The sequence below is a fragment of the Xenia sp. Carnegie-2017 genome, unplaced genomic scaffold, assembly GCF_021976095.1.
Source record: "Xenia sp. Carnegie-2017 unplaced genomic scaffold, XeniaSp_v1 HiC_scaffold_4, whole genome shotgun sequence".
Classification (NCBI taxonomy): Eukaryota; Metazoa; Cnidaria; class Anthozoa; order Malacalcyonacea; family Xeniidae; genus Xenia; species Xenia sp. Carnegie-2017.
The window spans coordinates 4603778-4675866 of record NW_025813504.1 but is presented as its reverse complement, the minus strand read 5'-3'; the positions used below and the strand labels follow the sequence as shown (position 1 = coordinate 4675866).

At 34.6% G+C, this 72089-nt stretch overlaps 4 protein-coding genes and 3 long non-coding RNA genes across 7 annotated transcripts in view; 2 read left to right on the top strand and 5 right to left on the bottom strand.

Annotated features, from left to right (window-relative positions):
- Nucleotides 1-7579, bottom strand: part of LOC124455419 (ryncolin-1-like) — a 10636-nt gene extending 3057 nt beyond the window's left edge. The window contains exons 1-3 of the mRNA XM_047006065.1: nt 7377-7579; nt 3529-3695; nt 1-255 (exon numbers count right to left, since the gene is read on the bottom strand). The exon at nt 1-255 is cut by the window's left edge and continues 123 nt beyond it. Coding sequence (XP_046862021.1) covers nt 1-255; nt 3529-3695; nt 7377-7438 — 484 coding nt within the window. The 5' untranslated portion in view covers nt 7439-7579. The remainder of the gene's footprint in view (nt 256-3528; nt 3696-7376) is intronic.
- Nucleotides 7580-17238: 9659 nt separating this feature from the next.
- Nucleotides 17239-24850, bottom strand: LOC124455750 (sialate O-acetylesterase-like). The gene is given in 8 exon segments (XM_047006377.1): nt 17239-17606; nt 17811-18166; nt 18250-18284; nt 18287-18495; nt 20078-20276; nt 20958-21096; nt 21673-21854; nt 24578-24850. Coding segments are annotated over 8 exon segments (1479 nt in total). The 5' UTR covers nt 24807-24850; the 3' UTR covers nt 17239-17476.
- A 6296-nt stretch (nt 24851-31146) lies between these two features.
- Nucleotides 31147-31761, top strand: LOC124455891 (peptide deformylase, mitochondrial-like). The gene is given in 2 exon segments (XM_047006502.1): nt 31147-31577; nt 31580-31761. Coding segments are annotated over 2 exon segments (603 nt in total). The 5' UTR covers nt 31147-31156.
- A 3491-nt stretch (nt 31762-35252) lies between these two features.
- Nucleotides 35253-37814, bottom strand: LOC124455760. The gene is made up of 4 exons (XM_047006390.1): nt 37595-37814; nt 37026-37528; nt 36112-36864; nt 35253-36006 (listed from the first exon to the last, which is right to left on the bottom strand). The coding sequence occupies exons 1-4, from the start codon at nt 37753-37755 to the stop codon at nt 35393-35395; spliced, it is 2031 nt and encodes a 676-aa protein (XP_046862346.1). The 5' UTR covers nt 37756-37814; the 3' UTR covers nt 35253-35392.
- Nucleotides 37815-42546: 4732 nt separating this feature from the next.
- LOC124455781 lies at nt 42547-44106 on the top strand. Its single transcript, XR_006952021.1, has 2 exons — nt 42547-43375; nt 43498-44106. It is a non-coding gene; the product is annotated as an uncharacterized LOC124455781 (long non-coding RNA).
- A 2403-nt stretch (nt 44107-46509) lies between these two features.
- Nucleotides 46510-47267, bottom strand: LOC124455933. The gene is made up of 3 exons (XR_006952056.1): nt 47192-47267; nt 46753-46788; nt 46510-46677 (listed from the first exon to the last, which is right to left on the bottom strand). It is a non-coding gene; the product is annotated as an uncharacterized LOC124455933 (long non-coding RNA).
- A 1521-nt stretch (nt 47268-48788) lies between these two features.
- Nucleotides 48789-50659, bottom strand: LOC124455900. The gene is made up of 4 exons (XR_006952037.1): nt 50491-50659; nt 49982-50058; nt 49666-49740; nt 48789-48947 (listed from the first exon to the last, which is right to left on the bottom strand). It is a non-coding gene; the product is annotated as an uncharacterized LOC124455900 (long non-coding RNA).
- Nucleotides 50660-72089: the final 21430 nt, after the last annotated feature.

Here is a 72089-nt window from a genome sequence, read left to right as displayed (position 1 = left end):
TTAGAGAAGTTAATCTGTTTATTTTATCTAATCCCAGCCAGAATTCTGTTTTCAAGTTCCCAAAGCCATATTTGTAATCCTGCCATCCTCTATAAAAATCAACGCTACCATCAACACGACGTTGAAAAACAGTCCAACCACCACCAGATGTCTTCATGTCACAATATACATTGAAACTCCCTTGATCATCCGGATCAATCTGATACACACCACTTTTCCTTTCTCCTTTCTTGTAAAGTTCTGCACAGTCTTTCGCTGATTGAAAAAAAATAGTAAACAATTTCAACAAATTTTCTATCTTTGTGCGTTTAAAATTTTACCAAGTTATTAGCTATCTTTGTGCGTTTTAAACACGGAAAATTTTAGGACGTTATTAGCAATTCTCATTTTTATAGTTTGTTTAATATCTTCAAGTAGTTTATTTCTAAAATCGAAGCTACCGGTCTAGCTGTACTACAACTTCGGGGTTTTTGGTGGAAAACGAGTGGATCAATCTACTCTGCGCGTTCATCGGGCTTTTTATACAAGTTGTGTTTCTTCATCTCACATTGCACATTTCTTTTTTAACAACATAAGAAACTGGATGTTTTTAATAAGGAATTCTGTTTTGATAAATCTGCTTTGGTGTTTGTCATTGTCTATAGACCCTAAGAAAAAGAAACAAATTATACTTGTGCTATTATTTCAAAAGAAAATTGATTAAAGTTTATTTGACAAGAGTATAGTTATACAATTGACGTTGCATTTGATATTAACAAAAACGAATATTATCTATAACGAATGCTGAGTGTATTATAGTAACTGGTTTTCGTCACAGGCCTAATATCACGGGTCTTAATCACTTGTCTTATATCTCATCCAAAAGTAAAATTATTTGATAAAATTAGGTGACTTAAGATGGGCAAAAGCAAACGGCATGTATGATTGAAATTTTAGGCCAAATTCTTGAATGTTTGCAAGTAAATTTTAACGCTTTAAGGTACATGAAATGGGAAGTTGAAAGTTAATTCACTATTCGCGAGAAACCGATAATCAAATGCTGGCGGATGCGAAAAATGCAGCAGACAAGTCAAATTACATTATTATTGTTTCTGAAGACACAAGGTCTTTATTTTTAAATGTTATTTTTAAGTTCAGTGGAAATAAAATACTGTTATGCATTATTTTGAGAAGAAAGCATGCATAATGAACTGAAATTCATAAAAATAACGTATCAAGTAGCCTTTACCAGGTATTCTTAAAGTGATTCAACAATTTATAATTTAAGCTTATAAATATCAATATATCAAAATAAATAAGTGGTGATGATTTTCAACTGTCCATTCTTATGATGCTCATAGTCTTTGCCAGCTGATTTATTTGAAAATTGAAATGGAGATCATTAGCGTATTGGGTTTGACAAATCCGAATGTTGTCAGGAATATCAGTAATGTTTGAAAATAGACAATTTACAATTTGTTGGTTGATAATCATTATACGTATGTCATTTCAAAATTCTTTTGCCTCACTAATAGGTTGATCAAATGGAACAGTCACCTGTGAGCTACAAAACTGTAACAATTAGCAGGAAAATATTAGACCATGCAGTGGCGTGGTGGCAGGGGGGCCAGGGTGGTCGAGCCCCCCCCCCAGCTGTTGATTTCTGGAGGGGCGCAGAAATGAATATGAGACACGAAGTTTTAAATTTGGTCTAGAAAAATGAATTAAAGCAAAACAGCTATTTCCGCAGTTATAAAATACAGTTAATGAAGTTAACTTTGGGGAAAAAGGAAGACTGATCAAAATGCAACCTTGTAAGGGGGGGTCGTTTTACAGTCTATTAAGGAATAAAGTAATCGAGGAGCATTCTTGATGTTTCTTATGTGGCCACAACAATTGAATTGTCAATTGTCACAATGACTGCAGACAACATACAGGGCCAAATTTAAGGTATTCTTTGAGGGCGCAACAAGGCCAAAAAAAATGTATAGTTTTTTGCCTATTTCAATCAATTTTTTGGCTTTCTCCCACAGACAAGAATCGTTACTGGCATTGCATCTTTTTATTAATCGAAGCTTAGTAATATTTTTTGTGGGTAGCCTGCTCACAGGCTAACCACAATGTTATACTAAAGATTGTCCTGATATCCAGGTGATAGGACGGCAATTCACGAATTGACACGACTACATGACGATGATGCTTTACGGAAAATATTCGAAAGTATAAAATTAAGGAAATTCGTAAAATTTTACTGGCTATAATTGAAATAAACATCTCAAAATATCAAACAAGTATACTAAAGGTTGGTATTAATATTTAACATCAATCATCTACAATTCATGACCTCCTGTAACATTAAAAATAGAAATCCAATTGTATAAAATTCTGTTGTGAAGATTCTCTATTGAAGCGGAAAAAAATTAATTTTTTGTTAAAATTTTTGAATTTTCTCGAGGACGTCGCTACTCTTGTTATAGTGGCTGGCCTACTTAGCAGGTCTATTGAGTCATTGACTGAAGCCTGTCTCTCAAACAGACGTCCGACTTGTTTCAGTCGTTTAAGTCAGTCGTCCATAGAGCGCGAGTTAATAAACTAATAAGACGGACTTTTAGTTGGTGGTAATTGGAGACAAAATCATCATTTTGTTGATAAATGATCTATAATATTTTGGTTATCATTACAAAAAAATGACTTTCGGACTTCTCTAGCGATTTTTCATGTAGTTAATTAAATATTAGGCATTTACGCTATCCGCGTACCTATTTTTAATTTTCTAGTGGTAGCGCAGTCATCGGTAGAGTGTAATCAAAATGAAAAGGCTTACATAAAGTATCGAGACTCAATAATTCTGCGACATGTACTGCCAATTTCATTAGTTCAAAGACGAAGGGGGTGCAAAATTTGTTTTGGCCCCCGCAGTCAAAATTGCACCACCACGCTACTGAGACCATGCACAGTCTTATCCTGACCCAGAGTTTTGCTTGAGGCATAAATGAATAACTTATACGGAATTTGATTAATGCTGTGGAATAAAAAGTAATGCCTTGAAATAGTTTGCCGATAAACCAAAATTTTACTCTCAAAACCTTCTCACACGATGCTGTTTCAAAACTCTACCGTTATAGAGTTTCATACCGTTTTAAACTGTTTACTAATCCCATTGAAAATTTCTGCATTGTAGACATATATCTTTAGATGCTAGTATTTAAACTTGAAAAAGATAAGAAAGATTTTCATTTCCTCAAAATTGTTCTAAACAGTGGCGGATCTAGAGTAAGTCAAAATAAATAACTGTAGCACTTTAGCATATATTTACATTTCAATGCTCCAATTGGTGAAATTATAATCTTTAGAAATTCAAAACCAATAGTGTTTTTCAGAAAGTACTCTGAATTTAAAATTAAGAGCCATATTTAGTTTTAACAACGCTGGATACGCTTCTGGTTCTAATGTCTATGTACTTGGTTTTCGTTTTACTGACTATTTATCTATTTAAGTCGCAATGATAAAAAGTAAACAAAAGGTAATTTCATGTTGTCTTTCCCTCACCTTTTGTATTCTTAATACAAATCTTGGCTTTTTCTAGAATGTTCAAAATTTTTTTTTGAAGCAGAATGACTGATTTCAAATCACTATTGGTCCTTCTACTTTTTAAAGCTCGTTTAACGACGTCCAATGATCCTGTGTTTGTACGACGAACATCATTACATGCTACCCTATAACAAGATGTAAAAGTACCAAAAAATGAAGACAAGAGCAGCGTAGCAAACTCATAATATTTTGAATGGGGGGTGACTATATTCTAATATATATGTTGCACGCAGTGACTTAGAACCCAATCTACTAGATTTCAGACTCCGCCAGTCTTCTGTAGTTACAAGTGATGCAAGCTGCCACCTTGAAAGGTGACAAATCTGACGACATAAACGATTAATATCTTATATACATTTGGAAAATTCATATTCTTAGTTTGATTTTTAAAATGCTTTATAGGATTGGGTTTTTCAATCTCCCTTAAGCTTACTTTTTTTTAAGTTTTGTTCTTTTTCACCTTTCAGGAGTGCGTCCGTGCCTCACCTCGACACGGTCATTAGATATCTAGAGGAATGGGTTCTAAATCGGTGGTTGTACGATATCAGTTTCTTTAAAATGCCATCTTCCTCAAAAAAGTTGTTTTTATAGCTACAACATTGAAGTCAAAAATGCTCTATGAAAATATATAGTAGCAAATACAGTTCTCTTTTAGAGGGGAAATAATAGTTGCAATCAATAATCAAATACGCTCCTTATTAAATACTTCTCTGAGTTGTCATGATTTTAGCAGAAACAGATCTGAATTGTTCACATAACATTTAAACAATCTTGTCAACATTTTCTTTATTTTTTTTAAAAAATTTATCACTAATCACGTTCAGTGTATGACGGTTATGCAACAACGATGTTCACGCCAGGGGGCAAGTGTGTTAACATGTATGTTGCTGCCTGGACTGCGATTCTTTCAAGAGGGTGAAAAATCTATGAATAAATTGTGAATGCCTGGGCAAAGATGATCTAGCGAGAGATATTTCAGTCATTAATGTTGAAAGCACGCCATCGTTGTTAAGAGATTTCTCAACATAAATTTATGTCCTAAAATGTAAGTAAAGGACTGAAATGTATGCACGATTGAAAGACATCAAAGTCAATATTTATGGGAGTATTATCCGATTTATGTTAATTTGGCGTATGGTAAGCACAGATTGATGTTTCTAAAATTGTTCTTGCTGGAGGACTTTTAGCTTAGTTTCCATTGGTTATTGGCAAATCTTGGCTGCAATATGCCGCAAAATCATGCATTTCTTCTAATGTAGTTCAAGTGACGAATAAATCTGTTCCATAAGGTGCCATGCTATTATTTACCTCATATATAATTATAAACAAATGTTTGGTGCTTTTTGGTTTACGATCATTGATCACTCAATCATTGCACAATTAATAACTGTTCATTATACTATACATTGTTTTAGTTCTGAGAAAAGTAATATTAATTACATGAGAAGTTGTTTATTAAAACAAGTGGGGTTCACCCTCGTAGTCTTTGCTAAAGCCCCCTAAAGCGGGTGTGAGGACACTGTGCACACTTAAGTGACCCTTCTCCATAATTATTATTCTGTAGTATTAAACACGAACTATTTTACATCCGTGAAAAGTCCAATGTAAAGTCCACTCCACTTTTCTAGCTGACATCTCATGTAGAGATGTGAACTGTGAAGGTGCCTTGATTGTTTGCCAGAAATTACTAAGGGCTGCCCATTTAAGAAGAGAAATTTCTATAAAGTATGATCACTAGTAAATTTTTTCTCAAAAGGTTACTTTTTTCACAGGGTATGTGGAGATTAGCAAAGGGTTGTAATCAACTTGCATTGTTTGAAATCTGAGCTTTTGTATATCTATGAACTGTCCCTTGTATTACCTCATTTCCAACTTAACTCTTTACATAGAGGTGTCAATAAGAGTCTTTAGGAAGGTCTATGCCTGGCAACTTGGTAGAAATTTTTAAAGACCATATTTATTTTAGAATAGCTTTGTCGTAAAGTTCATTTAAGTTTCTAGTTATTCTAATGAGTCTTAACATTTACAAAACATTCATGCATTTTTCACCTCACAGTTTTTCTGAAAAAAGTTTGCAAAATGTGTTGTTTTAACGCAAAAGCGATGCCCACAAAAAAACATATTGCATGTCTCTAAAACGTTGAAATTTGCCTTTCCGAGACCTCAAAATTTCCCTAATGTTCCATTACCGATTTTTAAGAAATCCTAGATCTGCACCTGTGTGTAAACTTAACTTGTCAGTTTCAGTCAGATTTCCGTTTTACGTTGATAAAAAAACTTTTGGATTAAATAAGGGACTTATTTTGATAATATTATATATAGTAACAGAAAATGGAGGACACATATTAAGATGCGTTGAAAAATGGATATAACAAATGGCAAAAAGCTTGTTAAGTCTATGTTGATTCTCTGCAAAATCAGCATGTTTAATATTTTCGTTTTTTGTATTTTTTTAAGAAAAAAAAAAACGAAACAGTAACGACAACATTAAAAAATTATCTGCGCGCAAGATTGGCGAATATTTTGTTAAAAATACGTAGTTGGACTTCTACTCAAACAATAACATTTTTTGAATGAGATGCAACCGCGAAGCACATTTGAATTAGCTTGCGTAGGAAAATGACACAGTAAAAAACCATTGGAACAAATAGGTTAATATATACCACATGTTATTAAATCTAGTGAAGTTTTAGGAAATTTGCCGGGTGGGTTTGCGAATGGCTTTCAAACTTCGGGTTTTTCCCATTTTTCTATTTAGCGTATTTTGTTACAATTCTCATTAATTATGGATAAGTGAGAGCTTTAGTTAGTGCAACATGAATAATTGATTTAATTTTTTAAGAATTCTTTTAAATAAGAAATAAACAAAATAATCTGCACTTTGGAAGCACAGCGTTCGTGCACGTATTCAGCAAATTTCCTGATATCTTTTCACCGAAACAGCATGCTCCATATTTTAACCGTATGTGTTGCAATTGATTATTAGGTAGGTCAATTTTTGTAAGCAAATTATTTCAAAACGGATTCTCACAACTGAAATTATCATCTCAAAAATTGTTAGCCATTATTTGTACCATTTTTACGGTCTTAGAAACCGTTGGAAATCCAATTACCTATTTCAACCAAACGCTTTTGCAAATCTCGTGCGCTGATGAGTAACGTTACAGTTCCCTAACTGCCCTTGTTTTTGTACACCATGTCTTTATGTATACTGTAACAATTTAATAGTATGCAAAACAATATTTTTATGTCTGTTTTGGTGATTGATTTTGAGCTTAAGTGGTAAAATATCACATCTATTGCTTACTAAACAAGCCTAAGTAATTTTTATATGTTACAATATAAGGTTTCTATAATTTAAAAGCATTGTTTCACAACGAAAACACAGCGATTTTTTCTAAAATGTGTCGATGGTATAATTTTAATATAAAGAAGACCATTTTATTGTTTGCACTCATACCAATGATTGAAATTTGATATTGTTAATGTGGCAAATAAAAGCAACAATAATTTATGTACATGTGTAAACAGGCCCGCTGCGTATCTTTTCTTTTAAACATTGAACATGCGTTTTTGTAAATAACGTTTGAAGTCACGAGTATATTGCTCATGTTAGTTGAAGCCAATTGAGTCCCGACCACAGATATAAAACAAAATATGAAACTTTAATTCATCAAAAAAATTATGTATGCTTTTCCAGGATTATTTTAGCCGAAAAAATCTTATGTTTCTCACAAGTATAATGAAATCATCTTTATGATCAATGAAACTTTATAGCAATATTTCGTAAAATATTTAACATTTACCTGCACACATTATGGAATACAATCACAGCGACCAGAGTTGAAAAGAAAATAGAGTGAGCCATCCAGAAAATAAAGCGAGCAAAGAGAAATTGTTGTAAAACACTAATGTCAACCTCAGTACAAATAATTTAGCACGTTTACTGATTCGCACTATTCGCTAATATGACACTTTCGAAATGCAATGTTTCTAATCAAGCAACTCTATTGATTGTCATGATTTTTGCTGAAACGGATGTTGACATAACATTCAAACAGCTCGGTAGGAACTTTTGGCAAAAAAGATGACAATAAGTTCTTTATCGTATTTGAGCAAAATTTCACGCTCGATTATTCACAAAATAATGATTCAAGACCTTCCTGAGTCGTGTGCTATGATAGCAGCAAACAAAACAATTATATCAAAAGTTGCATGAAGTTTTACCTAAATATCTTTGCGAGGATACTAATTGAAAATTATTTACACTTAAGCTTATACATGATATTCTTTATTTCAAGCACCTCTTTTTGCTTCCTTAAATGAAAATCGCATTTTATATGTTTGCTTTAACTTGCAGACTACAATGCCTAATTAATGTAAATATGTGAATAACTATATCATGTATTTTATCCACAGCAAATATATAAGCTTTATTCACAACTTAAGAGGAAGGTTAAGTTTAAACTAGGTTAAATCTGGGTTTTAGTGTTATAAAATCAACCTGGGTTGAGCCATGGTTAGTTCATGTCGTGTGAATAAGGCTGTTGAAATAATCAATGTTCTATTAATAGGCAAAATTTGCTACTGAACGCTACCTGTTTCATTGATCTGAATTAAATTTTACTCGTCTGAATTAATTTTTACATTAAATGTAGACATGGTAATTTTATAAAAAGTTTGTTTTTATACTTTTTTGGCGATTTTGTCGCGACGATGATTTATGCACAAATGTCAGCAGCCACGTTGCTCTCCAGCCTGGCAATGAACTTGGGAACTACTTATCAAAATAGCTTACAAAACGGAGATTTTTGTAAGAACTATGAAAATTACAAACTACAAGAAAACAGCCTGTGTCTGCCGAACCTGAAAACATAATAGATGCGTTATGTTGAGTTATGAAGAAAATTTAATTTTGCCGTTATTTATTAAAGAATAAAGGATGGACCTCTAATTATATCCCTTGAAATCCTGACAAGAGTTTAAATAAAACATCAAGTGGCACAGCCGCAAATAGCAGAAAATAGTTGGTCCTGCTTTGTGAAACCGAAAAGTATGGGTTTCTATTCATTGGGCTCTCTTTGTTGCAAACATCACAGATTTATCACATACCATCTGAATATATTATATGCATCTAAACAAAGGCTCGATACAGCAACAGATATCCATGACATTGCTGTAAATTAGATTTGATACCTGAAATTGCTTGTGAAACAATGTTACATCTATCATATTTTATGAAGTTAGATTTACACCATGATTGCTTTATAAGTATATAATATTACGCACGTCTGTCGCTTGCCGCTCTATAAGAAAACGACAATAACAAACCCTCTCTTCGTATCTGTAAGCCTTTCGCTATCGCTAGTCTACTTAATACCTGAAACCATTGTAAGTTTGTGTCATGACAGCATTAATTTATTAACACACAACAGAAGAACGACGACAGTAAATAGAAATATATTGTTTCATACGCTTGGTTCTAATTTTTATGCAGCTACTTGAATAAAGCTTATTAAAATGCAAGTAACAAACTCGTACGTATTAGCATAGTATCAAATAGAATGCAGTAATTTTAATTAACTTTTCGGTCCAAAATACCACAGTTTGGAAACCATAAATCAATAGACAACAGGTAGTGAGACAAATATTCCAGTGTTAAACTAACGTCTGTGTAAAGAGGAATTGAATGTGCTATGTATTTCATGCCATGATGATTAATTGTCTTTATTTCTTCATACTTATGCTAAATGTAAATCTGCATGTAGCCTGCAAAGATTTTAGCGAATAAACTATCCAGTCTATTCTCTTCTAGTCAATATGCATTTTCCTGAGAACAGTCAATTTTAAATAACCGTAGTACTGATATATATATATATACATGTAACGAAATTTAAAACACGACACTAACACTCATAAAAGTACCTTAACACAGTCAAATAGATAATTTGAATTACTCAACAATGATGAATGTCCTTCATCTCAAAATTAAGGGTAAGCAGAACCAAGGACAAATATATCACAGCATACTGTTGTTTTTTGAACAATGGTCTTGATTTATGCTGACTGTCGGTTTGATAACAAATGTTTATTTGTTTCTACGAAAACAAAACTGCAGCAAAGAGAATCTAACAAAGAGAGATCTCATGTCAGAGTACATGTTAAGAGATGATAGCTGGGAAGACGTACCAAATTTGAATGAATGTATGAAAGTCTGAATAGTACAAACAGGCTTGCGTTTTACTATCCGGTATCGCAAGTAATCGGGTACAAAAGAGCAATGCAGTGAATTGTAATCCCGGTCTTATAGTTTCACTGTCTCGGGCTACCAAATTCGTTCGGTCAAGAAACCCAATTTTAAAACAACATATTATAAAATTATCTGGAGTCTCTATGGCTGAGAGCAACGTGCTTTTTTACTGATTTATGTTTTGTGTAATGATTTTGTGATGTCTTATTAAATACAATCTCACCTTGACTAAGTGGTTATCTAAGGGTTCTGGTCGTTATTGCAAATATAATCATCATAACATGTTATTTCGAAGCAATAACATTATTACAGTCGCATAGACAGTGTGTGATACAACAATTTTGCATTACTTTTTTAGTAATTCGTGGTTTATAATAGTAATAGAAAACAAATGCCCATTCACCCGAAATTTTCGCCTTGTAAAATATCGCTTTGCGAGAAAAAATTCGATAGTGGAAATCCGGCTAGTCAAGAATTTTTGTTTGTTTTTGTGAATTGGTCAAACATAAAGACTTTTACAAACTCCAATGCATTAAATATTGGATTACACTTTGTTGTATAATGCTTCACAGCAGTTTCAAGGCAACGAAAAATTAAGTTTGGGACATTGAAAAAGGCGATCGCGTCCTCTTAATGGAGGTGACCGTTAAACAGAGGTCACTTTTCACACAATTTTCGAGACAGGGTGACTGCTTAATACGGTACCTCATAATACCAGTTTGACTGCTATCCTAAGTTATCCGAGTTGTACAACAAAACAAGGCAATAATTCGAGTTTCTTACACTACAAAGAGGTCGACGAAGCTGTGCCGAGACGAAAGCATCCTTCTACTGAAACTACATTTACAAAACCCGGACATATATACGAAAGCAATTCTGGGCGATCGGTGGATTTCGAAAGGCCTGTAAAGTCCGACGTAAAGTTATCAGCCGCCACGTGATCAAGAAACACAAACATTGTACGATACCGCTTCTGCGTTCACGAACACCACTGAATCACAGTCCAACTCCAGCAGTGAACTTTCAACCTGCTAAATCGTTTCAGTTGTTGCCTACTTTTATTCCATTGCGGTCAGACTCTAGTGGATTGAACTTCGTTTCACCGACGTTAGGCTACCCAATAAAAGCAGCCGGACACCAGCATTTTCCTCAAATGCCATCTACTGCGCATGTCTTTCAACCAAGCGCTGGTACAGACCATTTTTTCTATCTACCCTCACAAGTGTACTCCCATATGCCCCAAGCAGTGTCGACAGTCTATAACACCCATATCCCATCCAACATCAGTGCAGGAGGTTCTCCTACAGGAGTACCCGTCATTTTTGCCCCTGGTCGGCTGGCGTATAAAGAACCTCCCGGTGCAATACCTAATTATGGGTTGAGTACTCCTGCTTTTGTTCCAACGTCTTCTTCAGCAGACTCAGCGGGGCGTACAATCGCGGGTAGCAATATCAAATCATATCGGCAATATATCATGAGATCTGAGAACTATGGCCTGCCTTCAATGTATCAATATAAACAACCATAGATTTTATTTAGAGCCAAGAAGCTAGGTATGTATATATGCCGAGGTTGAGGGAGTAGAAAAACCACGAAAACACAATAATCATATGTACGTTTTACCAGATGTGCCAGTGCTTTGAAGTGTTGCTAAATATATAGAGCAGCGAAAAGTGTATATCAATTCAGGCATTGTTAAGACATCATGTTTCCTGGTTCACAATCAGTAATTACAATTGATTTTAACTAGATTTTCACAATGTTAACTAAGTGGAGAATAGATGATTTGTATTCATCCAATTAAAGGTTGATTTCTTGTACCGGCAGTCCCAAGAATGTGGCTTTTGCAAAACTTTTTGTAGAAAGTATGTATGAGTCGCGCTTTCATTGGAATAGTTGTATCTGCATAATACATTATATAACTAAAACTGTCTCGGGTAGAGTGGTCTTTTTTAAACTATAACCTGAAATTTTACCTCATTAGGCACATATTAAACCATTGAAAATCACTTGTTACCGTGAGTATACGTAGCTTGACTGAGTATTGCTGAATACAAAGAGTATCTCATTTAGATCATTATTCCACTACTCGCATGTACAATTGTGTATAATACGCATCTTCATTTTTTTTGTCTCATCGTTTCTATTTTTTGAGCGATACGTTCTTGTCTTTGTCCTTGTTGCGGAATACTCTGGAAAATTCATTTCATACGTCTAGGGATTTAGAAAACTAAGGAAACTCCAGGCAATCTATCAACTTCTTATTTATTCATGAAAATATTTATTGTAAGATTTGTTTTGAATGAGATTCAAATTTGAAGACAATCTAAATGTTTTAAATTAACTCCGGGCATTTAAGAAAGTTTTGAGTTTCAATACCGCATCAAATATGCAGCGTTTTATGTCTTAGTTTCAGATTTCTTAACTGTGTTGGAGTGAAAGGCCGTAGATTACTAATATTTTCGGAAATTCTTTGAAAGAAAGAGTGTATTCGTCGGGGACATTTTATTGGCCTGCTTATAAGAGTTGAGTTACTCTTGTTTTATAAAAATTGTTGTTTTTATATTTGTAATTTTTAGTGTAAACCCTTCTCTAGCTTTTAAAGTGCTAGAATATTTTAAAAAACATCAAACTTATGCGATGCGAAAAGAAAATTGGATAGTTTAATGTATACTCACTTAGAATTAATTGTTTAGTTGTTCGTTGTCTGTAATTTGTCGACGAATCATCCACGATTCTTGTCGGTCTTGTTTTTCCTCAAAAATATCGTGCTGTGTAATAGCTAAGTACTGTGATATTTAAAAACATGGCTAAAATTTGTGATGAAAAAACGACTGATTTAAACGACAACTTTTTTCATGATGACGCGAATGCCGGCAAGCCATTATTTCACCTGGCAGTTGACTAATTTAAGTAGCATGTTTGGCTTCTAAGACTCATTGGCCAAAACTAAAAGGAAGTATGGTTCCACATTTATTTCAGTTCGACATTTTCGGTCTGCACAAGCTGTATAAAAAAATGCACATCTTTGAAATCCACCGACGTTTAGATTTTGCATGATACAGCGATTGTTCTCCAAAGACATGTAAATGTAGTTGAAAGCAATTCATGAGAATTGTGGCCATTTTACATTGCAAATACCAAGCATTAAATTCCTTCTAATCAGAGCCCAGTATATATAAGAGCTAGGATACGTATTGTTCTTTGCATTTCGCATTATGATCATGGATTGGGTAAATGTGATCACGTGAGTATCTAGCCGTCATTTTTGTCCCAAAAGTGCAAACTATAACTATTTTTTACATAAGAGATAATTTACATTAAAAATGTTTACAATGATTTTATGTTGCGTTTTAATATTGCAAATCAAAGTGATGATGAATAGAAATGTACGCGCTCCCTAATAAAAGCAGTATTAAAATTGTTTAAATTTTATCCATTGCATTAAACAAATGCTTTTCTATTATTTCATAATAAATAAAGTTATTTATAAAGAATTGAATTCCACAGATTGCGATCGCTGCCTATTCATGAAATAAGAAAACACAATAGAAAATTTGTCTTTCCCCCTTTAAAGTTCTTTATATTTGCTGGCTTTTGGAACAAAAATTGTGGACGTTGGGCAATTTTGCTTCCGGTGTCCCAACTCTTTCGCATGTAGGGCTCTGCTTCCATTTATGACAACTCACCTAGTTGTAGGTCTTTACGGTTGAATTATGTAAATTCTGAACGATGGCAAAGTTCAAAGATGTGTAGTTTTTTATTTTCCCTTGTATAGCCCTCCTACCTTTTTTTTCCGAATTTAATTTCGCCCGAAGTTGAACGTAGTCATGACTTACAAACATGCTCACGACTTACAAACATGCACTACCTTTTTTGTTCCGCTACGTAGATGACACAATCACAGCACTACATGCAGACGAGATTGATGACTTTCATACTCACATCAACAAACAGAACAGCCACATACAATTTACCAAAGATGTCGAAGAAAACGGAAGTCTTCCTTTTCTCGACTGTTTGGTAAAACATGACAATCAAAAACTACGAAAATAGGTTTATCGCAAGCCAACACATACTGACTGACTACTAGACCAATCATCTTACAACCCTACATCACACAAAGTCACCACAATCAGAACATTAACAAGACATGCACAAATCATATGTGATTCACCGGACACTCTACATAACGAAAATAACTATCTCAAACTTGTTTTTGACAAAAACAACTATAACTATGACTTCATCAAACGCGACATTTACAAACCCAACGAATCAACGAAAGGAACAGCTCAGTGACAACAGCAACGATACCTTATATCAAAGGTACGTCTGAGACTATCTCGTGTATCTTACGAGCATACAACATACGTGTCGCACATAAACCAATCACTACGTTAAGACAACTACTAACAAACATAAAGGACAAAGAACAACCCAACGAGTGACAAGTTGCAGTTTACAAAATAAACTGCTCCGACTGCCACGCCTCCTATATCGGGGAAAATGGAAGGAACTTAAACATAAGACTTACTGAACGCAAACGAGCTACTATGAAACAAGACAAAACTAATCACATTGCAGAACATCACCGAATCACAAAGCACAACATTGACTGGGACTCGGCAAAATACATTACTTACAGTACTGACTATAGACAACGGCTTACATTAGAAAGTTGGTACACCAACTTGGAACAAACCCCACTGAACAGATCACAGCAATTACCGGCACTTACAAACGACTTATTCACAGTACAAACAAACGATCAACTAAAAACATTACACTTCAAACTAAATCACAATTGACACCCACACATTTCCTGTAGACACAACACAATGACGTAAGAACCACATAACAAATACGGCTAACCTGACGTTTACTCCTCATTTGACTCTGAAGATGACTACCGCTAAAACCGGCCGCACACTGGTGAACTTGCAGCGCATACTTGTTATTCGTGATATTTAAACGCGTTTGATATTTGACTCATCTGTCACGAATGACAAATGTTGTTCAAAACTATCGTGCACACTAAGAAATTTTGTCGATCACACTTGTCACGAAAAACAAGTACGCGCGACAAGTTTATCAGTGTGCGGCAGGCTTAAGCTGGTCGAAACGTCAATCAAGAACAACAAAAACAGTCTATCTCAGGACTATACCAACCTGGACGATCTACATTAACAAACATGTAGTCATGACTGCTGACTTTCAGTGTTCTGTGGTTTCTATGCTCTGCGAAACATTGGCGTACATGAGATATTTTAATTTGGGAAGGGATGGGAGTGGCTGGTAATTTTTAGTTTTAGATTTTTTGGCAGCATTGTAATGAGAGCGAAAAATCAAATCAGTTAGTCACAATGTAGACTTTCCGTGATGCGTCGTTTTTCCTTGACCATAAAAGCATCTATTGGAATCACTGCCAGTCAGCACGTGGAATTGTTTTGTTCTATTTAATTTTATAATGTGAACTTTTAAAATATAAGGTCTTTTTAAATCTTGAAAGATACAGGTTATCTTATTATTTATTGGCTTAATTATATGAATTTGAGAGTTTCCAGAGAAATAAATTTTGTAAACAAGCGCCGGCATTTCAGATTTATGATTATTTCATTTGCTATCCTGTGTACAGTCAAAAAACTAAAGTTTTTTTAAATTGACTTAAATGAGACTTTTATATTGTTTATTTGTACATTAAACTTGTACATTAAACTCTATGAAGTACTTATGTCTTAGGGCCTGAATACATGGAGACGAGCTGGCCCGGATAGCGAGCTAACCCGATGATTTCAAAGGATTGAAAAGAGCCAAAAGTTCAAGATTAAAAATTACAACCGTTTGCAAAGCACTGCACGTCACTCCGGTTGTAATTTTCAAATTATTGAAAATTGGTTGTTTCAATTTTAAAAGTTTTAAGAAGTTAATAAATCAGAATATTGTGAAATCGCTTGAGAAGATTTATCTGATGATAAGTACTGAATCGTTTCCATTTGCCAAAGTCATTTAACGCTTGGCTGAATCCCGGCTTTCAGGCTCATGTATTCAGCCCCTTCTTTCGCATAAGTCTCTCATATTAAAAATCATAACGTCATAGAGCGTGGCCTTGTAGTTATACAATAGCGTGATCAAAAATTTATTGCTAAATAGGCCACTGATCTTTACTATTTCATTTTTTGTTTTTACAATGAGTGAACAAAGAAATATTTCGATAAAATGACCAGTTTCGACGTCTAACAGCGCCACATGCTATTTTTCCACCAAAACATCACATCTATTTTCCATGCACTTTCATTGAACAACAAACTCAAAAAAATACTTGTAAAAGCATTCATTAAATTTAAAAAGGCATTGATTACAACTCAAAAGCAAGTTGCCTCCCAATTTTCTTTACAAACTACTCAAATAACTCTATTTAAAAACAATCTCTTGATTTTGCATCTTAAATATACTCATAGCTGCTTATATCATTATCGGTGGCACCTTACTCTCTAGTCGTCTACTTCTGAAAACACCTTCTTCGGTTATCAAAGACACAAGTACAACCTTTCCTTCTTCTCTGAATATTTTTTAAGTTTATTGTATAGTGACCAGTTATTTGACACATTTCTTCCTTCTCTACATTGAAATAAACAGACATTAAAAATAAACCCAATCTCCCTTGTAGCCAGGGCGAAACTAGAACGCAAATTAGAGGGAGGGGGTAAATATTCATATATATAGCTCCACCCTGCTGATTTCTTTTGCAAATATGCAACCGTCTTACTTTTTTATTTGTTTATGGCCTTCGCGTTTCTTCACCAGTAACTTTTTATCTTTTGAATCTAAATTCAGCTTAAAATGCTCAATACTCTCAACTTCAGTTTTCTCCCTGTGACCATTTTCTCTGCAATATTCTATATGTCCTACGAGTCTGATGGAATTATTCTTGTTTACATAGAAATAAAAAACTTTGCATGTACTCGAAAAGAAACATAGTTTTCAAATTACTTAACTCTCGCCTCTTACATTAAGCCACTCTTTACATAAGTCGTACACTATTGAATGGTATACAACAACGGAAGATGCCGTCTGTATTGTAAATATATAAAAAATTTGTTCTAGATCTTGCTTAAAAGAAAAATCTTGCATGTAAAATTTTTCATGGAAAGACGACAAGGAGGGAATTTAACTTTGGTCTGTTGCCAGGTAAATGACCGTGCAAGCGCACTTTATTAAAAGAAAATAATTCAGTGATTTATTTAAACGTCTTCTTAAAGTGAAATTGAATTTTGTATCAACAAAATAATGCTGGCAATGAAGCTTTTGGAACATTGAGAGAATGATGATCAGTCATATCATAGTTTACATAGTTTAGACTAATTTTTTATTGTATGTCATTCTCAAATCGTAGTTTCAAAAGAGTTAAAAAAGAATGAATTTTGAAGTTTATATTTTCACTAAACAGTAATACAGTTGAATGCGACATAAAGAATACACATGAATGCTACATAAAGAATACAAATGAATGCTACATAAAGAATACAAATGAATGCTACATAAACAAAGTCGATTACGCGGTATAACAACCATTGTAAGTTTTCTTTTCAGAAGGAAAAGGACCATCCATAATAAATGGTGGAGAAGGTAGTCCTCCACTGTAAACAGCACACTTCAGTTTCTCGCACGGATTGTCAGACCAGGCATATCTAACTTTGTCCGGATCACAACGAACCGAAATGAACACAGATTTGCTGCAATTGTACGCGATTGGTGACTGTATCCATGTACCGTTACAAAGTACCTACGCAAAAGTTCATAAAAGAGTTTGTTATCAAAAGTGCCTTGGTTGCTTTTGAAGTATGTTTGCAAGGATCTGCCTTATGAAGGCATCAAGACATATTTTACGAGATAGATAGTTTAACGTATTTTAGACGTCAACGGAATAAGATGTTCCTAATTTGTTGCATTCCTACATCATGAGCTATCAATAATGTTTGAAACTTACCTCGAAACCGGTCTTGTTCCGGATTTCAATATTTTGTCCACAAATGTATAATTTATTATAAGAAACATGTTACTTTCGACGGCAATCTTCTCGATTTTCGATACAAGTGGTCCAGTGAAGTACCTTTCTTTACCGTAAACTAATGAAAGGCCAGATAACGCCAAGCGATATCCAACATCTGATTTGTCAGTGGGATGAATGCTCGTGTATGGTGATGAAGGATTTCCCAAGTCCATTGTTACAGCCATAAAAGTATTTTGCAGTTGTGCATTTGGAGCGTAGCCCTTCTGTGCTGTTTGGTCCCAACGTAACTGAGCAAAATGTAACGACGATTTGCTGTAATTAACAGCTGACAACTAAATATTTATAGATATGAAAACGATTAGTAATGAATAAGTGGAAAAATTCACAAGGCTCTTTACATGCTGATGAAACCCACCTGAACAAAACCAAAAGGAAACTGTGGGTCAGTGTTTTTTGTGTAGAAGCGTACCATTTTGCTCTCCAATCTTTTATCATGGCAGGAAAAGTACAGTTGTATGGCAATTTCAGTAATTTTGGGTTCATAGCATTTGTTTCTCCTTGATAAAATATGGCACCATAGATGGTCATATTAAGAAACGGCACAATCATGGAATTCCACATACAACTATACAGCGGAAAGGTGCTCAACTCTTTTATTCCTCTAAAAATAAAGGCAAAGCAAAAATTTTACTAAATGCTGATTGATTTTTTTTGATAAAATTAGCTGGCGTTGATCTCTTTTTCTCGAGCTTTTAATCATATTGAAAATCGTATTTTAATACACATTTATTGGACAGAAAAAGATAATATAAAATTGATTATTATGGAGTTTTTATGACATGCTAATTGGAAAATTTACGATTATTCGTTTTCCATGGACATGTTGCATTAATTATACTGCCACCACTAAATGTAAATCAAAATGTAAATCAAACAGAAATCAAAGTCGTATCGGAATATTTGACGTTTTTTTCTCCAAGGTGCCATACTGAAAGAGACCTTTCAGGTTGGCGACTATAATAACTTCTATGGACAAAAAGGTGCATGGACGAAGAAAAGTTGTTTAATTTGCTTATCTCTCCTTCGATGTTGTAATAAAGCAAAGTTGCTTTCATTTTTTTTTCTTCTCACGACTTTCATATTTCGTAAAAATGGTTCTTCTTTAAATCATAGTTTCGTCACAGTACAAGAATTTAAGTGTAATTGCACCAGTTTCTTTTTTATTTTTAGTATGACTACGAAACAGAGGTCAAGAGAATTTTGAGAAAAAAGATTGTCATACTAAATGGAAAATCTTGTGGATCTACATTCTGCGGCAAAGATTGCCGTAAGTTCAGCCTTGCTCTGTAAATTTTGATGATTTGTATTAAATATTTACTTGGAAATTTATTTTTTTGGTAGTTGTTGAAAGCTAAAATATGCAAAATAGAATGAAAAATTTGTAGCCTGGCCCCGTGACTGGTTTTGAGAAAAATTTGGATTTTTTTCTTGTGGGATTTTTTAAATGCTATAACGAGCCCTATTAAATATTAACTTACTTATCGTAAAGAAAGCTCCAGAAAATCTTAAGAAGTTATTAAAACGAAACAGTAACAGGAATTTTCTGAAAGCCACTAAAAGTTTACTCTATGGTAATAGATGTGCTACTGATATGAATTTTGGACTCTCATTACATTATGGTAAAGGTAATAGAATACTTTTGAGAGTTTTTCAACAGTTGTGGAAAACAAATATGCTAAATACGCACCTTGTTTCTTTGCATTGTTTTGCAATTTGTAAATTTCCCATGATTGCAATTGTGGAAGCCTTCGTTAACTTACAAAATGTACCATGCTTTTTTCAAACAAAAATAAGCTTGTTTAAGGCTTTCTTGGCTTGTCAGCCACTTAAAGTATTTGACAGTGCGACAGTAATATAAAAAAATATAGTCATTTTCTGTTTAAATGATCACTATTTTAAGACAAATAAAAAAAATGACTCATAATGACTCATGACGTATGATTTAAGTCTCTTTTGAAGAATCTAAACTTCCATGATATTTTGTAAAATGTATTGATCAGTAATCAAAAAACCATAGTGAGATCGACACCAAAAACACATGTCTTAAAAATTGTTCTGTTTTAGATAAATAACGGTTGTGCAAGGATCTTAAAAATCAAATAAAAGAGATGAAAACTGTATATCTTTGAGTGAAGCCACTAATTACAATAGAAAAAAACACATGAAAACACCAGGAGACTTACGAATTTGGTAAAGTGTTTAAGAACTCCCCAATCCATCCACATTGATTAAGAGCATCATGTGAAGACCATGATTCTATAGGACTTCCTTCAAAACTACTGGCGATTAAGCCAATTGGGTAGTTCAATGTCTTGTACAGCTGCACACCATAATACCAACATACGGCAGAAAAATATCCCCACGCGTTTCCACTTACCGTTTCTAGTAACACAGACGATAGATTTTACCTTAAAAAGGCGTCATATTTAATGACGAATCATTGAATTTAATTACGTGTTATAAAATTCACAGGTACTAAACTTTGCTTTAATTATTTTTGAATAAGAAAAATTTTGAATTAAATAAAACTTAGAATTCTAACTGGGCACATTCCTCGTTAAACACTATAACAGTATTTGTTACAAAAGACAGGTTTATTGAATTCTTGTTCTGTTATCATAAATTGTGATAAAAAAATTCAATGGTGATTAAATGTTTGTCAAGTGCTTAGCTCAAATAAAAGCACATCTTAAAGCAAGGGAGTTGAAAGACAGCTCACATTTAAATGAAATCAATTTTCAAAGTATTTAAAAGAGTAATCCTATTGGTTGTATCATAAAATATTCATTTGAAATATTTACTTTCAGGTAGCGTCATCAGATCGATGAATAATGAGGATAAAATTCATACATGCGACTTATAATCCTTAAAAGCATAATTATACGAATATTGTCCTCTCAATTATAAAGACCGAGTGACGACCAGGTGCTTTTCGATAGTACTTATTTTCAATTTCTAAACACTTCTTCACTTGTACATTTTATATAGAGTAACAAACTGACTCCCCAATTTTATCATTATTTTGTAAGTTTTCTTTGCTTACTTTTACAGCATGATTCATACCTGGTGAAGAGACGGACCAAGGCAGACCTATTTTGCATAACTCCCTCCTTTGAAAAACACTGCAATCAAGGCCTGCAGAAAACAAACGTATCCTTGGATAATGGGTGGAGTCCTTGATTGCCTCCTTTCCATCATCCGACTAAATAAAGAAAAAAAATAAAATTAACGAATTTTAGATAAACACTTGGTTCTTATATAACATTGCAAGGTCTTCAATTAATCTGTCTAAAACGGTTTCATATGTTCTTATATATGATAATCGAATATAGAATGCTTTTACTCCGTGTTGAAGAAAAGGACACTGGTCTTTTGAACTTTAGCAAACATCTTTAACGCTGTCAATAAAATCCTTGTCTTAAAGCTAAACACCCAACCATGTCACTAACATCGAACATCAACCCATTTTTTCGTCCAAATCCTGACTCTGTTCTTGAATTCTTATTCTAACATACTTTCACTATCTATTTTTCTACATTCTAACAAAAATATTTGAAAGCAATACATCCGGCATTTTCTTTTTATCCTGTTATACATTTTAATGTGTTTAAAACAATAAGATGTATCTCAAACTTGTGTTTTCCTAAAAATTAACAGTACAAGCTCACACACTTTTTAGAAGCGCATCTGTTGTCTTTTAAAGAGCAGTGTAATCGACAAGAGTTCCTAGTTTAAGGTATGATGGGATCAACTATACGTTAAACAAACATAAACTCACCATGTCCAGTGTGAACTGCATGTTGCTCTGACCACTGCAAATCCAAACGTCTCCAAATAAAACATCATCCAAAGTTATAATTTTTAGCCTTTCTTTTACATAAGATGATGCATTAATAAAATGAGGACCACTGTCATTCATTGGCTGTAACGCAACTTGCCATACTCCGACTTCTTCCCCTCCTACATGAAGATTTTCACAGTAACAATGATTTTACCGAGTCGTATCAGATAAACCACAATGTGCGCATAAAAAGATGATTTCTGTAACATTTTTTAAAAAATGTGTCGCTTCATGTGTAACTGGTATGTAAAGTTTATGTGATGATTACCAGCGAAACGTTTATCTTTTTTATATCAAGTTTTTTTTAACTCATTGTACAATAATTAATTAATATTTTGACCTTTCATCTAAGTTACTTCAAGCCCAGCCAGAATCTTTTAAACTTATTTAAGTGATGAAAGAAATTTTCGTTTAGAAACAATACAGCTGAAACATTCATATATTTAACGAATATTGGGTGGGGTTGAGCATTATACCAAGTATTGGTCATACTGAGAAAATGTTCTTTGCCGAAGGGAAGCTAAGCTCACAAACATTGACAATATAGAATTTTTGCAAAATCGGCTTTCTCTCGCGCAACATTTACAGAAGCTATTATTTGTAAATATAAAAAAACAGGAATTTTTTTTATTTATAAAGTCATAATTAAAAATATGGCTAACCAATCAAGACCGTAATTTTTGTCATCTATTTATCAATATATCAAATGAGCTCGATTCATCGTGTGGAGAAACTATTGATCGAGTTGTATATAAAGCTTGATGAAAGATCTATTATGTCACGTGAGATAACGATAATAACGATTACAATTTACAGCACTTATATTTAGTACTTGTTTGCATTCGTTGCCTACTGTTCAGTTTATTCTAAAAATTTTATTTTGCTTTCTTTTTCTTCAAGTCCGTGAATTCTTGTCTGCGTGAATGTACATAAAGTTAAAATAACAATAAACGTGAACACGCTCATGTTATGCTATGAGCGGAAAAAACATATGAAAACTTGCCATCACCAGCAAAGCCATTGTCTTCAAAAACAGCTTGGAATTTGGAACAACACAAGCGGAAGTAAAATCCCTTTAGGCTATCAACATGTACGCAATGCGTACCTATTTTTGCTTAAAATATTTAAAGCCTGATTGCACGCGTGTTTCTTTTTGTTTGTATCTAAATGTATGAAAATGATAGCAAAATTTTTAAGAATCTAAATATGTGTACGAGTGAGGCGCAAGGGCTACACTTGATCGCTAACCAAAATATATGCATACACGTACTGTCATATTTACAGGAGGCCAAACGCTGATGATAAAGCTGTCTTATGAAAAAACACAGACTAATAAATACAAGTTAAATAGGTTTGCTTATATTTGGGTAATATATGTTCTGCAACATCTTGCCGAACTACCATGACTTATATTCTTGTACCAGTCATTACAAATAAGATCAATTATTTCTTCTTCGTAAGAATAGGGTTGAGAGCTAGCAAGTTTGGCTGTGCTATGTAATTCACTCTCTGTCCACACACAATTTAAGACAATACAGTTTTTAGGAAAGGAATAGTGAAATTTTTTTTTATATAGCACTGATAAGGTGTTGCCCTCGCGGTTGCGACATTAGCGTTTTTAGTGATGCTAACTGCGTCAGTCATACATAATGTTGAATAATTTGTTGCACGAGTGAACATTTTCCTGGTTTGTGGTCGAGTCCAGAGATATTCCCTTCTGCCACAATATAAGCATGGAAAGGAAAATTCTTTCCAACCTAAATTCTTGAATATTTGCACAACACATTATTTTTCATCAGGACCAAAGTCACTGCTATTATTTGGTGAAAACGTTTCTCCCGAAAGCAAACCATCGATAAATTGCAGCAAACTTGTCTATCCGAAGTTCATTCTGTTTTTTTGGGCTTAACTTATCTAGTTTGTAAGTTTGTCTGAGTAATGTAAAAATTTATATGGGTGTGCTTTCTTGTCTAAAATATTGAATTTGGGATTTCCACTCTACTTTCCAAGTAATAGATTTGACTATTTCACTAGTAATTCACGCTTAAAGCAAGAGTTTGCCGAACTTTTTACGAACAGTTATCATCTAGCGAAGAAGATAAGGTCCCAAGCTTTTGTAGAGCAAAACGATATATTTGTAAAAATATCTGTATTTTCTATTATGATTTAGCGGAAGTATCTTGCTTGAAGACGTGTCTTCTCAGAATTTGCTTCTTAGAAAAGTGGGGACACGAGCATTAACGGTTCCAACACAAGTGGACCTTCTGGATATCTATTCTGTGCGTATATATTATAAGGTTTGAATGTCACCTACTATCAGGGGGATTGTCTATTCTTTGTTGAATACAGCATGCTACTGTGACAAGGCATGCGCATTCAAATATATAGTACCAATTAATTACTAAATGGCTAAATTCCCTCCTATGTGTTCGTCATGCTCGATAAGGCCACGTTTGCTGAACATATCGTAAGCCGTATATGATACGTTATCTCTATCTATATAATCAAGATTTGTAAATGATTTGCTGCAATGAAAAACAATTTGCTATAAAAAAAATCAAACGATGAATGTTAAAAAACGAACGGTTTGCATGTGTTCATTGCATTTGCCTAATTCGCCTAAGAGTTAGGAACCCATTAATAATTTTTGTCTACTTTCTAGCAGTTTAAGCATCAGTAAAATTAAATCAAAATGGCCTACATCTTTTATATACAAATTCATGGACATTAAAAATATAATAGATGCATGTTAAATTTATTTTGAGATTTGAAGCTATATAGTCAATTTCACCTAATCTTTTGATTCGCTACAAAGCTATATAAAAAATGATAACAGTAGAACCTTCTTTTCGTGCATAGACGTGTGCATTATACACTTTGTCACTCAGCCTGAGCTTCACGTTTTGACCAACTTCGCCATAACCCCACACGATTGCCCGTTTTGGTGCTTTTTGCAACACCATATGATCACCATAGATTGTAGAAAAACGGAATTCAACGTCGCCATTAGCGATAGAAAGAGCAGCGAATACAAAAAGAATTGCGTAAAAACAACTTCTCAATTTGCCCATTTTTCTCTTCCTTCATCAAGCACTAAGGTGGACTAACTGTGAAATTGTTGACAAGCTCTTCTTATTATAGACTCCAAATATTTTTTAAGTATAAGAACATCATTAATATTTCATAGCTTTGCTGGGGAGAATATTAAATATTTTCATCCTTGAATTGACACTTTACTTAATGCTGGTATATAATACATTAAGCATAGCCATTTTAAAATGAAATTTACTAAACAGAACATAAAAAAGTGTGCAAAAATGCAAACAGGAGATATTTAGGATCATACAGTTACATATTAAACTCTTGTGTTCATCAATCCAAGTTAATTTAATTTGTTGCATTCTGTAAAATGACCAAAGATAGTCTCGTGCTGACAGTTAAATAAATAAAGTAATTGAAGATATTGTGGGTTGCTAAGCAGAAAGAAATACTAATTTAATCATTCTGCACCAGGTTGCACTGACAGCATTCAGGTTTTACAACTAAGTTTTGAAAGATGTTAAGATAATTGTTGACAATATAAGATAGAAATACTAGCATGACTCTAAAATTCTGTTATTGTTGTGATGGGTTATCGCATGAGCAGGCATGACTGTCAATATCACTATCCACACAAATCATTTTTTAAAACTATAAGATAAAACCAACTGATAATAGTTCATAGAAAATATCTTTGACAACTTAAACTGGGAAACTCAACAGAACATAAAACAAGTGTGAAATGACGAAAACAAGAGATGTTTAGGATCCTACAGCTACATATTGAACACTTGTGACCATGCATTGGCATCTCCTTTGCGGCACTTAGATTTAGCCGTTTCATAAGAGGTCTACTATGTCTTCATACCGACTGATAATAATTATTTATATGTTAAACACATATATATCCTACCAAAGATGATTCTTGACATTAGAAGACTCATGCACGTACATACATTTAAGAAGACTCTTTAATGTACATAAGTCTAAGGTCAATTGTATTCACTAATGATGTCAAAATAAATATGAATTAAATTTGATCAAACCAAGTTAACTCTATTTGTAGATTTCTGTAAAATAACCAAAGATACTCTCCTGCTGACAGTTAAATAAATAAAGTAATTGAAGAAATTGTAGATTGCTAAGCAGAAAAATTTACTAATTTAATCATTCTGCACCAGGTTGCACTGACAGCATTCAGGTTTTACAACTAAGTTTTAAAAGATGTTAATATAATTGTTGACAATATAAGATAGAAATACTTGCATGACTCTAAAATTCTGTTATTGTTGTGATGGGTTATCGCATGAGCAGGTATGACTGTCAATATCACTATCCAAACAAATCATTTTTTAAAACTATAAGATAAAACCAACTGATAATAGTTCATAGAAAATATCTTTGACAACTTAAACTGGGAAACTCAACAGAACATAAAACAAGTGTGAAATGACGAAAACAAGAGATGTTTAGGATCCTACAGCTACGTATTGAACACTTGTGACCATGCATTGGCATCTCCTTTGCGGCACTTAGATTTAGCCGTTTCATAAGAGGTCTACTATGTCTTCATACCGACTGATAATAATTATTTATATGTTAAACACATATATCCTACCAAAGATGATTCTTGACATTAGAAGACTCATGCATGTACATACATTTATAAAGACTCTTTAATGTACATAAGTCTAAGGTCAATTTTATTCACGAATAATGTCAAAATAAATATGAATTAAATTTGATCAAACCAAGTTAACTCTATTTGTAGATTTCTGTAAAATAACCAAAGATACTCTCCTGCTGACAGTTAAATAAATAAAGTAATTGAAGAAATTGTAGATTGCTAAGCAGAAAAATTTACTAATTTAATCATTCTGCACCAGGTTGCACTGACAGCATTCAGGTTTTACAACTAAGTTTTAAAAGATGTTAATATAATTGTTGACAATATAAGATAGAAATACTTGCATGACTCTAAAATTTTGTTATTGTTGTGATGGGTTATCGCATGAGCAGGTATGACTGTCAATATCACTATCCACACAAATCATTTTTTAAAACTATAAGATAAAACCAACTGATAATAGTTCATAGAAAGTATCTTTGACAACTTAAACTGGGAAACTCAACAGAACATAAAACAAGTGTGAAATGACGAAAACAAGAGATGTTTAGGATCCTAAAGCTACGTATTGAACACTTGTGACCATGCATTGGCATCTCCTTTGCGGCACTTAGATTTAGCCGTTTCATAAGAGGTCTACTATGTCTTCATACCGACTGATAATAATTATTTATATGTTAAACATATATATCCTACCAAAGATGGTTCTTGACATTAGAAGACTCATGCACGTACATACATTTATAAAGACTCTTTAATGTACATAAATCTAAGGTCAATTTTATTCACAAATAATGTCAAAATAAATATGAATTAAATTTGATCAATCCAAGTTAACTCTATTTGTAGCATTCTAGAAAATGACCAAAGATACTCTCCTGCTGACAGTTAGATAAATAAAGTATTTGAAGATATTGTAGGTTGCTAAGCAGAAAAAATTACTAATTTAATCATTCTGCACCAGGTTGCACTGACAGCATTCAGGTTTTACAACTAAGTTTTAAAAGATGTTAATATAATTGTTGACAATATAAGATAGAAATACTTGCATGACTCTAAAATTCTGTTATTGTTGTGATGGGTTATCGCATGAGCAGGTATGACTGTCAATATCACTATCCAAACAAATCATTTTTTAAAACTATAAGATAAAACCAACTGATAATAGTTCATAGAAAATATCTTTGACAACTTAAACTGGGAAACTCAACAGAACATAAAACAAGTGTGAAATGACTAAAACAAGAGATGTTTAGGATCCTACAGCTACATATTAAACACTTGTGACCATGCATTGGCATCTCCTTTGCGGCACTTAGATTTAGCCGCTTCATATAAGGTCCACTACATCATCATACTGACGTCCCAACGTACGGGATTGATTTATATTCAAGTTTAAGTTCAAATTATTGACTCGGTATTAACACATTTATGACATAAACTATGGATATGCACAAACACAATTCAGGCTCTGCAATCGTTGCAAATTCGTAAGGATATCACTGGCGAGAAAGGCTTTAGAACAATTAGCACATTTCAATCTTGCTATAAGCACTTCATCTTGTACCAACGTTAGTCGTTCATATTGTCAAATCTGTTTTCTCACTGTAATCGAAAGATTATTTTATCCTTCATAATCTAAAGATAGTTTTAATGGCTGGTAGTCACTTGACAAAGTTACTCGCCAAAGATTTACATAAATTATCACCAAGTTGGAAGTTGCAACAATAAAAACATAAAGTATATTCGTATAAAGTTTGAGGTTTCTCAGAACTTTATTGAAACTACTTGTGTAGTAACGAAAATTAAATTACTTAAAATTACGAGTAAAAATTGCATCATCATGTCAAACAGGTGCGAAAATAAAGTCATATGACTGATATGAGTAACAAAAACAAGCTGGGACATGCAAATGCCAAGGAGGAAAGGACGCAAGGTCTTTAAGAGACTTTGGTTTCTTGGGTATGATTGTTTCCGAGAGCTGGCGCGACAGTATGCTGCAATATTTTAAAATATTGTCCTTTATACAAAACAAAACAGATGATGAATTCAGTATTCACTTAAGCAATATTTGCTCCACTAACCAACAATACATAAATTTTGGCTAAACTGCAGTTTGGCTGAAACCCGTGGCGTTTATATGTGAAGCGCGTGGTCATTTTTCGATAGAATTATAGGGTTGGGGTTAGGGTCAGCGTCTAAGGTGTCCGCTAAACTGCAGTAGTCCCTAAATTTTTCCTGTCACGAAAAAGTATTATCTGTACTGTACTGTTGTTAAAAAAGCCTTGTTTCTTTGTTTACTTTGTCTACAAAAGTCAGAGGTAAAAACCTTAAGTATGAAGATTCATTTTTGTTACAACATAAACTTTTGTTTTCTTACTAAACAGGTACAAGTACATTAATTATATCATATACATGTGACAGCATTTTTTGTTTATAATACAGTAAGTTATAAAAAACCACACAGTAGATAGCCCGCAAGTATGTTCCCGGAAGTAGCCGGAGCTCTTACTCATGTTAATTAGTTTCCAGTCCGTGAAAGTAAGCCGGGCGAGCGCATGTCACCCGGAAACTGGTTAAAAGTTGAGTGTAATAGGTTAACATGATAAATTGGAAAAGAAACAAATGTAAATGGCGATAAACATGGCGGTTTTCAAATAAAAAGATTCTTTCTCAAAATTAAATTAAAAAGAAAAACATATCGACCTTAAAAGATTTTGTAGCTCAAGCGTTTTTGCAAACCTTTATCAGACTTTTAGAAATGAGGGAGTTAAGATAGCTTCAGAGTTTATAACAGAAAAAGTATTGATAAAAACCTCACTGTCTTTGTGTAAAACCTGAAGCGAACATGAATAAGGTGTTAGCGACATGTTTCTCATCTCTTACCTTTAAAGTTGGCTTCAGTGGAAAAAGGCACGGACGAGACCAAAGGCTGCTTTTTGTTTTTTCCAATAAACAGGCATTACAATAGAAGAGTTGTAAAGATGTAATATGACATACGGACAACTTATAGGATCATTTACTTGGAGTAAACTGGAGAACATTGATAATAGACTATATGCAAGACCACGAACAAATGCACCTGTATACAGCTAAAACCTTTAAATCTCAAATTGAATTTTATTTAGCTTTTTTTGTCGCAATGATAAATATGCGATAAATATGCGTAAGTTTTGAAAATTACATGAACATTGTAAATCGTATCATCAATTTTTACTACTTTAACGATCAAAGGGACCTTAGACTGTTTAACAACAGAGTAAAACTGCAATTGGAAAATATAAAATTACTATCTTACAATTGGTTAATTTGAATTTTGTCTTACTGTGATTGGTTTGACCGATTTCGACTGATAGCCAACTGAACTAACATAGTCAAACTCACTGTCTGAATTGAATGTTTGATCGTTTCTTAGTGATTTTTAAAGCATGATAGAAACTAACCTACAATCAGATGGAATTTATGGAAATCTTTACAAATTCATATATTGACATGAATGCTGCTGTCCAAACTGTAAATTTTTCAAGAGGGTGAAAATTTATGGATAAATTGTAAATGCTTGGCAAAGACGATTTCGCGAGTGACATTTCATTTATTGATGTTCAAAAGAAAGCGAAGATTGTTTTGAGTTTTAACAGCAGAAATTTACATCCAAAATCGTAAGTAAAGGACAAGTGAAGTGTATGCATGAATTTAATATATCAAAGTCAATTTATGCGAGTGTGTGATGCGATTTATGTTAATATGGCGTATGGTAAGCAGATTGATGCTCGTAAAATTGTTGTTGCCGAAGGATATTTTAGCTTTGATTTATTTAGTGCTTGGGGAATCGTGGCCGTAATATGGTAGCGAAATGCTACACTCCTGCACATATATTTCAATGGACAAAAAAATCTGAAGCCATAAGGCGCCATACTATTATTTACTTTATCATAAACAAATTTTTGGGGTTTTTCAATTTATGATCATTGATTATTCAATCGTGAAAGGAATGTCATATGAAAGAATGTTATATGCAGTGCGGTGTTTAAAATTAAATGAAGATATGATCTTTGCACTTTGCTGGACAATTTAGGCAATTGTCTCACCAACGTTTCTTTTTAAAGATACAAGGTGAGTATATCTATTGATATAAAGAAAATACCTTTCCAAAGTAGAACGACTCGACCTTCTCTTCTGACATTTTCCAATGCGAAATTCGGGTATGAAGTATTTCGGAATTAAAGCAAGGAGAACCAACAAATATCTAATTTATACATTTATGAATCGCTACAATAACATTCAATGGATTTATAATTTGAATTTGGCTCTATGTAAACCCTATGCACTCATTTGCTGAGACGATTGAGGAGAATTTAGCTAAAATCCAGTAAAAAAATTACCTGAATACATGTCTACCAATTGTTTGGACACTGGAAAGTATAATACATATGTGTATAATAATTCAGTTAAACTTCCGCTAAATCATTGGTGAGGAAAGTGATAGCAGACAATTAACAATAAGTATTTAATTCGTCTTTGTGAACAACAGCCCATACTCGGAATCTTTACAATCGGTGACTTTCGGTTCTGTCCGTGTTCACTTCCTACATGACGTAATATACAACAAAATGAGAATCCCCATAATTTATAATGCATTAATTAAACATCTCCACAACTCTCATAAGATCACCAACGCGCTTGAAAATGTTACTAAAACTTCCTAAATATACTGCGTCTGTATTACTTAACCACACAAGGTGCCGGTCTAGTTGGATGTACAGTTTGAAATCCCCAGTTGCAGGGAGCTCCAACAACAATAACATTCCACAGGTTCGCCTAGTTGGTGATCCTGTCCTACGACAGAAAGCTCAGCACGTCGATCCGTTGGCAATTTACACCGAAGAGTTTAAAAAGTTGCTTCAAATGATGAAAGGAACAATGCGCGCGAAAAAAGTGGTTGGGATCGCAGGGCCACAGATCGATGTGAGTTTGCAAGTCTTTAACAAGGAATTCACCAAGGAAGACATGAATCTTTTGAAAAAGATAGGTGCCACTCTGGACGACCTCCGTCAGAAGCAAATGGACGTTTTAACTTTGAAGATTTTTATCAATCTACAGATTAAAATAACTAACCCCAAAATGGTTGTATTTAGGGAAGGGTGTCTTAGCCTAGAGGGGTTCTCAGGTCTGGTGCCCCTGCCCTTAAGGTTGAAGTAACTGGGTTGGATGAGAATGGAGCTTCCATAACATGGCAAGCTTCTGGGAGGGCCGCTCGAATTGTACAACATGAAGTAGATCATCCACGTGGAAACATTCTTAAAGATTCAATAACTTACAAATCATTTATGAATGTTAACTGGAAAGATTACATTGATTAAGTGACTCCTGAATAGATAACTATGTATTTCATCAATAAAGTAGAAACTTTATCAATGTATGTCGATCTTACTTAATAATTACAAGTAAATGCTCCAAATATAAGTTAGAAAATCATTAAATTGTTGTTGAAGTTGATTACGGCATCCCGTTGTTCTAAAATTTGACTGGTCATGATAAAACAGCAAGTTTAAAATAATTTGTATTACTTTCATCTGTGACACAATGTATTGATAATTCTACAAAGACCTTTGTACTTATTCATTGATTTCATCAAAAAACCTTGCATTGATTTGGGACTTTTTGAAAATGTTCAATTTCTTTTCTAATTAAAGTTAATGTCTTTGGGAGGTTAATGGAAATTTCAAGTAGAGTGCATTAGGCAAGCCAAATGAAGTGAAATATGGATAGATGAGGTGAAATGTAGATAGATGAGAATCAAGGAGTAAAACATGGATTGATTGAGAGAAGTACCATGTATGAATGGATAAGAGTGAAATATAGATGGATAGAGTGAAATATGGATGGATAAAGTGAAATATGATGGATAGAGTGAAATATGGATGGAAAACGTGAAATGAAGGCAATTGGTGCCAAAGTAAAAAGATAAAGAAAAAATCTGGTCACCTGCCTCCTAATGATGAGAAACCTGATTGATTAATGGATGAATTACTTCTTTACGTTATATACAGATTTACCGGAAGGGAATTCAATTACGTTCGTGTGTGAAGAGTTTCCTTATCATGGCAAAGACACAATCTTGTATTTTCAGTGAAGAAATGGACCAAGTCAACAAATATTGAGCTATCTCCCAAAAATATACAAGGAAATGCACCAAGTTTGATTAAAAAAATAATTTTGTGGTAGGAATGCAAAATTTGAAAGCTCTCCTTGGTCTAATCACCTTCTCACGTGATCGGCACGTCAGCCAAGCACAGTACACTAGGAAAATGGAGGATATTAGAAGGACGTAGATAGGAAAATTGTACCATATCCGTATCCATCAAAGGTTCATCGTCACTTGAGTCCCAGTCGTTTGGAACGGGAAAGATGACTTTCTTTTGTCGTGATAGATCAATCACTGCAGGCTAAACTGGGGAGAAAAGTAGATGATTTCGTTTTGCGCAAATAATTTAACAACCCATTTCTTTAATCGAAGTAATAAAGAAACAAAATAGACGTGCACTTACTAAACAGTGAAACAACGCCCCAAACACACAATATAGGGAATAAACAGTCACGCTACTGCATTAAGAGTCTGTTTACATGATCCCGGGTAGCCGGGATTCAGCCAAACGTTAAATGATTTGGCAAATGGAAGCGATTCAATACTCGTCATCAGATAAATCTTCCCGATAAATTTCCCAATATTCTGATTCAATAACTACGCAAAAAATTTAAAATTACAATAACCAATTTGGCTTAATTTATGAATTTCAGCAGGAATGACTTGTGGCCCTTAACAAACAGTCGTAATTTTTACGCTTAAAGTTGTGTCTTTCTTCAATGCCTTGACATCATTTCACGCCTCACTGAATCGTGGTTAGCCGCGTCATGTAAACAGCATCTAACTTTCTGTATTAAACATCTGACGCACAGTGGCGTAGCTAGCGGTCTGGCTGGTCGGGCCCAGCCCGACCAAATATTTTCCCAAAAATGAAAAATTTGTTTTCTTTAAAATTGGATTTGCGAAAATTTTAAATTCTGCGACTCTTTTTAGAATAATCCACAGTCTATTAGTGTAATATTTGTCAAATTGCGTCGTTATTAGCAAAATTATCATATTTTTAAACGTTACTTAGCAACAATGACTAGTGCATTTCTAGTGCCAGGCATTACGCAGTTTAGTCGGGCTCTGAAAATTCAGCCCGACCAAACAGTAAAATCTATAGTGGGATTATCTGCAATCTGATTGGTTGACAGCAACGGAGCAAACTCAAATGCGCTGTTTCGCAACATCTAGTCGGGCTCTGAAAATTCAGCCCGACCAAATAGTAAAATCTATAGTGGGAATATCTGTAATCTGATTGGTTGAGAGTAGCTGTGAACACACTCAAACGTTTAACAACATCTCATTTTCAAAAGCGTGACTTGAATTTTGACCTTTCGAAATTTACGTTCGGAAATCGTGATAACTTACATTACAATGGCTTCGGCTAATGAAATCGATATAACAAGTGAACTACAAAAGAAACCCTTTTCTGTTCGACTATCAGGCGAGCAAAATATACTCGTAAAGCAGCGGCCAATTCCAAATTTACAAGCGACTGCAGGCATTTGAAACTTTCAGGAAAGTTGGTACTCGAAGAAAGATTGGCTTTGTGGTAGCTCAGAAGAGAATGCATTGTTCTGTTGGCCTTGTCTTTTATTTTGCCCTGGATCATCATCTTCATGGATGCAGACGGGATTCAAAAACATGAAGAATTTCCTATCCGATTGTAAGAAGCATGAGAAGGCAAAATCGCACATGGGCGCCTACAAGACCTGGAAGGCTTACTATGGTTTTCAGCCTCGTATCGACTGTATCATGTCACAAACTAGACGTGAAGAGATTCAGCGTCATAACGAGGAGGTAAGGCAAAACAGGGAAATGTTGAAAACCATAACAGAAGCTGTTTTATACTTGTCTAGGCAAGAGCTTGCATTTAGGGGGCATGATGAATCTAGTAGCAGCATGAATAGAGGAAATTATAAAGAGCTACTTGAAAGTTTTGCCAAGATAGATTCTGTTTTTGAAAGGCGATTACATGGAAGGCTTGCTGAAACCCACCTTGCTGGGGAAGGGCGGTTTACTGGAGTCTCTCCTGATATTCAGAATGATTTGATTGATTGTCTTGATAAGATAATAAAGGATGAGATTTTAAAGGAAATATATTGCTGCACTTTCTTAACTATACAGGTTGATGAGGCAACTGTTGTTTCTACCAAAGAACTATTAGTCCGTAATCTGTGACCGATTTTCTTTCATTCCCGTTGGACACCTCAAGGAAGGTCGTGAAAATTTCAAGACAGAACGACTTTTACATGCTTAATACAATTTTACTTATTGTCATCTCCAAAAAGCTGCAGTTTTTTTGCTACATCACATTGAAATTTTAAAATTTGTAGCTCATTACAATTCCGAAATCCGCCATTATTCCTAGGAAACTTCATGTAATTTATATTTTGTGTGCTCGTGCCAGACCTATAACAGAGCTATTCCACTCGGTTAAATTGACAACCTGAGTAAGATTCTTAAAAAAAATAACGATTTGACACGTGCATTAGGTTAGATTTAAGAAATTTTCGTGAAGATGATATTTTGAAAGTTGTAAGAGTATTGTGCAAGAGAAGGCGCCCTTTTTCTAAAGGTGCATTGTCACGCAGTTGCGACTGCTAGCGAGTAAGGATAGGGACGATTTTCTTCCAATTTTTAGACTTGTAGACATTTTAGCTATTTCATATGCTTTTCATTACTGGAAAATTTTATTGCATTGTTAAAAAAACAAAAAGAAATTCATTCTTCAGTTGGTGAGCTTCTGGTATTATTTCATATGCTACCCTCGATACAGTCGACAGAGTAGTCTGAAGCTGCGCACAGATTAAACGCAACGCTAGTCGTCATTCAAGGGCGGTGACAAGCGCGCGCTTTTTCTAAAGGTCTGCCTCGAATTCGTCGTCCATGTCATCGTCTAAAAACTCCTCTTCCTCAACATCGTTGTCATCAATATCGACATTCGTGCATGCAGTACAAGAGCATACATCTGTGCACTTCACTCCTGCTTTATTACATGAGCAACGTTGTGAGTTGCAGCCAGTCTTACATCCACAATTAACATTATCAAGTAGGGAATCCGGCGCTGGGGGAATGGTCATCCATACGATTTGCAGTTTCCCGTCAATTGTTTTCCACCCATTTTCATCCGGAGGAGGAATATCCATTTGAGGTTGTAAACAGGAACGCCAAATCGCCGCTTGGTAGTTTGACCGACGAATATGTTGCAGCAAACTGTCACAAGTTGGTGGTAGTTGCTCATCTGAACATTTTCCTGCCTTGAACAATGAGAGCCGACATTTGTTGACGTCCTCAGAATCCTTGTCACCGTACAATAAACAAACAAATCTATTTAGTTGAAACACAAGTTCTTCTGACGGGGGAAATGCACTTCCTAAGGAACTAAATGAGTTCAAATATTTGTGGTTACGTAGAAGAATGTTCCACGCTGTCTTTTTGCCCTTTCCATAAAAAGAACTGGTGGTGTCACATCCTTAAAAGAAAATTTTGAAAATATTGATTACAGTATACTATTCTTTCACTTATTATCATCGTAACAAAAAGAAAACTAATGGCAGCATTGGTGTTATAGAATTACCAGTAAAGGCATGGAAACCTAGCAAGCTTTGACTAAGATTTTCATCACTTTCTTCTACAATAGTTTGTATAGAAATCAAGCGGAAGTTATTTCCTGTTCCAGTCATGAAGCATATTTCTTTGTTAATAATTCGTTGCATGGCGATCGACAACACAAAAACGTCTGTATCTGGGCTTTTGATTATGATTCTTTCGTTGGTTTCTTTAGCATGATTTGCATGTAGTAAGAGCCGAGTGTCAGCTTCCTCGTGATTACACTCCAATTCATACATTTCATTGCATTCCACTTTATCCTCATCTGATCTAGCTCGAGTAATGCAATAGCATTTATCCTTCGACGTTACATACAACGATGACAGATGTCCGAGACAAGATGATACGTAATTGCCCCAGTGTTCACAAAGAAACTGGATCAAAGACTCTTTGTTTTCGCCCAGAGCAAGAAACTTTTTCCACTGCTTTGGAACATGTTGGTTTTTGTCGAATACACGAATTTTCTGAATTCCAGTGTTTTCGGATCTTCTGTTCCTTTCCGATTCCTTGATACTTGTGGGAAGGTATCTATCCGCAACAAAGTCAACTCTTGTTGCCTTCCAGTCTTTGGCCAACTTTAATACGTTATTAAAAATAGCATCGCAGAATTCTCCAAACGTTTTCCATTTGCTCTTCATTGTTTGGATAAGAGCCATGGCATCGACAATGAGTGCATTGTTATCACAGTGTTCTCCATTAAACTTGCACGTGAGGTGGTCACCTATACAGTAAACATAGTAAGAAATTCCTGCATGAATAAGAACCCAATTTGAGGTGTATTGGATTCTGGGGATTCTTTGTAAATCCTACCTATCGAGATAATAACGAAACCTACCGAAGTCCAACACTAATAAAGCTAACAAAGAGAAACGTTATTTGTACCTTCAAAAATTTCAAATAACTTGGATTTGGTTGTTTTAACAAGACTTCCAGAAGTGGTTGCCAAGGAAAGCGGGTACGTGCCAAGACTGTACGACAAAACATTTGCAATGTCAATTTCACGGGTCTTAGCTATCATCAATAGCCGAGCGAATAGGTCTCTGTTCATTTTTAAATTGATTTCTTTCCCTTTGCTGGTTGACACAATTGACCGTTTCTGGCACAAAAGATCTGAAATCTTGTTACGGGTGAACTTTGCAAAAATGTCCGGTTTTGTACTCAAAAGATTATCTCGTGCAAATTTAATAAACTGCTCCTCCCCTATTTTTTCTGCCCCCAGGAGTTTATCTGCAATCTCATCTTCCACCACCAAGCCACTTGCCAAACCAACCAAATTTTCTTCCTCAACATCAAACGGATTGTTCATGCTCAACACTGCAGACATTACATTCTTCACTAATTTTTCATTAAGTGCACACTTAGTTCTGTCAAGATCTTTGCGGCTCCTGTAAAAATACCGTGCGATACAATTCATGACAATTCGTGTATAGTTAGAGAAACTGCTAATCTACCTTGGAGTAATGTTAGAACCATCCATACTCTTGCATTTGTTAGCAATTGCGGCTCTTTCTGATTGGGCTAACAACCATCTGTGGACCGCCGACCGATTTAATGAAAAACCAATAATGCCTCCCTTGGTTTTGGAGTCACGATTTACGGTTTGTTCAATCATCTGGTCACAAGAAACTGCGGAGAATCCGTGACAATCTTGGCGTTGGACTGCGAAAGTTGTGGATAAATCGGAACAATCTCTTTAGAATGTAAAAACAGTCGAAATGAAAATCTTAGAATCGAACTGTCTATTCTTTTATTTGTAGCTGTTAATTGGGATGCACAAATTTCATTAGATTATACCAACCAGGGTGTGTATTTTCCAATGCTGTCATTTCCAGCCAATAAGCAGTCCCGTATCTGGCATAGTTTATACGATCGCAAATAAAAAACCATGGCAGCATACATCTGAACGACGCTAAATGAAGGTTCCAATCGACTTCTCGAGTCGCCCGAATGAAGTGCAGCAGGATTTCTAAAAATGTTAAAAAAACATTAAAGTGAGGCAGCAAAATATGAAAAAAATGTGAGGGTCTCATGCTGCATGACAGGTCTTTTTGTATACATACAGTACTACTACATGAACAATGTTGTAAGAGTAACAAACTGCAAAAGGCCTTTTATTAAAGAAGCCAACAACTTTCGGCATAGTACAACGTGTGCTCTCCAAACATCAAAACCAATGCAAGTCATAAATTATTTTAGAGGAGAATGTCTTACATTTGCGCAGCACGTAAATGTATGATGTAAGGTTTGCACGAAGGATAAGCTGGTATATAGTACATACCAGTCATTTTTATGTACATGCTCCAGAATACAAAGGTTTTAGACTTTATGGATGATTTCTCAACAAACTGCTCATAGTTCCTCACGAGTTGCTCCATTTGCTGACTTTCGATACAGTCGATGAGCTTGCCGTTCGCAAAACAATCAGCCATGTTTTGAATGGATGTTGCAACACTCTCTTTTTGCTGATTATCGATTGAATCCAAGTATGCATCGAATCGAAGACATTGCAAGGTTTCATACACCAATTTATGACACATAATTGATCGGTTGTAGTGCTTTCCGGACAAGACACCTCTTATTGATCCAACGCTGATAATTCCCGATTCAATGAGCACATCCTACAAGGAAATTGAGTACAATAATGTGACTTGGAAACCCAATGTTAAATAAGACAAACATGGCCTCTTGCTGTTAAGCAAAATACATTCTAAAATGTAAAATTTTATTGTTAAAAAATACTCGTTCACTTGAAAATAGCGAGTTTCTAAGAAAATCTAGGCAATTACCTTCAAACCAACATCTTCGAAGAGTTTTGATATAGCAGAAAGGTAGCTCATGCTGGCATGAAACTCTCCTAGTCTAACAACAAATCGGTCATAAAAAAGCTGTTCTTTCCACCTAATATGTTGTATTTTAGCATAAACTGCTTCATCAAAAACAAGGACAGCTTGTTGCAAACGTAATTTTTCAATTATTGTTATGGCAGACTTTAGCACTTCATTTAGAGTTGAGTATTCTGTTGGGGAGGCATCCACTATTGGAAGATAACCAACTCTTGACACATTAGGTATGGTATCTTTTTGCAGTATAGTGTTGAATCCGGACCATCCCGGCCAGAGGTTGTCTTCATCAGTAGTAAAATATTTTATCATGCAGTACGCAAGGTTCAGTTTTCGACATTTGAGAGTGAAGTCATTGCTCTCCAAAGGCTGCATAACTGACTTGTCTAGGGTAGATCCATCAAATGTAGGAGTTTTCTTTGTAGCAATACCATAAGGTGCAATAGCTACTAGAGGTGCTACTACTGTACGTTGGTTTTTCTTAATTGGTACTTGGCATTCTCTTGTACGGCATGCAAGCTTGGGAAACGTTTCCGGCACAACTTTTTGGATGATGATACCTGTTTTAAAGAAGAACATGTCAGATTATCAAAAAGCTTCTAGAATAAAAAAGCTTCGCATAATTTGAAACTGTTCTAATTTCGACTGGCAATATGACTGACATACCATTTGTCACATGTGTTCGTTTTGTAGCATCTTCTTGGAAATCGATATTATCATACACAAGGGTGATATGCTTTCCCTCTACAAAATCTTTAGGGATGGTATTCAAACTATTAATCGTCAATTGGGCAATAGCTGATTCATAAGCCATCGTTGATGGTAAAGATACACAATGACCAAGACCATTAAGTAGTGTAATTAAGCTGGAGCAACCAGACATTTGTCGAACTGCCATGGCTAATGACAAAGATTTTGGAGTCTGCACTTTCCCACTGCTGAAGACATATATCAAATCTTGGCAGATAGAAAATACCTTGAGAGCTTGCTTTTCCTGTATTTGAACATAACCAGCGCGTTCTGGCTCATTAGAAAAGCCAAGCAGCCATGCAATAAAGTTAAATACCATTGGTGACACTATTTTTTTCATGCTCTCCAAAGTATTATCAGAAGCTAGTGGAGGCCATGTATCATACCAGGATACTGGATTCGTGGATTCAAATTCCTTTCTTAATGCCAATGCAACATTATAAATTTCATGCAACGTAGTGCCTGCCCTGTATACTGCATCTGGCAAGAACTGTTTAGGTTCCTCACCATCATCAGAAGTTTCTGTTGACACTTCATCAGCGAAGGGAATATTCTCTACTATTCAACTTGGTTGAATGCAACCTGAGTAAACCATCTCACTTTTGTTACGCTGTTTAGGGGTTTGAAATATTAGTTGTGGAAACCGTTTTTTCATTCGTTGCTTTAATCGACTTGTTTTATAATTCGTTGCATCTGCATTTTCAACACGTGCAACAAATTTAACAAACTTTTCTTTAACCTTTGCCATGTAGAAAATACTTTCTTCTTGTATTATTTGCACTTTAATGAACTCTTCACAAAAAGCATTAAACCCTTCATTGTATAAGGGTTTTTGAGTGGATTCGTCACATTCAGCACGGTCAACTTTATGGTGTTTGAGGAATGAGGTGTATTTTTGATAACATCCGTGATGATACTTCACTTCTAAAGCAACCAAGTCTTTTCCTCTAATGTGTAGCAAAATACTTTCATCACCCTTAACTTCTGCTGCTTTCCTAAGTCGACCACCATCTAGCGTTCTTGCCGTATATAGTGGATCCCGTTTCCGCTTCTTACTTATCTTAATAAAAATTGTGTGAAAAGTGACGCTGAATTAGCATGAAAAAATATTCCACATTATGGTTTAAATTCACAGCAGTGGTGGCACCAAGAATTCTCCGACAGAGGGGCTTAGGTCCTCGATGGCGGGTCTGACTTACTTGGCTTGTGGAACAATGCGTTTTCCATGCAAATCTTTTTTTTCAGAGAAAACTTCAAAAAATTATTACAAATCCTTGCTTTAATGTATTCAGTTTTGGCTGATTTGAAATTTAAGCAGTAGAGGTTTTTTGCATTTTTTTACAAAATATTCCCTATCCAAATTCGAAAGTCGAGTTGCAAAAAACAACTTCTGCCCCCAGCTCCATACAGCTCCCTACTCTAGTGCCACCCGTGCGTGATTTACAGCTACGTTTACCTACCCTGTCAGTGTAGTATGAATGCTCCTTCTTGCAAATGACACAGGTTGGAGGTAACACGTGCTGGCTCTTTGCCTTAATTCTTTCAACAGTGAATGATTTTGATCGCAGCATTATCTTTTCTGGAGATGGTCCTTCCTGCTGTACAGACGTAGAAGGCTCTGTATCGGTTGACGTTTTTGCACTCTTTTCAGAGCGTCGTTGTGCTCGATGTATTAAAGTTTTATTCGTAAATGCCGAATAACAACGTGAATGGTAAAAGTAACGCTCGTAACTTCCCAAGTTATCCTCTAACTCCTCGATAGGAATCACATTCGTGGTTTTCAAGGCTACGTCTTTCTGTCGTCCATCAAGTTGTAGCCATTGCTTTCTGCATTCCAGGAACCGTTTAAACGATGTTGGTGTAAAATTCCTCAGTGTTCCGCCGTCATCTTCGCAATGAATCAAACACGAATGCCTTTCTTCCATGTTTGTTGAGTTCGAGTTACTCGCCATATCTCTTTCTTAGTATACTTTATATCTCAAGTAACAACCACGAGAGAACTTAATGATGTAACTGATTTTTATTATTTTACACACCAGTATTTATACTCTTTATTACAAACAACAAATATTATTATTGGCCGGAGTAGTTCCTCTGTTTAAGCTATATATGGTACATAAGGAAATTTAACTAACGTCAATAACTGTTCCTTGGCTCTTAGCCGTGGGAACGGATACATTGGTAAACCAAACTACGCACATACTATTTCCTTAACATGTTTTGTGGTTTATGAGCATGACTCAACAATATTTATTATCAAAACATTGGCAGTATTTTCATGTATGATTTTTAAACGAATCAAACACGAATGCCTTTCTTCCATGTTTGTTGAGTTCGAGTTACTCGCCATATCTCTTTCTTAGTATACTTTATATCTCAGTAACCACCACGAGTGAACTTAATGATGGAACTGATTTTTATTATTTTACAGAGCAGTATTTATACTCTTTATTACAAACAACAAATATTATTATTGGTCGGAGTAGTTCCTCTATATAACCTTGAGTTCTTAAAACTGACAAGATTTAGGTCTAAAACAGGCTTCTCCTATGTTGATACATAAGTGCAAAGCTGACAGTTTAGGTTTGCTCCCAAAATTTTCGACAGAATTCTCCATTTAAAACTTACATTTCACTTTGACTTTATTAAGAATATCGCTTTTTTGCCACCTTTCAAGATGGCGCCCGTTAATAAATTTGCCTCACCATGACAACGGCAGTTAGATCAAAGAGTTCCGCACCAAACAAAATGGCGACATTCAAAATTGAAGGAGCGAGGAATTTTGAAATTCAACCGCAAAATACTAAAAAACTGCAGCTTTTTAGAAGTGACAATAAAAAGAATATCAAACAGCAAGTGACTTTCTATCTATTTTGAAAATTTTGCGACCTTCCTTGAGGTGTCCAACGAAACTCGTTTTTAAAGCATATTTTTGAGGCACAGATCACGGACTATATTCAGTGTAATTGTTCGAATGGACAAAGGGGAAAGTGTCATTGAAAGACAGCTTGGGTTTGTTGATGTCAGTTGTGATAGGACTGCAACTGCTATATCATCAGTAGTTAAGGTAAGTTAAGTCAATACAATAATGTGAAAGAGAAATTTATTGGACAGACTTATGATGGTGCATCTGTTATGTCTGGTCATCTCAATAGTGTTCAAGCTCAAGTTCAGCAGGATTATCCTTATGCTCAATTTGTTCACTGTGCTGCCCATAGACTAAATCTAGTATTATGTCAAGCTGCATCCTCCATCTCACCTGTTAAGATTTTCTTTGTTAATATTAGTGCTTTCTGCACCTTTACTAGCAATTCCCCCCAAAAGAAAAGCTTTACTATCATCCCATAGGCTTGAGTTTCCTATTCCTGGTGACACAAGATGGTATTATAGGGCTCATGTCATCAATGTCTTGCATTCTAACTATGAGAAACTGGTAGACATATTTGAAAATCTTACTGATAATCCAATAGGTTGGGATGATGAAACGTTAAGTAAGGTTACTGGTTTACTTGGCTACCTTAATGGCTTCTTGTTTTGTTTCTTGGTACATGTTTTCCAGAGAATTCTTGAGCAGTCATCCATACTTTATTCTATCTTGCAAGACTAGGACACTGTTGAATAAATGGGACCACCAGTAACCAGGTATGACCAACGGCATAATTACAAACAAATGTATTTTTTAATTCTTGACACAATTGTGACTATGCTTACTGAGCGATTTCAGGATATGGAGCGTTTTAGATTTTTGACCTTGTTTACCCTAGGGTGTTTAAGATTTGGAAAGGTGAAGTGCCCTCAGAAAAGATTAATCTTCTAAAGGAGGTTTATGGTGATATGTTTGACATACCAATGCTAGTTAGCCAACTTTGTTTTATTTACAGAGATAAAGACTTTCACTGTGATTCATGCGATGAATTATTGAAATATATTTTTCAGTTCCATTATCAATGTAGTATTCCAGAAATTGTAAAACTGTTAAAGATAAATGTTAAAGACAATTACAAGTGCTTCAGTTGAGAGGTCATTTTATTGTTTGAAGAGGGTAAAAAATTATCTTAGAAATACTATGAGCCAAGGACGTTTTAGTTCTCTTTGCAGGATTTCCATTCACAAAGACATACTGTCAGAGAAAGAAGACGCCAACACATTGCATCATGAGGTTGTAAAGAAGTTCATTGAAAAACCACGAAGACTTGCTTTCTTATACAAATAGGTATACATATATGGCTGATAGCAAGCTGATGATGTCTTACGTCCATGGCATGTGAGAATTTTTCCGGGAACTTTTTAATGCAGTCAATGATGATTGTCATTTCAGCACGACAATTTCATCACATCTTTTGATAGTTGTTGATGACAAATCTGAGCCTTTTTCGGTTCTTTTGTCAAAGTTTCTTTACAAGACGTACATAGGTATCTATTTATGTATGTAGTGTTGAGAAAATAAATCTCATATCTGCAACTATTTTTGAATTGTTTCTCTGCTTTACTATAAGATCCTTCGGCAATTTAAATTAACCAAAATGGTTCTATTTCCTGCATGAATATCACGCATTTTCTTTCTAAGATAGCCGTTTCCGACTCGCTCGGTTATCGCTCGGCGCCAACCATGGTGGCGCCTCGTGAGCCCGACCAAATGTTTTTTGCTAGCTACGCCACTGCTGACGCATACACTCGCCACAATGGTAGCCGGTCATTTTTATTTTCTGACCAATAGGAACACTGAGCAGAATAACCGCAGCCAGCGGTCGGATTATATTTAAAGAAACGAAGTAAATCTATTGTTTATGCCTTATACTGCGTTCAAAGTTCCATCATTCAGGATCAAACACCGACTTATCTTTGATAAAGATTCTATATTTCAGTTTTTTTGTTGAACTGGCTGGAACATAACCATTTTTTCTTATATTTTTAGTCACCGAAGGTTCCGGATAATACAAAGACACCGAACTATTAAAAGACAACAAATTTTCAACTGATATTTTACTAACATATCTTAGTAACATACCTGACCAATCCATAATAATTTAGGTTGATTATAAAGATCGCCGGAAGATGAAACATTTAAAGGTTGTGCTTCCGACCAAGTGTATTTATGACATATAGGCAAATCTTTCGCCTGGGCTGGTCCAATCGTGAATCCAATACTTTCGAGTATCGATTTAAATTATTACCTAAGAAAAATTAACAGTGACATAGATGTTCTTGGTGGTAAATGAAACATGACACCTCATATGTCCCCCAAATATCCATGTTATCCTCCAATTGATGCATCTGTCTTCCAACTGCGGCGCAACTGTGACGTAATTGATGTGCAATTGAAGTAATATAAATAGCTTTTTCTACTTTCCATTCTTTGAGATTGAATCTGCAGCTCGCCGTCTTCAATCGCATTTCCCTTAAATTCGGCAAACGTTAAAGATAGTTCATTACTTCATGTGAACTTCAACATGTCGCTTAACACAAAAACAATCTGACGAAAGAAAAAGGACAATCCTTATCAAGTCGAAAAAAATCTACTTCACAATAGAATGATCTGTTTGTAAAGTATTACATATAGTGTATATCTTTATATAAATTTCATACGTATCATCAAATCTTTTTACTTTATAAGCTTATCATTATAGGGCAGTGGTTTAGCCAGCCCGCAAGTTTGCTTGTGTTATGTAAAGATTTTGATATTCAAACAATATAAAAACAATAGATGTATATAGAAATAAACAATGATAGTGACTTAAACTTTACAAAGCACGACTAAAACTTCCGTGTTGGCTATGCTATTGAATGTAGGATATAGCTATTGAATTTTGAATACGAGAGCTATGTATATAGCTCGTCATCGCTGACTGTCGAACCTCAAGTTGTTATGTTCAAAAATAAAATGCATTGTGTTGCAACGAGAAACGTTTACATTTTGATCCAATGATTAAGATATCAAACATAAATGTAGTTTAAAATGCCATCACTGAAAAACTTATCATTCCCAAAACAGAAACCCATTTCTTAGAAAATTAATATCTAATATTATAAAGCATTTCACTGTATCTTACTCCTGTTTCATGAAAGCATTTACCTCGCTGTAAGAGCGCGCTATCAAGACAATTGGAATCTCCATACAGAATTCGTCCGCCGTCTTCTGGTACGGTTTGATAAAGTCCTAATACTGGGACATTAAGAGCTGTCCTACTTTTGCCCGATGTAACTTCGTAGCTTTGATCGTTCAAGTTTTTCTTTATTACAATGCCATGGGAGGGAAATTTCAAAATGCTTGTACCAGATAAGTAATAAACTAGGAAAGAAGAGAACCAAAAGCGCATATATATCTTCATGTTGAGATCTTAAAAGATACGCGAGTGTCGGATCGAGGTCTGTTTGTTAAGACCAAAGTTTGGTTGTACTAAGGTCTCTTTGCACAGACTGGTGTCTCTCTCTACAGAGCAAGTTCTCGTTGAGCTGACAAAGTTCTAGTTGTGTAGGGCAAAGCCAGTTGTGCAAAGCAAATTCTAGTTGTGTAGAGCAATTTTTAGTTGTGCAGAGCAAGTATACTAGTTATAATACAGACCAAACTTCTAGTTGAACAGACGGAAGTCTCATCTACAAACTGAGATCCTGATGTCAAATTTAATCCAAACCAGCTCTTCGCCTCTTGGACTAACTTACCCGAGTTATCGGCAAGCGCATAATCTCCTTCATACACTTCATCACTAAGTGCCATATTCCACGGGGCTAACAGTTCATTGAGAGCTGGCAAATTTGCTCCCCCGTGTCTTGCATCCACCACTGTCGAGTGTTTTCGTCGTAGAATTTCACTTTTTTTATAACTTCTACATTGTACCAATCGGCAACGACGATCAAGGACAATCCATGCTTTTCGACGTCTTCGCGTAGTTTCGTGATTTCCTCGCGAAAATACTCTTCCTCGGTGTCGACTATCATCAGAGTTCCTGGGGCGAGAATCAGGTGTATCTAACACAATGAATTTTATGGGGTAAGGGAAGAGCTATTGCATGTTGACTTACCATACTGTGATGCATTAAAACAAGTCAAAGGCAACCCTAAAGTGCTAAGAAAATTCAAAATTTAGAACTTGGGCATTCGGAAGATGTCCTTCAGTAGCAAAAAACATGTTTCCCGTAAGTCGCCCATCATCAAATTGAACTTTTGTCGCATATATGTCGACAAAGATACAATATCATAAACTCGTTATTGAATGACATAAAAATCTCATCGTACTGTGTCGACAAGGCTACAGATATAATGACGAAAAACCTAGGTCTGTAGAACTTCTCATGAAGAAAACTCCAATCACAAAACTAAAATGAAGTCCGCGATTTTCAAAAAACCTCAATTGTGAGCACATGGTAGCACCTTTTTGATTGCATGTAGGCTACCGGAAGTAATTTGAGCGTCATGCCGCATGCTTCCTAGAAAGTTGGTTTCCTTATATTAAACTTTCACTAAGTACTTCGATGAAATATCCTTACTTTGTTATATAATTGAACATATCTCGAAAATTTGTGTGCACATGATCTCCATTCCTGTAAAAATAAAAAAGTATTACGGGAAAAGGAGATTTCTTGGAAATCGAACGACTCGGACAGCAAATATAAATAAAAGATAAGGAGGGTCGTTATTTGTAAAGAACATAATCTTTACTGTAAAATATCTTTCCCTTTTTTTACACGAATAAAATCTTCAGTTTACAACACTATAATATTTGTAGTTTGTTTCACTCGATATATAATATATAACAAACTCGAAAAGCATCGACTTGCAAACTCAAGATTTGAGTTATGTTGAAAAGAGACAAGATTTTCAATGTCGCGAATTTAGAGTTCATAAGATAATCGATTTTGCATTTAGTTTTCTATAATATTTCTTTAAAATGTTGTCTGGTTTTCATTCCATGTATCATACAAAAAAAATCCAACTGCCTACCAATCTAATGGACTACTTTTCTGGCTAATGTGATTTAGATGATGGTGATTTAAATGATGCTGATTCAGGTGATGGTGAAACTGGTTAAGGTTTTCCAGGTAACATGATTATTCGTGTAATGGTCACTAAGGTAATGGTCATTAAGGTAATGGTCATTAAGGTAATGGTCATTCAGGTAATGGTCACTCAGTTAATGATCATTAAAGTAATGGTCATTCAGGTAATAGTCATTAAGACAATATTGATTCAGTCGTCAATCACTATCATGAAAGGAGAGATATGTTCTCTACCACTTCTTTACAATAAAAGCGAAGAGTTGAACCTTATGCATTTTTCTTTTACACGCAAACTCAACTCACCTGAGGTGGGGAGGAAATGTTGATTTACACGTGACCATACCTATTTATGGCTAGCTAAGCGAAAAGCATTACCGTGAGATTCCTTGTTAACCGTCGATTTTGTTTCCTAAAGTTTAGCAATTGTCATTGAAAGTCATGGTGGAAGCAAGAACCAGCCGGAGGTTACATTGCTTGCATATGTAATAAATATAAAGTAGAATAACAAATGTTGTAAAAGTAATTACGACATGCAGTTCATAAAGCTACTTCGCCGACAATGGCACCAGTAATGCCCATACCATTCAATACAGTAACCTTGAATGAAAAATGAATGAGAAACGATAATTTGAAACAGTTTAAGAAATACATATTTACGCTAAAACAAACGTCGAGTTTATTTAACTCTTTCATCTACGATCAGTAGTGACTCTACAAACTTAAATTCAGGAACCTGTAATATCTAGAATAGTCAGGCAAAAAGCTATGTTGTAAAACTTGAGAGAAGAGAGGATAAAGACTCTATATTATCTCATTCAAATATCTGAAATAGCCAACAAGTTTTCTTAACTAAAACATTACTACTAAGATAAATGTTCCACATAGATTAATTCAAATATCTAAAATAACCTTAAAATTCTCTTAACTAAAACATTACCACTAAGATAAATGTTCCACATAGATTAATTCAAATATCGAAAGTAGAAAACAACTTCTTTAAACTAAAACACAACCACTACCAAGTTTCCGCATTAACATAACGACTCCATATCACCTAACATTCACAATGACAGCGACACTAAACGCGTAGAGAGGTTGTTCACAATATGGCCACATATACGGACACTCCATCAGATCCACGTAACTCGGACTCAGACTGGTTTGAAGTTTATAACTGGATAATACTTAATATGCCTTTATGAGATCTAGTTTACCATGACCTACAACAAAAAGATTACAAATCTCTTGAAAGATTTGCAGTTTATTTAGACAAAACGAGATCAAATTATGGTAGAAAGGCTCCTGTATAGGACAAGGCATCCCTAACTGGCTGAAAAAATTCGTTTATGCGCCCCCCTCCCCCTCCGACATATGAGAAAACGATAGAGAGGACAAATTCTTTTTTTCATACAGAATTCCTGACGACATTTCAAGATAAAAATTCAGCTCAGACGAGAATTCATTTTTTGAAATGAATTACGTCGACAAGATTCATCTCACCTTGTTCAAAGATATTTGCGAAGGGTATCCGTCTGGCTGATGCTAACAACGCCTGCTTCACGCTAGCTGGGTTAAAAACGTCACCACTGAACTGTATGAATATAAATGTAAATTTAAAGGACTATTCAAGATTAATACAACGTAAATGCACGATGTTTTTAAGTGTGGTAAGCGAACGGAAGATTGACCTGTGTACATGAGTAATTGGAATTGGTACCTCGTCCAAAATATTACAAATTCTATGACGCTGTTTTGATAAAAAAATATACGGATGTTATTGTACTATGTTATACATAATGCTGTATCAACATTTGCAAGAAAAATTAGAAAATTCGAAGAGTTTTAGAAACGTTACAAACTCTGAATCTACGTGAACTTAAAACTAAGCGAGTTTCTTTTAAAAATCTTTCTATTTCCATAGCTGAAATTTTGAACTACGTCAGTAATAAGGTGTCAGCGCCAGCAACAACAGGAGATGCAACGCTTGTAGCGGACAACGATCGACAACCACCTCTAGAAATACAAGTGAAGAAATTAGAGGCTTTTCTAGAATGAACTTGCATAAGAAACCACCTCAAATAGAGCCCTGCGGTTCGCAAAATAAATCGCTTCTTTCCTTACTTTTTGCAAAAGCTTTAACCTCTAATCCGTTTACTATAATTCTAATCTAATTCTGGAAATAAATTGAAAGTCTTCTTCCGCAAGAAATAGCTATAAAAACTCATCTATTGATAAAGTCAATTGAATCACAAACCTCAACTTAGAACTCCTCACTCCAGAACCGTAGGTAACAAGATCAGGTTTGACACGACCATAACCACCTGGTAGTTCCTGACAACGGAGGAAAGCTTGACATTAAAATCATAATACATATATCCAAAAGCATATGAGGGTATAAGAAAAAATAGCATGGCTTCCAGGAGATTTACGTACATCAGAATCAACAAGATTAGCTTTTTAAATTACATCAAGTAGAATGCTCATCAACAAAAATAGTTTTAAAGAAATTTCGAGAAACCAATCAGAATCATTGATACTTTCTGAATTCTTTAAGCGTTTTATTGTCATATCGATCTATCAATATTGTTGCCAATGAAGTGCCAGTTGGAAAACGAATTGGCAACAATATTGATTGATCGATAAGACAATAAAACATTTAAAGAATTCAGAAAGTATCAACGCCTCGAGCTAAAACTTGGTAAATCTAAATTGGACTTAGAATCATTGATATTTAAACTGACAACATTCTCATAACATACGTACTCAGGTAGTCATTCCACGGGCTATTCACTTTAAAATCGGTGCCAATAGATGCAGTTGGTCGTTGCCATTAACATGAACTTCGTCCAGTCGACTGCGCATGCTCGAGCATACGGCGCATGCGCGAATGTTTTCTCTAAAAATTTGTGACCGAGCGAGCTAATTAGTCTATAATCGGTACTAGTACATACATTTCGTCGTTGCCATGACCGTAAACTTGGAGATTAGGTGGTGTTTTCATTACGCATTTGCAGATTGATTCTCAATTAATTTGTAATGGAGCGTGCACTGAATTTACTGCTTTTGTATATGCCCTTAGCATATTTTCAATCATATATTTTTGGCATGCTCATTGTCTATTTAAGCTTGTTTTGACAAATGCATATCAAAATCATCAACACTTTGTTAGGCCACTCATAATGTATGTGACAATGTCAGAGATGTTTTTATTCTTCTCCGTAACTATGTATCTGCGTATTTTATGCATAAACAAGGCACTAATTTTTTGGGACAGATATTATAGTTCCTGGATTGAGGTAGAAGAAATACTTGAAAATGAAACCTCCAACAGCAAAACAAAATCGAAGCATGACAGAGGATAAACAACGACGCTAGGTTTAAGATAGCTTGACGGAATTCAACGTAGTTAAAGCACGCTACAGAGTACGCTACAGAGTTTTTGATGAGGACTCGATGAAGAATGAAAACGCGAATGATTCCAAGGTAGCCAATAAAGAGTAGATTAAAAAAATATGTCTCGAGTTGGTTAGTGTGGGTTCGTCTCTGGTCGTGTTTTTTTTTGTGATTTTGCCATTGTTGTAGGATTTATGATTTTTCTGAGCGTGAGGGAAAGGGGTTTCGATTAAAGTGCCCCTTTCATCAAAAACTTCTATTAGCGATATCAAAAATAGGTGTAGTGTCTAACGTATCGGTGAAAAAATTTTTTCAATTTGGTCAAATTTTGTTTTTGTTATGGAGGTTTAAAGTTGCTTTTCAATGGACCTTGCTCGTCGTTGTATGAGGTCTGGGTCGAGAAAACTTCTGACGTCATCCAAGGTAGTTATTATGTATATCTTGTATTGAGAAATCCCTTGCATGACGTCACGAAAGCAAGTCGTTTAAGACTTTTCGAACGACGGAGAAGGTATTGTCAGTGAAAGCGTTTAAGTCATGATAATAGCCAGTCGACGTGTTGTTGATTTTCTGTTTCCGGTCAATGAGAGTTTTAATCAGTCCTGTCATGTACTTTTGCGAGGTGAAGCTAAAGAAGTTAAGAAATAGTCCAGTGTAGGTTTTCTTATGAAAAGTAGATGTCGTGTATGTGTCCGTGACTGTGTTTTTAGTAATGAGTATTTCTAAAAAAGTTAACTTGTTGTCAGGTTCTTTTTCTATGGTAAAGTCAATGTTCTTGTGTTGTATGTTTAAATAATTAAAAAAAGGGAGAGCGTCATCCTCGTTATTGAAAATACAAAATATGTCATCTACGTAGCATCTCTGGATGCGATCAACGTTTTTGCCAACCCTAACGGCTCCAAAATCAGGAGGTCGTTGTGTTGGCGACCCTTTAGAATAAAGAAACAAGTTTACCATAAAACTTTAATATTATGAAAACGTCACTGGTTTTTTGCTAACGCGACTTTAATTTCTGTCTTTTTATAATTCGGGAGAGAGTCGAGAAATTTATGTCGCGTGAAATAATATGAAAAATAATGAAAATGCAAAAATAAGCGTGGCGATAGTGAACCATGGAGACCGTGCCAAGAAAATAAAAAACAATTACTGAGCAAAATGCCGACGAAAAAGAAAGGAAAGTGCGAAAGTGTTGTCTTCATTTATAAAATACCGCTTCGTAAAATGTGTGTAGTCCATAGAAGAATTTAATGTAATATACCGTGTGTCTCAGAAAGGTAAATCCAAATTCAACGCGCTAATGAGTGCAAATTATCAATTTGTAGCAATTGAAGCTGTTTCTGACTGACATTGTCTTCACAGTCGTTTGAGTCGTTTTTAGAACTCAAATCGATAGAATTAAGCTCTATCCTGAGGAATGAAAAGACTTAACATGTAATAACCCTTCTTTAGAAGGAAAATAGGCAAGATTTTAGGATCCCCGTCCACTCACTAGTCACTATCCACTGCTTTAATATGCCTCCTTCTTTATATTGACCACTTAATGATGCTAAATGATGCCTAATAAATTATAATTTATTGTAGTTTATACTAAAAGATAACAGTTTTTTAGGCAATTTAACAATGGTAACTAGTGGCTAGAATTTTAGGGAGTATTTTTCAATAGTATTTCGTAGTTTATACGAAAAGACAAGAGTTTTTGGGCAATTTTACAATGGTAACTCGTGGCTAGAATTTTAGAGAGCATTTTACAATGTTAACTTCTAGTTTATACCAACAGATAATATTTTTTTGGGCAATTTAGAAATGGTAACTCGTGGCTAGAATTTTAGAGAGAATTTTACAATGGTAACTTTTAGGTTGTACCAAAAGATAATAGTTTTTTTAGCAAATTAACAATGAGAACTCGTGTCTAGAATTATAGAGAGAATTTTACAATGGTTACTTTTAGGTTGTACCAAAAGATAAAAGTTTTTTTAGTAAATTGACAATGAGAGCTCGTGGCTAGAATTATAGAGAGAATTTACAATGGCAACTCGTAGTTTATAGCAAAAATAATACTTTTGAGGGCAATTTAACAATGGTAACTCGTGGTTAGAATTATAGAGAGAATTTTACAATGTTAACTTTTGGGTTGTACCAAAAGATATTAGTTTTTTTAGCATTTAACAATGATAACACGTGGCTAGAATTATAGAGAGAGTATTTTACGATGGTAACTTTTAGGTTGTACCAAAAGATGATATTTTATGGGCAAATTTCACAATGAATGATAATGATGATAATTTTATATTTTCACTACCTACGTAGTTGCTTGAATTAATACAAACTTTAACAAATGTAACTAGTTGCAATGTAAAATTATAATTACGTAGTTGCTATACTAGTTACGATGGTATCGAAAAATTACGTTTGTTCGTTGAGTAATTTTTGCAAACCACGACACCAGTGTGGTGAAGTTGGATTAACTTTTTTTTGAACAAACAGCTAAATATTTTTTATCAAACAACGCGACCCCGAATAAAAAAATGGAGGTAAAGATATGAGAATGATAAACTATGAAATGTGTCCATGGGTCACCGAGAAAGGGCCCTGAAATTATGCCATGGTGCCTCCCAGTATCTTTAAACGGTGGATGTCGACATTTCAAAAAGTGTGTCCATGAGTCACCGAGAAAGGGTCCTAAAATTTGATTCTGCGACAGTGCTTCCAGTTTCTCTAAACTGTGTCGACTTTTTATAAAGTTGTCCTTTTATAGGTGTCGACATTCATTAAAATACCTTTCAGTTTATATATTGGGTTTGATTCTGTGCAAATATATGGCTTCGACTTTATTGATGTATCTTCAGTTTCGTCTCATCTGTCTGTTTGCAATCCACATTTTATGTTCAATTTAATGACTAACGACGTATTTATTTTTTGTTTGAAATAGGACGAAGAAACGTGAGAAGAAATTCGAAGAGGAGGTTGCTAAACTACGTACAAAATTATGGTTCAATTATTGAAACAAAAGCAGAGTTCTGGGAACGAAAATTTGGTTTTTATTCAAACTAGATTGCGTATAAGCACATAATTTTAACATACAGAGGACATTCACTCCTGAATTGCTGTCAGTTTATACATTTCCAGGGGGGTTACTTTTATCAGTTGCAGTATAGAGCTTGCATAAAAAATCTTTGAACATGACAATAAGAACAACGTACGTTTTAACTTATATACTGAAGGGGCATTTGGCCTCCCTGGTCCTTTTATTGGCTCTGCACTGAAACAACCCCCCCCCCACACACACACACATACACGCACACACTTCTTGGTCCCTTTTGGCGTTTTTAGTAATTGATATTTCAAATGGTATAGTGCTGATAATATATTTTTGGCTAGAAGTAAGAATGTTTATTTCATAACACGTCTGTTACGGTGTTTTTATACTGCAGTTTTTTAAATTTCACTGGGAAAATGTATTTATGGACCCTCAGCTTCATGGCTAACGCTTCAGGTGCTTTTTGAGGTTAATGTCTCGCAGCAGCCTCCTAAAATCGTCAATTAGCGTTTTGCTTGTTTAGGAAAAGCTCGAGAAATCGGCAGAGGCATTCCAAACAATAGTAGAACTACTCGTTCATTTGTCAATCGCGTTGACGAATGGATGTTACGTAATTATGCTCGGGCCGTCGACTTGTTGATTGACGGTATTTAACTCACGTTTAACATCTTTTCGGTGTTTAACTCACGTATAAAAGCAGGTAAGTGTAATAACTTAAGTAAATCTTTGCGTTAAGTAGGTCAACGCTGGAAAAAAAAACATCGATACTTTATAAATAGTTATCGATGTATTTTATAAATAGTGCATCAAATACTGGCTGTTGTTTTGATATTATTTAAAAATCGAAGGCCGTAGATTTGTAAAATTATCTTGAGTCTCTATGTTTGGGGCTTTTTGGTTTATGATCATTGATCACTCAATCGTTGCACAATAAATACTTGGTCATTATATTATACATCGTTTTAGATTTGAGAAAAGTAATATTAATTACATGAAAAGTTGTTTATTATAACAAGTGGGGATCACACTCGTAGTCTTTGCTAAAGCCCCCTAAAGCGGGTGTGAGGACACTGTGCACACTTAAGTGACCCTTCTCCATAATTATTATTCTGTAGTATTAAACCCGAACTATTTTACATCCGTGAAAAGTCCAATATAAAACCCACTCCACTTTTCTAGCTGATACCTCATGTAGAGATGTGAACTGTGAAGGTGCCTTGATTATTTGCCAGAAATTACTAAGGGCTGCCCATTTAAGAAGAGTAATTTCTATAAAGTATGATCACTAGTAAATTTTTTCTCAAAAGGTGAACTTTTTCACAGTGTATGTGGAAATTGGATAATGGTTAGAATTCACTTGCATTGTTTGAAATCTGAGCTTTTTTATATGTATGATCTGTCCTTTGTATTACCTTATTTCTAACTTAACTCTTTACATAGAGGTGTAAGTAAGGATCTCTAGGAAGGTTCATGCCTTGAAACTTGGTAGAAATTTTTAAAGACTATATTTGATTAAAGACTATATTTGGAATAGCTTTGTCTTAAAGTTCATTTAAGTTCCTACTTATTCTAATGAGCTTTCATGCATTCATGCATTTTTCAAAACATTCATGCATTATACCTCACTGTTTTTCTGAAAAAAAGTTAGCAAAACGTGTTGTTTTAACGCAAAAACGATGCCCACAAAAAACATTTTGCATGTCTCTAAAACGTTAAAAGTTGCCTTTCCGAGACCTTAAAATTTCCCTTGTTGGGAACGCCTCTAATGTTCCATTACCGTTATTTTTAAGAAATCCTAGATCGCACCTGCTTTACAGAGCTGTCAGTAAAATTTACCAAATCTGATGTACTGGCTGTTGTTTTGAAGACTATTTATAAAATATCGATGATTTTTTCCAGCGGTGACCTTCTTAAAGCAAAGATTTACTTTAGTTATAACACTAACACTGCTTTTACGTCTTTACTTTAGACGTGAGTTAAACATCAAAAAGATTGTTAATCTTTCGTTATTTTTCCATTATTAGTAACTTTTTACCTTTGTAGATGCACTTATAAACGAGATTTTGTGTAAACTTAACTTTTAAGTTTCAGTGAGATCTCCCTTTTACGTTGATAAATAAATTTTTGGATTAAATACGGGATTTTATTTTGATAATTTTTATATATAGTAACAGAAAATGAAGGTCACATATTAAGACACGTTGAAAAATTGATATAACTATCGGAAAAAAGCTTCTTAAGTCTATGTTGATTCTCTGCAAAATCAGCATGTTTAATATTTTCAATTTTTGTATTTTTTGAATTTTTTTTGAATAGGCTAACACGGCATTATTAATTGCAATACTGGCTATAGCTATAGAAAAAAAACGATACAGTAACGACAACATTAAAAATTTATCAGCGCACAAGAAGGTGAATATTTTGTTAAAAATACGTCGTTGGACTTCTACTCAAACAATAACATTTTTTGAGAGAGATGCGACCGTGAAGCACTTATGAATTAGCTTGCGCAAGAAAATGACACAGTAAAAAATAATTAGAACAAATAGGGTTAATATATAACACATGCTATTGAATCCAGTGAAATTTTAAGAAATTTGCCGGGTGGGTTTGCGAATCCTTGGCTTTCAAACTTCGGGTTTTTTTCTCATTTTTCTATTTAGCGCCATTTTGTTATAATTCTCATTAATTATGGATAAGTGAGAGCTTTAATTAGTGCAACATGAATAAATGATTTAATTTTTTAAGAATTCTTTTAAATAAGAAATAAACAAAATAATCTGCGCTTTGGAAGCACAGCGTTCGTGCACGTATTCGCCAAATTTCCTGATATCTTGTCACCTAAACAATATGCTCCATATTTTAACCGTATGTGTTGCAATTGATTTTTAGGTAGGTCATTTTTGTAAGCAAGTTATTTCAAAACGGCTTCTCAAAAGTGAAATTATCATCTTAAAAGTTGTTAGCTATTATTTGTGCCATTTTTACGGTCTTAGAAACCGTTGGAAATCCAACTACCTATTTCAACCAAACGCTTTTGCAAATCTCGTGCGCTGATGAATAACATTACATTTCCCTAACTGCTCCTGCTTTTGTACACCCTGTCTTTATGTATAATGTAACAATTTAATAGTAAGCAAAACAATATTTTTATATCTGTTGCGGTGATTGATTTTGAGTCTAAAGTGGTAAAGTATCACATCTATTGCTTACTAAACAAGCCTAGGTAATTTTTATATGTTGCAATATAAGGTTTCTATAACTTAAAAGCAATGTTTCACAACAAAAACACAGCGATTTTTTCTACAATGTGTCAATCGTATAATTTTAATATAAAGAAGACCATTTCATTGTTTGCACTCGTACCAATGATTTAAATTCAATATTGTTAATGTGGCGAATAAAAGCAACAATAATTTATGTACAAGTGTCAACAGGCCCGCCCGCTGCGTATCTTTTCTTTTAAACAGTAAATGTGCTATTCAATTTAAGAGCTAAATATTAAAATAAGATAAAAGCAAAATTATCTTAACTTACATTGCACGACACAACTAAATTTTTATAAAACAAATGATTTTCGAAACTAACATTACATTTTTGTAAATAACTTACGAAGTCACGAGTATATTGCCCATGTTAGTAGAAGCCAATTGAGTCCCGACCACAGATATAAACAAAAATATGAAACTTTAATTCATCAAAAAAATTATGTATGCTTTTACAGGATTTTTTAGCCAAAAAAATAGATCTTATGTTTTTCACAAGTAAAATGAAATCATCTTTATGATAAGTCAAACTTTATAGCTATATTTCGTAAAATATTTAACATTTACATGCACCCATTACGGAATACAATAACAGCGACCAGAGTTAAAAAGAAAATAGAGTGAGCAATCCAGAAAATAGAGTGAGCATAGTGAAATTGTTGTAAAACACTGATGTCAACTTCAGTACAAATAATTTAACACGTTTACTGATTCGCGCTATTCGCTAATATGACACTTTCGAAATGCAATGTTTCTAATTAAGCAACTCTATTGGTTGTCATGACTTTTGCTGAAACGGATGTTGACATAACCTTCAGACAGCTCTGTCGGAACTTTTGGCAAACAAGATGACAATAAGTTCTTTATCGTATTTGAGCAAAATTTTACGCTCGACTATTCACAAAATAATGGAGTCAAGACCCTCCTGAGTCGTGTTCTATGACAGTAGCAAACAAAACAATTATATCAAAAGTTGCAGGAAGTTTTACTTAAATATCTTTACGACGATACTAATTGAAAATTATTTACGCTTAAGCTTATACATGATATTCTTTATTTCAAGCACCTCTTTTTTGCTTCCTTAAAAAAAAATCGCTTTTTATATGTTTGCTTTAACTTGCAGACTTCAATGCCTAATTAATGTAAATATGTGAATAACTATATCATGTATTTTACCCACAGCAAATATATAAGCTTTATTCACAACTTAAGAGGCAGGTTAAGTTTAACCTAGGTTAAATCTGGGTTTTAGTGTTATAAAAATCAACCTGGGTTGAGCCATGTTTAGTTCATGTCGTGTGAATAAGGCTCTTGAAATAATCAATGTCTATTAATAGACCAAATTTGCTACTGCACACTACCTGTTTCATTGTCTATTAATATATATATTGTAAAACTGATTCATGTTTCCGCGTTTGAATTATATTTTACATTAAATGTAGACATGGTAATTTTATAAAATATTTGTTTTTGCACTTTTTTGTTGATTTTGTCGCGACGATGATTTATGCACAAATGTCAGCAGCCACGTTGCTCTCCAGCCAGGCATTGAACTCAGGAGCTACACATCAAAATAGCTTACAAAACCGAGATTTTTGTAAGAACTATAAAAATTCCAAATTACAAGAAAACAGACTGTGTTTGCCGAACCTGAGAACATTATCGATGCGTTATGAGGAAAATTTAATTTTAGCCGTTTTTTATTAAAGAATACAGGATGGACCTCTAATTATGTTCCTTGAAGTCTTGACAAGAGTTCAAATAAAACATCAAGTGGCACAGCCGCCAATACTAGAAAATAGTTGGTCCTGCTTTGTGAAACCGAAAAGTATGGGGTTTCTATTCATTGGGCCCTCTGTTGCAAACATCACAGATGTATCATATACCGTGTTAATATATTATATGCATTTAAACAAAGGATCAATACAGCAACAGATATCCATGTCGCTTGCCGCTCTATAAGAAAACGACGATAACAAACCCTCTCTTCGTATCTGTAGGCCTTTCGCTATCGCTAGTCTACTTAATACCTGAAAACATTGTAAATTTGTGTCATGACAGCATTAATTTATTAACACAAAACAGAAGAACGACGACAGTAAATAAAAATATATTGTTTTATACTCTTGGTTCTAATGTTTTTCCAGCTACTTGAATGAAGCTTATTAAAATGGAAGTAATAAACTCGAACGTATTAGAATAGCAATAAATAGAATGCTGTAATTCTAATTAACTTTTATGTCCAAAATACCTCAGTTTGGATACCATGAACAACAGCAAGGGAAACAAATATTCCAGCATTAAACTAAAGTCTGTGTAAAGAGGAGTTAAATGTGCTATGTATTTCATGCCGTGATGATTAATTGTTTTATTTCTTCATATTTATGCTAAATGTAAACGCATGTAGCCTGCAAAGATTTTAGCCAATAAACTATAGAGTCTATTCGTAATCGTAATAGTCAGTGTACACGTCATTGTCTTACTTATATGTTTCAAGAAATAAATATTAAAGAAGAGAATTATTATTACTGAAATGAATTGAAGCACACTTTTCATTGCATAGAGAATCGAAACTTTTGTAATGAAATGTGCTTTACCTAAAGTGCATATAAACCTTACGTGGTTTTTACTCTATCCAATGTGTGCTGAATATGCCATGAGTGTTAGCCGAATTCGAGTCTTATGTTGCAGCTAATACACTGTCTTCCATCTCAATATCATAATTTTCATTTCCTGATGAATCTGAAGATTAAGGTTGGGACCCATACGAGAAATTTGAATTTCAAACTGCATTTTCCGAAGATAAATTTAATGTTGATCAATTTATCTTCTTGAATTTGTTCAATTCGTGAATTAATCTTTCAAACAATACTAAAATCTTGTAAGGTTTATATGCACTTTTAGCGTTTGCACTTTCTCAATTAAAGCCAGTAATGCTCTCGTATTTTCAGCAAGTAAATCATTCAATTTGCGCAAATTAAAAGTTTTCTACACATTCAACATTAGTTTGCATTAAGTACTCATGACTCATCGATGCCTGAAACTTTAAAAACATAGCGTAAATTTGTGTCTAGATAATATTACTTGGTATACACAAAGCAAATTACAATGACTAAAATGCCCCCTGAGAAGTTAATAAACTAAAATTATTTTTCGTTTTGTTGAAATTTTGTACCTGCTGTGCAGGAAGAGAAGGAGTGGTATATCTGTTTGCCAAGCCTCTTTAAAATATTGTGTTGCGTAGCGCAAAAACCATCAAGCATACGAAGCAGTTTATTCTTACTATCAAGTCTAAACAACTTTATCACGATGTTATGTTGGGAATCTTTCTATAATGGTGGAAAAGAAAAGTATAATATAACATAAAGTATTTCATTTGTTAAAGTTAATGTTAATTTAGTTCATTAGGTTTAGATCAGTGGACACGTGGCAATCGAACGATTTTTACATACATCCGGTATATATATATTGTTGTTCTTAGTAGAAAAATATTATTGTGAAATCAATACTAATCTTAGAATAAAGTTTATAATCTAAGACATACGAAGCAGTTTTTTTCTTACTATCATCAACTCTAAACAACCTTATCAGGATGTTATCTTGGGAATCTTTTTTATGATGGTGGAAAAGAAAAGCTCAAATTACTTACAAATATTTGGGATGTAGTAATGGCTGGTTCTGTGAAACTTTTGCTGGCGTTGTCCGTTCTTATGGCCTCTGCACAAATAACATCAGGCAGTTTCGTATGTCTTGCTGTTGTTGATTGTCCCAGTGCATCAAAATCAAGAACAAATTCATCATGGTCACCAGAACATATAAAATTTCCCCAAATTTGTTTAAACTTTTACCAGTCTCAAAATACAAGCTTTGTCAATAGAACGGAAGTTATTTCAGATAATAACATGAACACTGTATATCAAAACTTTGTTAATTCAGAATGCAATCAAGACTCTCTTACTATTTTGTGGGTGGTTTTATTAATTGAAGCATTCATCCTGTTAGTTTTGGACAGTTTCTGGCTGAAAATTCCTTACACTTCGTCAAGAATTGAAACATTTGTAGATCTGATGATTGAATGTTATAATTGCCCAAGTACTGATAATGATGTCACTCGTATAATATCTCGTCATAAATCCCATGAAAGTCAAGGTGACTTGGGAAACCCAATCAATGAAAACAACGCCGACAATTTATCCAACAATACTGATTCTCTTCCTGATAGTGCCACCAAGGTGATTGGTTTGTATGACAAAGTTAAAAACTAAATAAAACCTTTCATCTTCTCGATGGTCAAGCATTCCATTTTGCTATGAATTACAGTCTTTTCTTCAATGGGTATCAATTCTTTCTTATTTTGTCGTATATAATCGTTTAGTAACATCTCCAAAAAGCACTATAAAGTGTACATTGACTCAACACATTCCCATCCATCACGATTATTTTTTGTGCTCTTATCCTCTAGCTGCGGCTCTATCTTTTATTTTATATATTTCTTTGGTTTTCATTGCATTTTGTGGATTTATATCTTCTCTGAGATATTTCAGGTCTATGTTTCAGAAATTCATAAGATCTTACGAATATGTCATTTCCGATGAAGAACTATGTAAAACTATTAGTAACGACCGTTTAGCTGTAGTAAATGGAGAACTTGGTTTTCTCATGCAACGCGTGCATTCTACCAACGAAGTGTACGTGAAAAGTTTCGCTCGTTTCCTTCGCGTTATCGTTAGAAGCCAAGGAGCTCAAAATGACTCGTTCTTCAGTCAAAATCTTTCATTACTTTGTTGACATAGCTTTAAGAAATTGTACTTTGAAAAACTTGTATTATTATCTATGTTGTTTATTTTTTTAGGTTATTGAATCGTACTTATGTATTTGCATTTTACCTGTACCTTTTTATTTGTATATCTTTGTAATAAATGTCATGAAAATATACCGTTCAAAGTTTTTTATTTGGTGTGGGTGAGCTATTTTGAAGTTTTTCTCCTCACATTTTTGGGCAATTCCTGGTAGATTTAAGTAACACGCAAAGAGAACGTCTTCCTAGATATATTATAGTTTAATGGTACATGAGGCAGATAAGTTAAAGCTGTTTATAATATTAACATCTAATGTTTATCTCAAAGGTGAAAATGTGCAATTAAATATACATTTATAATCATCCAATTCTATTCAATAGTCTAAATGGGGTTTTGCTTGTGTTTTCATTTAAACTTTAGCTTATATGTCAGCTATCAGTTAATATTTTGGCCTGTCAAGTCCTTAGCGACTGCAAAAATTTCTGCAACATTTAATGACATTTAATTAATACCTGAATATAGTTGTTTAGTTCTAAATAACTCATAAAATTCTTTGCTTTTGTATGGCAAATCGCACCATTAGAGAGACTACTATGTTTGATTTCTGCTGATATAAATTTTATTAGTTGAAACCTGTTTATAACAATGACAATAGACGCTTCGGTATGATGAACATCAAACAACATTTTGCATATACTATTTAAGAAAAAAAAGATGCTTACTGTGTTTGCACAGGCTTAAGCAAACCGAGGAGACCTATGTTAGAACTCAAGAACAGATCAGTGCAAGGTGAGGAAAGGACAGGGATGCTAGCTTTTATTTGTAGGCCCAAAATATACTAACGTTAACTTTGCATGTAAGGAGTTTTGCAAACCGCCACGGCCGAGTTGGTTGGTTGTAAAACTAGTCGGGTTAGAGAATTGTTGGATTCTGGAAGTCAACGGACATTTGTGACACTTAGCACCGCTAAGAATTTGGGTTGTCAAGTTATTTGTAAGGAAAATTTGAGTATAGGAACGTTTGGGAATAAGGCTTTGCAGAGTGAGTTAAAAGTGTAATTCGGTTGGACTTGAGAGCTTCAACTAGAGTAGAAGTGGTGTTGATAGAGGACTATGTTCTGTGGCGTAACTAAAACGTTAATTAGGGGTCATATTCATATATTTCGTTGTGCTCAATATCCGCATCAGCATGCCTAGAAAACTCGCAGAAAAATATGCTTTGAGGGCTTCAGACATGGACAGCCTGGTTCATTTCAAACTTAGCTTAAAAAAGTTCTTTACGCCTCATCAACTTTTGTATGGAATTTCATTTTTGAATGATCTAGTCATACCTATATGCTGATTATTATGCAAAGGATTTTATGTCAATTTATGAAATAAAGTTGTCAACAAAAAAAGCAGAAAAAATGTAGATGTCGATCGTCCAGGTAAGTAAGGTCCTGAAAACGATTGTTTGTGTTTATTTTGACTGAGGTTAGCCGCAGTCATCTTTTATGTCAAGAGTTAAAAAAGGCATCAAAAATTTTTACTTCTTACTAGAAAGCTAGTTCAATGATTCTATTTTCTTTTGCAAAAAGATCTATAATCTTTTCTATATCTGGATTAATGTCCTGATGAATATAAAATAAAGCAAGACTATTTAACCTGTCAGCGGCCATAGTACTTTTTGCATAGTTCTTCAATCTTCGCAAAGCAGAGAACAACCTCTCACACTCATAAGAAGTTACTGGATTAGTACCTAAGGTCTTTAACAATATTTTTATGTTCTCAAAACCTGAGAAATTTACCTGTGAGATACACCATATGGATGAGCCTTAGTTGTCATGGTTGTCTGAGTAGGACTAGAAGGTGTAAACCTCAACTTTGTTTGTATACTGGGCTTTTAGCTCGTGACAAGTGACTACTTCCCTCTTTTTAGTTCCCTTCCCACCAAGTATCAAAGGCACATAATGATTGCCTTTGAATGCAGTTGCTTGAGGAGCTAAACCTTCAAAGCAAAACAAAACTCGCAAATAATTACTAGTGGGAGAACAAGCCCTAGATAGAATTTGAGGTTCAATTCTTTCGTTAAATAATAAATTCCCTTTATAAACAGTAGAGTATATGTCAGGATAATAAGAAAAAATGCTACAGGATGTAACTGAAAAGAGTGCCAACAAACAAACGAACCCAGTCCATGCCATATATTTTGCATTTAATACAGCTTCTACCCTGACCAGTTCAGCAACAGAACAACCACTACTAGCACTATCAATATCTTCAAAAGAGGCTGACATGGCCACCATGCTTGAGATAGAATCAAAGTGTTTGTTATGCTGAGTTTTAAAAAGATATGAAAAACATGGATGTTTTGCATAATAATCAGCATATAAAAATAATTCTAGAGGTCATCAGCCTCAAAGTAGTCACCACAGAGCTGTCACCAACAAGAGGAAATGACAATGAACTATAGAGGCAGTTGCCATTTGTAGAAGATCTGAAATAATGTTAGGTAAATTTCAAATATCATGCTTCAGTTCATTATTGTACTTCTTATCTTAAGTATACTATTGAACACATCAAGAAATATATCAATACAAACGTTTTAAATGTGATCGAAATTTGAAAATTTGTTTTGTTTTGAATCACATAAATAAACCACAAATGACGAATCCATTGGGAATCACATCAAGTCAATTTATATTTGCTTATATATTCTTGTGTAAGCATGCATGCATAACATTTCATAAGTTTTCTAACCATAAGGCAACCAAATTTGTCTTGGCACTCTGCGGTATGTAAAATTCAGCATTGATATTTCGGAAAATATCAACATTGAGACGATCCAACAAATTATCGTTGGTGACAATGCTTTGACTTTCAGGCAATTCAACATCTCCCGTAGAGTTCAGCCATTAAAGTCTCCTCTTTCCTCGTAAAAGCATCTTCGACTCGATCATTGAACACCGCTTGAACATATCAGCAAAAACGGCTGCTCGTTAGTAAGCACAACGGTAGTAAACCAATCAAGAGACAGATTTTAGTCTCCAAATTCAGCACAATTTTAGGAGTGCTGACTCTGTGCGGGTGGGCTATGGGGTATTTCCCTGCAAGTGGATTATAAGTATTTTTAGCCACTTGATCCCTTAATCCTATGCTTAGTCCCGGTCTTGGAAACAATAACATTGTTCAGTGAATGCACGTTGTTGCACAAATCTTCTAATTCTATCCCTAACCTTGACAACAGTTTATTTTCTAATGCTCGTTGTGAGGACACAATAAATTTAATTAATTTTTAGGAGAAAGAATTCATGATCATTTATCCACCATTGAGACAAACTACCCCCTACCAAGACGAGATCATTGAGTTCTATAAAACTGGAGTGGCTATCTTTACTAAGGCGAGGTCGCCAAAAATGGCGGCCAACGACGTATTTCCGAAATGATCGCTTTGCAGAAAATAATATTCTCGACTCCCCTGGTGTCTATAGTAAATTATAAAGAGTTTTTAAAAACAAACACCATATTACATTATATGGATATCGATAGTTCCATATTCTGGGACGATATCTTTTGGCATTTCTTTATAATGCCAACACTTCAATTGTTCAATTGTTGGATGTCGTAGTCTCCACAAAAGGAACATATTGCTCTCTCAGGTGAGATAGTTGCTTGTTTTGTTAGTCCAGCAACGGTTGAAAAGCAACTATACATGCACTTGAAAAGGCATAAAATACATATTAAAGAAAGTATTTTTTAAGACTGACTTGACGCCATATATACTGATGTTTTCCTGTTTTTGTTTATAAAATTCTGCATACTTTTCTGTCATTTGTTAATGCATGAAATCGTAAATTTACCCATCTATTTGCAAAATAGTTTTCCTAACGCAAAAAAGACCATGCACACATTTTGCTCTGTGAGTAAGTAGCAAAAAGAAATGATCAGCCCCAACAGTACCCATGATTTGGAGCAGAGCTTGTTATGTTCTAATTAATGACAACATGCAAGGAAGATCATGGAGTAAAGATGACTGGAAGATGTTATTGACCAGGCAGAGTCTAAAAAAAATGATAATGCTGCAAAGGTAATTGATTTATTGTCTTCCTATCCAGATTTATTTAATTTGATCATGGTCAAATTCCCATGGATGGAGACAATGGATTCACTAAGGATGCCTTGGAAGCTTTGAAGTTAAAGTTCATGAACCAAAGAAGATGGCAAGAAGGTTGTATGTGTTTTGATGCTTAATGAAATGCCAATGAACAAACTCATAGTAAATGGGAAGGCATGCAGTTTGTGTCTATGTAAAAGATTTGTACTTAAGATTGATGTGATGTGACTCGATGCAAATGGAAGCTTCAAACTGTATAAGCCATTGAGTTTTATATAAATATTGTTTAAATATGTCATATCTTTATCAAAATATTTTAGTTGAGTGTATTTTGAATGTTACTAATATCTAATGCACTATTCTGAAGCATTAAAGATTCAGTGATGAAACTTTTAAAGTTACTGTACTGTATATTTCTTCATTATTACCGCTTTTGCTTTAAGAAACAGTTTGAGCTTATTTACCTATTAGAGTACTGAATGGAGATTTATCATATGCACTATTGCTGCTTTTTTTAAAGAAAAGTTTTTCACTTTTCAAAGCTTTTCTACAAATTTTTTGCTTCTTATTTCTTTTCATGAGATTGATGATATAGCGGTAATATATTCTAATAATTTTATAATTTCTAAAAAGCTTTTAAGCTTCTAGCATAAAAGTACACTAAAGGTATTTAATTCATTTGGTCTTATTGCCTTGCTATAACATATCTACTTGCACTTCATCATTCTTGTATGGACAAACACCAGATGTGGATACTCAGAGAACAAAATGCACTGCCAAATGCTTATAAAATTTATTATTGAGGTGAAAACTGTGTTAATCATTCAAAGTGTCTACTTATATTGCAAATATAGGAAAAACAAAACAAAGTAAAAAAGAAAGGTAGAAGTATTAAAACTACAAATGAATTATAAACACCATTGGAAGCATAAGTATTTTGTTGATTATTTGCATTTTGCCCAATTCATATATCAATACAACAAAATCAAAATGTGCTACAACTTTACAAGTATTTGATGCAGTTGCACTTCAGAACATTACAAAAAGGTTACTTAAAGTAATTTTTATACAATATTGTTTGTTTTCATTTACCAAACCTATGCTGACTTGAGTCTTTTTGAAATTTAATATGAAACTCAATTTCAGAAAATCCGTAAGTATCCAGAGATTTAATATTTACTTTATTAAAGAAACAAGTAAGAATCCTACAATTGTGGCGAAAAAAGCCATTGCCCATTGCATGAAAAGAAGCAAAATAGCAATGATAAAAAATAAGCTAACTTTTTCTCTCGTGAACCGTGGAGATGAACTATGATATACTTTTTTGCATCGACTAAAGAGTTTAATCGATCAAACAAGTATGACGCTGGTAAAAAAACTACGCACATCTGCATTCATACATGTGTAGCCGACATATAGCTCTTTCGTCGATAGTTATAAATGCATCCACGTAGGAGCAGATAACTGACAACCACAGTTGACTCGCTGTTATGAATTTAAGGTTTATACCTTGATTTTTTCAAAAAATTGCTTGCCGAATCCCAAATACACACATGCATTTTCCTCACTCTTTCCTCAGGAGAGAGTGGGAAATTTTGAAATTTTCTGAAAAGCGATGAATTTCGGTAAATCTCAGCGGCAACGGACGATATCCGCCATTTTTTTGGCGACATCAGATACCTAAGACCGCGCTTGAGATAGCCGCTCCAGTTAAATAAATAATGGACTCCGTCGATTTCGACGTATGAAGGTTACACGAAGTGGAACATCCTGGCCACTATTATAGTGAAGGCTGCTGACCAGACTACAATCACTCGTACCCTTCACGTAACCACAACGCTGATATCAGCGTGACACAGTGTGACAAGGCTGCAACATTGCAGATACAGGTACAGTCCATCCGAGGACATAGTTCCCTCTACCAAATTTCCCTCACATGGCTTTGGTCAACCTGGGCTAGGTTTACAGACACATTGCCAAATGTGCCACGAGGCGGGATTGAGCCCGCGCCGTCTGGCTTACAGCTTACGCCATTAACCATTCAGCCACTCGCCCCTTACCCACTCGCCGCTCCAGTTATTATAGAACTCAATGGACGAGATTCGAACCCGCAAACGACGCATAGATAAATACTCTTGGTCCTTTTGACCAAACGAGCTTCGTTCCACAATCGGCAAATTGTTTTTATTTTTAACTAAAGGCATTTAAAATTTGATTAATTTTTTTCCGCTGCTGTGCAGGATTTAACTGCGTCGCGTGCTGAATGTGACGTAGTTTCAATCCGCCCCTGTTTCTTGAGTCATCAAAGCGAAACGTTTTGAGCATTTTAGCCTGTGTGTTTGATCCATTAAGACTTTTGTACGCGACGATTGTTAAAGCTAAAATTCTATTTCAAGATATTAGTCTCAGCAATATAGGATGGGATGATTGCTCAAAACTATAAAAGATACATGGGAGAAGTGGTTGCGAGATCTAAAAGAAGAAAGAAATGTTGTAATAGACAGGTACTCAATTAGTACAAGGTTTGTTTAAGAGAAAGGAAGTGAGACAAAATATTTTTATACGGGTTTGGAGACGCGTACAAACGAGGTTATTGTGCAGTTGTTTAATTAGTTTCTATTACAAGCAGTTTGACGGGTGTGAAGCTTATTGCAAGTAAAACTAGAATAGCACCAATGAAGCAATTTACTATTTCACGGCAAGAATTAATGGCGGCGAGAATATTAGTTCAATTGATGGGCTCTGTCAGAAGGTGTAAGATATTAGACGGATAGTATGACAGTTTTGTTTTGGAGAGTTAATACGGAAAGATGGGCACGGCACAAACAAAATCTCACGGCACATGAGCAGCATTCAAAGAGACTGGGACTGATTAACATAAATAAAATATGGCGGAAAACGATGGCGAAAGTTCTTTTGACGGCGGCAAAAATATCACTCTCAAAAAGGCTATTTCAAGTACATGCAAATGTTTTCACGACCTCGAACATGGATGACTTAGATGTTGAGGAAAATAAAGAGTTTGACGATGAAGACATAAAACGATACTATTTTTATAGAGAATTTACTTATGAAGAATTAAGAAGATTTTTACAGAAATTTCACGACATAGAATTAAGCATTAGCACTTTAAAGGGAAGAATAAAGAAATATGGTCTAGGAAGAAGGCAAGTTGAATACGACGTCACTACTTTAAGAGAGTCAATACGAAATATGTTGATGGTCATGGCAGTCTTTAGGGTTATAGGTCAGATTGGCACATTCTACGACTTAATGGCATACAAGTACCTCGAGTAGCTGTTCTGGAGATTTTGCGTGAAATATGTCCCAAAAGAACTGAACAAAGACGAGCACATCGCTTAAAAAGAAGGGAATACCGAAATCAAGGCCCAACTTATGCTTGGCATTGTGACGGCTATGATAAAATGAAGCCTTTCGGATTTCCAATACATGGTTGCATTGACGGGTGGAGTAGAAAGATACTCTGGCTAAAAGTAACTAGGTCCAACAACCACCCAGGTGCTATAACCAGTTTTTACATAGATGCTGTCGAACGTTTTGGTGGATGTCCTGTTGATCTGGTAACAGATTTAAGCACTGAAAATGGAATAATGGCAGCATTCAATCATTTTTCCGGGATGATGATGACAGCCATCGTTATGTCCCGTCTCCTAGAAATCAAAGAATCGAGTCGTGGAAGGGACTATTCAGAAAGTCGTGCTCATCTTGGTGGATAAACTATTTTAAAGATCTTGTGGATCAAAGGGTAGTTGGTCTCTCATCAGATTTAGATATGGAATGTCTTTGGTTTTGCTTTTCGGATGTGATACAAAAGGTTTTAGATGAAGTGAAAGAGCAATGGAACACCCATTCTATCAGAAAATCACGTCATGATACTGTAAAAAGCAGACCTGATTCATTGTATTATTTACCTGAGCTATGTGATGGTGGCAATCACTTTTTACTGTCGGTTACTTCTGCCAAAATTCTTTATGCTCGATCACACACAGTGGAAAGTGAAAAAGAAAACATATTCCAAGAATATTTCAACTACGTGTTACAATCTTGTGATCTCGACAAGCCAAGAGATTGGAAACAGGCAACTGAGCTTTACAATACTCTTCAGTACTATGCAAAGTAAATATACTTGCCGACATTCAATTTCAACAGACTGCATGTAGCTATAGGCAGGGACGAAGCTAGAATGTTAAGTGGGGTGAGGTGAATATTCAAATATTCAACTCTGTCCTGCTGTTTTGTTTTGAAATTATAATCACTAACAAAGCAAATCAGCGAAGCAGAGCTAAATATATGAATATTCACCCCCCTCCCCACTTAACGTTCTACTTTAGCCACTGGCAATAAGACAAATTAATCAATATATTTTGGTTTATACAAAAATTGTAGGTAGAATCTTCTGTATGTGGCAATCACATTTATCTGCTAACTTAAAAATTAACAAAGTGTATAGTAAATGTTTCCTCACTAACAAGCGTTTAGTAAGTACATAATTTTGGAAGAAGTAAAATTAAAAGGTGCTGTTTTGGTGAATCAAACAAAAAAGTAATAATTCCATAATAATCAATTACTGATAAGGTATTAAGGATTCAGAATGACAACTTTCATCTTTTCCCAAAACTCTGACCCTTAAAGTAGGCAATCATTAAAACGTACTTGAAATCTTCACTTGTTTTTATATGCTCAACTGGTAATGTAATGTCTCTGCCACATGATCCTACGATTGGGAAACAGATTTTGTGCATGGTATTACGTGACATGCAATCATGATCAAAATGAACTCCGATTCTTTACTTTTCTCCATTAATTGGTACATGTTTTTGTCCGGTGAGCCACCCCAAAACTCCTGATAGTGTTAGATCTGCAGACAGGGAAGTGATCCTTTCCATGTTGTCTTGCATGTTACCTAGACTATCTTCTCCATCATTCTATGTCAGATCTTCTACATAGCATGTTACATTCTGGTCTTCCATACTCATTAGCACATCTTGAAAAAAGTCAATCATTTCCTCTTCAATCACACGCTGCGAGCTTCCTTTTTCTGAATAATATGGCACAAAACATGATACTAAATAGCTAGCATCAGCTGGTTGTCCAGATCGTTCTTTGACAAAAAGCTGCTTGCACAAATCACGCTCAGCCTGCTATAAGGCCGAAAATCCATAGAGATCCAAACCTCTACTAAACCTGTTTAGATAGAGGAGACGTTTCCTGACGATGCTAACCATAACAGTACAAATGATATCATAAGCATACTCTTTATCGATCTTGCCAGTGTACTCGTGCTCAAAAATGACATATTGCATCAAGATCAGGTTTTCTTTGATGCTGTTTACTAGCGTTTTCTCATGAGACGTTAAATGTTTTTCAGGAATAAGTGCATTCGTGTTGAAATTTCCTAGAACAAGCATATCATAAACACAATTCTCTAGGAAACATGGCGGAGGACCTCCTTGGGCGATGCTAGTTGCAACAATTTGCCCACATGAATAAAATGTACCGTTGTGGACACTGAGCATTGAATTTTGGGGGGCTTCCATCTGGAAAAAGATTCTTTCTAATTTCGTTCATAATATTTGTAAAATATTTCTTTGCCATAGCTCCATTATGAATGCCATCCTCTCCTGCAAAATGCACCATCACTTGATTCTTAGGACTTTTTTTTTTCTACATGTTGCCAAATTGTGAGATGCCGTTTTAAACTACTACCCCTTCTAATAACAAAAAAGAACTGTTCAGACAGATTATTTTTCTTTT

Bases quoted from the DNA above. Each gene is read 5' to 3' on its own strand.
- LOC124455760 (XM_047006390.1), bottom strand. From the start codon at position 37,755: ATGATTGAACAAACCGTAAATCGTGACTCCAAAACCAAGGGAGGCATT. The intron at 37,529-37,594 runs GTAGATTAGCAG...GTATTTTTACAG, and splicing joins GGTTCTAACATTACTCCAAG to GAGCCGCAAAGATCTTGACA. The intron at 36,865-37,025 runs GTACAAATAACG...TTTACTGTATAG, and splicing joins GTTATTTGAAATTTTTGAAG to GTGACCACCTCACGTGCAAG.